At 45.6% G+C, this 72,089-nt stretch overlaps 1 pseudogene; it reads left to right on the forward strand.

Annotated features, from left to right (window-relative positions):
- Positions 1 to 34,523: 34,523 nt before the first annotated feature.
- LOC134953390 (5S ribosomal RNA) lies at positions 34,524 to 34,643 on the forward strand (annotated as a pseudogene).
- The last annotated feature ends 37,446 nt before the right edge of the window (positions 34,644 to 72,089 follow it).

Raw genomic sequence — 72,089 nt, forward strand, 5'->3', positions numbered from 1 at the left:
GGGCGGGGGCCGGCCGCTGTTTGCAGTACTTTCACACATGAAATTGGAAATCTCTCATGAGGCGTCGTGGGCTAGGGGTGAAGGCTCCCACCTCCCTCGCTGGGGGTCCAGGGTTCGAGACCTGATGTGCTTTCTTTCTTTCTTTTTTTTTTTTTTTTTTCTGTAATAATGCACTGTATTATTTTATTTACACTGTAAGACAGTCAATGGAAGGATGCACACAGATTTCACATAAATCAAAGTACATCTGCAGGAGCGATTCTTTACGCTAAATGCACCTAAACAGCGGGAATGAAATGAGTGTATTCTGACGCTACCAACTGAGCAAAACAGTACTGTAGATCTTCAGCGTTTGTGTATTGCACAGGACCTGAATTTCCTCCCTGTGCAGGCCCCCAGGGGGGAAGGGCGATGGGGGTAGGGGGGAGACGATGGAAAATACTGTGCCTTTGAAATGCAATTACATGAGCGTCCGAGTACACTACGGCATACTGTAAACCAACACCAATGGGAAGGAAGTGCCAACCTTATTTTTAATGTGTTCCCGTGACATTCACTTTAAAAAAAAAAAAATTTCTCTCCAATACAGTACATCCAATGGAAGGATGCACACAGGTTTCACATACTGTACAGTAAATCAAAGTACATCTGCAGGAGCGATTCTTTACGCTAAATGCAACCTACAGTACAGTACTGTAAGTGAGCAAAACAGTACTACAGTGGGCGTTTGTGTATTGCACATGACCAGCATTTGCATTCCCTCCCTGTCTACTGCATGATCTGTGCAGGCTCCCATGGGGGAAGGGCAGCAGGCTAGCCGGAGGCGGAGGAAAACACCGTGCTTTACAAATGCGAGCGTCCGAGTCCTCTAAGGCATAAGCCAACAGCAATGGGGCGGGGGGCGGCCGCTGTTTGCAGTACTTTCACACATGAAATTGGAAATCTCTCATGAGGCGTCGTGGGCTAGGGGTGAAGGCTCCCACCTCCCTCGCTGGGGGTCCAGGGTTCGAGACCTGATGTGCTTTCTTTCTTTCTTTTTTTTTTTTTTTTTCTGTAATAATGCACTGTATTATTTTATTTACACTGTAAGACAGTCAATGGAAGGATGCACACAGATTTCACATAAATCAAAGTACATCTGCAGGAGCGATTCTTTACGCTAAATGCACCTAAACAGCGGGAATGAAATGAGTGTATTCTGACGCTACCAACTGAGCAAAACAGTACTGTAGATCTTCAGCGTTTGTGTATTGCACAGGACCTGAATTTCCTCCCTGTGCAGGCCCCCAGGGGGGAAGGGCGATGGGGGTAGGGGGGAGACGATGGAAAATACTGTGCCTTTGAAATGCAATTACATGAGCGTCCGAGTACACTACGGCATACTGTAAACCAACACCAATGGGAAGGAAGTGCCAACCTTATTTTTAATGTGTTCCCGTGACATTCACTTTAAAAAAAAAAAATTTCTCTCCAATACAGTACATCCAATGGAAGGATGCACACAGGTTTCACATACTGTACAGTAAATCAAAGTACATCTGCAGGAGCGATTCTTTACGCTAAATGCAACCTACAGTACAGTACTGTAAGTGAGCAAAACAGTACTACAGTGGGCGTTTGTGTATTGCACATGACCAGCATTTGCATTCCCTCCCTGTCTACTGCATGATCTGTGCAGGCTCCCATGGGGGAAGGGCAGCAGGCTAGCCGGAGGCGGAGGAAAACACCGTGCTTTACAAATGCGAGCGTCCGAGTCCTCTAAGGCATAAACCAACAGCAATGGGGCGGGGGCCGGCCGCTGTTTGCAGTACTTTCACACATGAAATTGGAAATCTCTCATGAGGCGTCGTGGGCTAGGGGTGAAGGCTCCCACCTCCCTCGCTGGGGGTCCAGGGTTCGAGACCTGATGTGCTTTCTTTCTTTCTTTTTTTTTTTTTTTTTTCTGTAATAATGCACTGTATTATTTTATTTACACTGTAAGACAGTCAATGGAAGGATGCACACAGATTTCACATAAATCAAAGTACATCTGCAGGAGCGATTCTTTACGCTAAATGCACCTAAACAGCGGGAATGAAATGAGTGTATTCTGACGCTACCAACTGAGCAAAACAGTACTGTAGATCTTCAGCGTTTGTGTATTGCACAGGACCTGAATTTCCTCCCTGTGCAGGCCCCCAGGGGGGAAGGGCGATGGGGGTAGGGGGGAGACGATGGAAAATACTGTGCCTTTGAAATGCAATTACATGAGCGTCCGAGTACACTACGGCATACTGTAAACCAACACCAATGGGAAGGAAGTGCCAACCTTATTTTTAATGTGTTCCCGTGACATTCACTTTAAAAAAAAAAAAATTCTCTCCAATACAGTACATCCAATGGAAGGATGCACACAGGTTTCACATACTGTACAGTAAATCAAAGTACATCTGCAGGAGCGATTCTTTACGCTAAATGCAACCTACAGTACAGTACTGTAAGTGAGCAAAACAGTACTACAGTGGGCGTTTGTGTATTGCACATGACCAGCATTTGCATTCCCTCCCTGTCTACTGCATGATCTGTGCAGGCTCCCATGGGGGAAGGGCAGCAGGCTAGCCGGAGGCGGAGGAAAACACCGTGCTTTACAAATGCGAGCGTCCGAGTCCTCTAAGGCATAAGCCAACAGCAATGGGGCGGGGGCCGGCCGCTGTTTGCAGTACTTTCACACATGAAATTGGAAATCTCTCATGAGGCGTCGTGGGCTAGGGGTGAAGGCTCCCACCTCCCTCGCTGGGGGTCCAGGGTTCGAGACCTGATGTGCTTTCTTCCTTTCTTTTTTTTTTTTTTTTTTCTGTAATAATGCACTGTATTATTTTATTTACACTGTAAGACAGTCAATGGAAGGATGCACACAGATTTCACATAAATCAAAGTACATCTGCAGGAGCGATTCTTTACGCTAAATGCACCTAAACAGCGGGAATGAAATGAGTGTATTCTGACGCTACCAACTGAGCAAAACAGTACTGTAGATCTTCAGCGTTTGTGTATTGCACAGGACCTGAATTTCCTCCCTGTGCAGGCCCCCAGGGGGGAAGGGCGATGGGGGTAGGGGGGAGACGATGGAAAATACTGTGCCTTTGAAATGCAATTACATGAGCGTCCGAGTACACTACGGCATACTGTAAACCAACACCAATGGGAAGGAAGTGCCAACCTTATTTTTAATGTGTTCCCGTGACATTCACTTTAAAAAAAAAAAAATTCTCTCCAATACAGTACATCCAATGGAAGGATGCACACAGGTTTCACATACTGTACAGTAAATCAAAGTACATCTGCAGGAGCGATTCTTTACGCTAAATGCAACCTACAGTACAGTACTGTAAGTGAGCAAAACAGTACTACAGTGGGCGTTTGTGTATTGCACATGACCAGCATTTGCATTCCCTCCCTGTCTACTGCATGATCTGTGCAGGCTCCCATGGGGGAAGGGCAGCAGGCTAGCCGGAGGCGGAGGAAAACACAGTGCTTTACAAATGCGAGCGTCCGAGTCCTCTAAGGCATAAACCAACAGCAATGGGGCGGGGGCCGGCCGCTGTTTGCAGTACTTTCACACATGAAATTGGAATTCTCTCATGAGGCGTCGTGGGCTAGGGGTGAAGGCTCCCACCTCCCTCGCTGGGGGTCCAGGGTTCGAGACCTGATGTGCTTTCTTTCTTTCTTTTTTTTTTTTTTTTTTCTGTAATAATGCACTGTATTATTTTATTTACACTGTAAGACAGTCAATGGAAGGATGCACACAGATTTCACATAAATCAAAGTACATCTGCAGGAGCGATTCTTTACGCTAAATGCACCTAAACAGCGGGAATGAAATGAGTGTATTCTGACGGACTGTGCATCTTCGGTATTTGTGTATTGCATAAGACCTGTGAAGGCTCCCAGGAGGGAAGGGCGTAGGGCAAGACAGTGGAAAATACTGTGGTCAAAGAAAGGGCATATTTAAAACTAAGGGAAACTGTCACAAAGTACAGTAACTACAGTACTGTACGTTGAATGCCTGGACCGCACGACGTCTGAGACGCACGACGTCTGAGGCGCACGACGTCTGAGACGCTCATTGAGCATAAGGACGGTTATGGCTGCTGCACGGGACCGTCCCTATGCTCTGGGTGAGCTGCGTCTCCTCGTTCGCTGGCGGGACAGAACTCTCGCCAGCAACGAGGAGAAGGTTAGGTCATATAGGAGGGCCAGCAGGGATATCCTCCGGACCTACAACCGGAGGAGAACGGTGAGGTCTCTCCAGAGGAGATGGAGCGACCTCGTGAGGAGGACCCCACGACGCCTGCAGGCCATAAGGGATTGTAAGTACAGTACATTACTGTAGATTACTGTACTTTAAGTTACTGTAGTTACAGGTACAGTACATTATAGCAGGGGCTGCTGTAGCAGCAGGTATCCGGTCTATATAGCACTGTACAGTATTTGTGGTAAACAAATGGTTAAACAAGGACCAAACATTAACCCGGGTCAAAAGGTCAATTTGTTTTTTGGCGTGGACCTAGATGGTGCGGCTTTTGAAATTGGTTGACACCAGTTACTGTAGGTTGACATGGTCGTTAAGTTGACATGGAAAAAGATCGACATGCGTTTTACAAAAACAATTGTTATTTTTTTAAACTTGTGTATATATACAGTAGTTCTTTACAATCCACGTGGTCTACGATTGTGCAGTGTACAGTATCATGCAGTGTACAGTATATGCAATGTATCACAGTGTATCGTGCTGCGTAATTGCAGCGTGTCATGCAGTGTACATTCAGTATATGGTATTGTGCAGTGAGTGTAATGCATAGTGAATCACATCGTGCAGCAGAGCCGGCCTTAGGCATAGGCAAACTACAGTAGGCAAATGCCTAGGGCATTTGCTATGCTTAGGGGCACCAGCAGCTTCTGCTGATTAAAATGATATGCGGCATGCCTATATTTTGCGTGACTGCGGCTGTATCTGTATCTGGCTAGGGCCAGCACTGTCGTGCAGTGTACTGTATACACATGTGGTAATTGCAGTTTTTTGTGTAGTGTACATTGTATCATATTTTGCAGGGAAATGTGCAGTTTGTCATATCACGCAGTGCATACACTATGCAGTCGTGCAGTGCATTGTGTGGTTTAATTGCAGTGTGTCGTGCAGTGTGCAGAAATTTGTGTTTCAGATAGTACAGTGTTCTAAGGGATGTTACTTTGGCAGAAATTATTCTAAGGGATGTTACAGTGGCCTAATGTGTTCTGACGTGCATTACTCTTGCATAATGTGTTATAAGGTTCATGACTGTGGCAGATCTCTACTTTGTGACGTAATGTGGATATACTACTGCACTACTGTGACGTACAGTACAGTAACGTGAATAAGGTGCTCTACTGTGTGACACAACGTGAATCAAGGACAGTACTGTGACGTGAATACGGTGCTCTACTGTGTGACACAACGTGAATCAAGGACAGTACTGTGACGTGAATACGGTGATCTACTGTGTGACACAACGTGAATCAAGGACAGTACTGTGACGTGAATAAACTGCACTACTGTGACATGACGTGAATAAGATGAATTCAGGTGAGTACTGCATCATCTGTCATGAAATCAATTTGTAATGTAATGAACAGTACTGAGATGGTTAAGGGTGGGAGGGCTGCATGCTGATGTGTGTCATAATGTTTATAAGGGCAATGCTTATGTGTGTTACAATGTCTATAAAGGTAGTGTTCTGTCTAATACCCTGGACCTACTGTACTGTAGCGATACTGTAAGTGTACTGTACTGTATGTCACATTTAGAAATGTGCCCCTTAAGTTTTGAAGACAGTACAGTACACTATGCCCTCCTGAGTGATTAGGTGCAGGGTACTAGAATGAACAATTCCATTTATTGTGATGTCATAAAGATGCTGTCAATGTTGAATTTCATTGGCTGTACAGTATGCTGCCATTATACTGTGTATATATATATTTTTACAGGGCTGGTAGCACGACGTCACAGGAGGCGGGACAGGCGCCGCCAAGCTGGTAAGTATTGTCAAATACAGTAGTGTACAGTACATAGTGATTTCTATAGTCCCAACCCCCTGTCCTGACCATCACAGATAACTCGCTGCAATCCGTTAATGTTAAGAATGTCTGTTTACAAAACTAAATGTAAATATTAAACACAAAGTATAAATAACATTGTAGATAGCTGAATACCCGTGCTTCGCTACGGGATGAGGATGGTCAATTCCAGTGATAGTTGTTTGTTAATTTACGTTTGTTGGCGATCTAGTATATAGTACTGTATACTTTAAGCATACTGTATCTTGCTTCTCTGATGCAGATTGTTTATTGGCCGGACCCCTTTTTGGTCCTGGATACTGTACAGTACATGTTTCAAATTGACAGCTTCACTTACAGTACTGTTATTTTTTTTCCCACAGTACCACCACCACCACCACCACCACCACCACCACCACCTGCTGCGCTGCCAGGTATTGTGTAACGAGAATTCTGGTGCTACTGTCATCGTTGTTACACTACTGTACATGTGTCCTGGATACTGTACAGTACATGTTTCCAATTGACAGCTTCACTTACAGTACTGTTATTTTTTTTCCCACAGTACCAACAACACCACCACCACCACCACCACCACCACCACCACCTGCTGCGCTGCCAGGTATTGTGTAACGAGAATTCTGGTGTGACTGTCATCGTTACACTACTGTACATGTGTCCTGGATACTGTACAGTACATGTTTCCAATTGACAGCTTCACTTACAGTACTGTTATTTTTTTTCCCACAGTACCAACAACACCACCACCACCACCACCACCACCACCTGCTGCGCTGCCAGGTATTGTGTAACGAGAATTCTGGTGTGACTGTCATCGTTACACTACTGTACATGTGTCCTGGATACTGTACAGTACATGTTTCCAATTGACAGCTTCACTTACAGTACTGTTATTTTTTTTCCCACAGTACCAACAACACCACCACCACCACCACCACCACCACCTGCTGCGCTGCCAGGTATTGTGTAACGAGAATTCTGGTGCTACTGTCATCGTTGTTACACTACTGTACATGTGTCCTGGATACTGTACAGTACAGGTTTCCAATTGACAGCTTCACTTACAGTACTGTTATTTTTTTTCCCACAGTACCAACAACACCACCACCACCACCACCACCACCACCACCTGCTGCGCTGCCAGGTATTGTGTAACGAGAATTCTGGTGTGACTGTCATCGTTACACTACTGTACATGTGTCCTGGATACTGTACAGTACATGTTTCCAATTGACAGCTTCACTTACAGTACTGTTATTTTTTTTCCCACAGTACCAACAACACCACCACCACCACCACCACCACCACCACCTGCTGCGCTGCCAGGTATTGTGTAACGAGAATTCTGGTGCTACTGTCATCGTTGTTACACTACTGTACATGTGTCCTGGATACTGTACAGTACAGGTTTCCAATTGACAGCTTCACTTACAGTACTGTTATTTTTTTCCCCACAGTACCAACAACACCACCACCACCTGCTGCGCTGCCAGGTATTGTGTAACGAGAATTCTGGTGTGACTGTCATCGTTACACTACTGTACATGTGTCCTGGATACTGTACAGTACATGTTTCCAATTGACAGCTTCACTTACAGTACTGTTATTTTTTTTCCCACAGTACCAACACCACCACCACCACCTGCTGCGCTGCCAGGTATTGTGTAACGAGAATTCTGGTGTGACTGTCATCGTTACACTACTGTACATGTGTCCTGGATACTGTACAGTACATGTTTCCAATTGACAGCTTCACTTACAGTACTGTTATTTTTTTTCCCACAGTACCAACAACACCACCACCACCACCACCACCACCTGCTGCGCTGCCAGGTATTGTGTAACGAGAATTCTGGTGTGACTGTCATCGTTACACTACTGTACATGTGTCCTGGATACTGTACAGTACATGTTTCCAATTGACAGCTTCACTTACAGTACTGTTATTTTTTTTCCCACAGTACCAACAACACCACCACCACCACCACCACCACCACCTGCTGCGCTGCCAGGTATTGTGTAACGAGAATTCTGGTGCTACTGTCATCGTTGTTACACTACTGTACATGTGTCCTGGATACTGTACAGTACATGTTTCCAATTGACAGCTTCACTTACAGTACTGTTATTTTTTTCCCACAGTACCAACACCACCACCACCACCGCCGACACCATCCGAGAGCTCCGGAAGTGGTAATAATTACTTTTTGTTACAGACACACTAGTTTCCTACAGTATTACTGTAATTTTTGTATTTTACAATACTTGTCATCTTTTACACACAGACCGCCTCGTAATTGATACAGAGGCGGAGGAGGAGCTCATTTACATTGAGTCGGGGGAGGAAGAGGAGCCAGATTATAGTAAGTACAGTAGGATTTTCTCAAGCCCATTCTTAAAAGTATTGACCAAGTCCACTTTTATTACTTTTCAGGCAGGGAATTCCAAACATGTACTGTACAGTATTTCCCTCACTGTGAAGACCCCTTTTCGCCTCTGTGCGAAATCGCCTCTACTTCAACAAGAGTTACTGTGCACGTGTCCTCTGTGTCCATCTTATCAAAAACAGTTCCTGTGTATTGTCCCCTTACTGTATACAGTATATTTGTAAAGGTTAATCATGTCCCCTCTTAATCTCCTCTTTTCCAATGTAAACATGCCTAGCCTGCCTTTCCTTGTATTCCATCTTCTCAATCCACTTCATCACTTTGGTCGCCCGCCTCTAAACCTTTTGTAGTTCCACGATATCCATTTTGTATTATGGTGCCCAAAATTGTGCATCCTACCCACCCTCCACTAGCCTAACCCTCCAATCATACTCTGAATCCACACTCTGCATTCTAAATGTCGGGATCCAGACAGCAGGTCTTTTAAATACAGTACTGTATGTCCCCTACCGCTGGACAGTCATTCTGCTCCTACTGTATTATGAATATATCTCTGCCTCCTGTAGCACTGTACTACTGTGCAATTTTGTAGTAACTGTACTCTACTGTATTTTGTTTATAATATTTTTTTATTTTCAACTCAGTAATTATTGACAGTGAGGATGAGGATGAAAAACCCTCTCCCCAACTTGGTAAGTAAACTGCAGTATTGTACTGTACTGTACATTGTGTTAAACCAATGGGTTGGGTTTGCGTGACCAGCAGTCAGGATTCTAGCGGTCAGGTGACCGACAGTGGCATCCTGATTGCAGCAATCCCAACAGGGTGAGGTACGGTATCCTAACCCTCCTCCACTACCCCCTGATTCTGGCCTCGACATTCTCGTCTCTGTGTGCGAAATCTACTCTCCTCCTCCAATTCCTGACTGAATTTTTGCTTTACTGTATTCAACACAGAATACAAAAGTATATTTCATGGAATTTTTGCTTTCACAGGCCCTACACTGTCACAGGCGGTGGCGGAGGAGGAGGACCAGGACTCTATGTCCATCACCTCACTGCACCCATTAAGTAAGTCCAGTCCGGTACATCTTGCCTCTGTAGAGCCAGTTTGAGCAAGGAGAGATTGATTGCTTCTTTTTTTGGTGGGGGCCCAAACCAACCAGTCATTTCAGCCACAGTCGTGTGGCAGACCCTGTTTATATAACATAAGGGTGGTTGGGAGGGCCCAATCACAATTCCATCTTGCACCTCTTTTTTTATTTATTTATCTTTGCATCATGTGATGTTTGGGGAAAATTGTTATAAGTGACATCCTGTCTGCCACTGCACTGCCACTCCTAAATGAGCCAGGTGTTTGTGCCGGCCACTTGGGTCGCTTAGCTTAGTCATCCAGTGACCTCGGTGAAAATTTTAGGACTACAAATAATATTATGAGGTGTTCAGAATAGACTGGAAATGAGTGGAAATTATGGTCATTGAGGTTAATAACACTATACAGTAGGATCAAAAATACCCCCAAATTCTACGATTTAAGCTGTTTTTGAGAGGTTTTTGAAAAAAAGCACCAGGATCCAAAACAAGTCCGAATCCAAAAGCAAAACACAAAACCCGAAAAATTTCCGGTGCACATCTCTAGTTTTAATAAAGTCCAGGAGGGAAACATTCTCCTAATGAAGACACTGCAAGCAATAGGACACGAGGATGTGCACGGAGACTGGAGGGGGGCGAGGTTCAGGGGGAATTTTAAGAAAAATTACTTCACAGAAAGTGCAGTGGACAAGTGGAATAGCCTCCCATCAGAGGTGATAGAGCCTAAAACAGTAGAGCTACAGTATTTAAACATGCATGGAAGAGACATACATAAGGATATCCTTACAAAGAAATAAGGATCAAATAAGGTTTGATGTAAAAAAAAGGTTAAAAAAAAGAGGCAGATTAGATGGCCAAAGTGGTTCTTACAGTATTTGTCATCAAATTCTATGTTTCTGTATGCAGACCCTCCAACATGACTAGAGATGAGCGGGTTCGGTTTCTCTGAAACCGAACCCGCACGAACTTCATGTTTTTTTCACGGGTCCGAGCAGACTCGGATCCTCCCGCCTTGCTCGGTTAACCCGAGCGCGCCCGAACGTCATCATGACGCTGTCGGATTCTCGCGAGACTCGGATTCTATATAAGGAGCCGCGCGTCGCCGCCATTTTCACACGTGCATTGAGATTGATAGGGAGAGGACGTGGCTGGCGTCCTCTCCATTAGAAATTAGATTAGAAGAGAGAGAGAGATTGTGCAGAGTCAGACAGAGTTTACCACAGTGACCAGTGCAGTTGTTGTTAGTTAACTTTTATTTATTTTAATATAATATATCCGTTCTCTGCTATATCCGTTCTCTGCCTGAAAAAAAACGATACACAGCAGCAGCCAGTCACACAGTGTGACTCAGTCTGTGTGCACTCAGCTCAGCCCAGTGTGCTGCACATCAATGTATAAAAGGCAAAGCTTATAATAATTGTCGGGGAGACTGGGGAGCACTGCAGGTTGTTATAGCAGGAGCCCCCAGGAGTACTTAATATTATATTAATTTAAAATTAAACAGTGCACACTTTTGCTGCAGGAGTGCCACTGCCAGTGTGACTAGTGGTGACCAGTGCCTGACCACCAGTATAGTAGTATATTGTTGTATGTATTGTATACTATCTCTTTATCAACCAGTCTATATTAGCAGCAGACACAGTACAGTGCGGTAGTTCACGGCTGTGGCTACCTCTGTGTCGGCAGTCGGAACTCGGCAGGCAGTCCGTCCATCCATAATTGTATTACAATATATACCACCTAACCGTGGTATTTTTTTTTCTTTCTTTATACCGTCGTCATAGTGTCATACTAGTTGTTACGAGTATACTACTATCTCTTTATCAACCAGTGTACAGTGCGGTAGTTCACGGCTGTGGCTACCTCTGTGTCGGCAGTCGGCAGGCAGTCCGTCCATCCATAATTGTATTATTATTATAATATATACCACCTAACCGTGGTTTTTTTTTCATTCTTTATACCGTCATAGTGTCATACTAGTTGTTACGAGTATACTACTATCTCTTTATCAACCAGTGTACAGTGCGGTAGTTCACGGCTGTGGCTACCTCTGTGTCGGCAGTCGGCAGGCAGTCCGTCCATCCATAATTGTATTATTATTATAATATATACCACCTAACCGTGGTTTTTTTTTCATTCTTTATACCGTCGTCATAGTGTCATACTAGTTGTTACGAGTATACTACTATCTCTTTATCAACCAGTGTACAGTGCGGTAGTTCACGGCTGTGGCTACCTCTGTGTCGGCAGTCGGCAGGCAGTCCGTCCATCCATAATTGTATTATTATTATAATATATACCACCTAACCGTGGTTTTTTTTTCATTCTTTATACCGTCGTCATAGTGTCATACTAGTTGTTACGAGTATACTACTATCTCTTTATCAACCAGTGTACAGTGCGGTAGTTCACGGCTGTGGCTACCTCTGTGTCGGCAGTCGGCAGGCAGTCCGTCCATCCATAATTGTATTATTATTATAATATATACCACCTAACCGTGGTTTTTTTTTCATTCTTTATACCGTCGTCATAGTGTCATACTAGTTGTTACGAGTATACTACTATCTCTTTATCAACCAGTGTACAGTGCGGTAGTTCACGGCTGTGGCTACCTCTGTGTCGGCAGTCGGCAGGCAGTCCGTCCATCCATAATTGTATTATTATTATAATATATACCACCTAACCGTGGTTTTTTTTTCATTCTTTATACCGTCGTCATAGTGTCATACTAGTTGTTACGAGTATACTACTATCTCTTTATCAACCAGTGTACAGTGCGGTAGTTCACGGCTGTGGCTACCTCTGTGTCGGCAGTCGGCAGGCAGTCCGTCCATCCATAATTGTATTATTATTATAATATATACCACCTAACCGTGGTTTTTTTATACCACCTAACCGTGGCAGTCCGTCCATAATTGTATACTAGTATCCAATCCATCCATCTCCATTGTTTACCTGAGGTGCCTTTTAGTTCTGCCTATAAAATATGGAGAACAAAAAAGTTGAGGTTCCAAAATTAGGGAAAGATCAAGATCCACTTCCACCTCGTGCTGAAGCTGCTGCCACTAGTCATGGCCGAGACGATGAAATGCCAGCAACGTCGTCTGCCAAGGCCGATGCCCAATGTCATAGTACAGAGCATGTCAAATCCAAAACACCAAATATCAGAAAAAAAAGGACTCCAAAACCTAAAATAAAATTGTCGGAGGAGAAGCGTAAACTTGCCAATATGCCATTTACCACACGGAGTGGCAAGGAACGGCTGAGGCCCTGGCCTATGTTCATGGCTAGTGGTTCAGCTTCACATGAGGATGGAAGCACTCAGCCTCTCGCTAGAAAACTGAAAAGACTCAAGCTGGCAAAAGCACCGCAAAGAACTGTGCGTTCTTTGAAATCCCAAATCCACAAGGAGAGTCCAATTGTGTCGTTTGCGATGCCTGACCTTCCCAACACTGGACGTGAAGAGCATGCGCCTTCCACTATTTGCATGCCCCCTGCAAGTGCTGGAAGGAGCACCCGCAGTCCAGTTCCTGATAGTCAGATTGAAGATGTCAGTGTTGAAGTACACCAGGATGAGGAGGATATGGGTGTTGCTGGCGCTGGGGAGGAAATTGACCAAGAGGATTCTGATGGTGAGGTGGTTTGTTTAAGTCAGGCACCCGGGGAGACACCTGTTGTCCGTGGGAGGAATATGGCCGTTGACATGCCAGGTGAAAATACCAAAAAAATCAGCTCTTCGGTGTGGAGGTATTTCACCAGAAATGCGGACAACAGGTGTCAAGCCGTGTGTTCCCTTTGTCAAGCTGTAATAAGTAGGGGTAAGGACGTTAACCACCTCGGAACATCCTCCCTTATACGTCACCTGCAGCGCATTCATAATAAGTCAGTGACAAGTTCAAAAACTTTGGGTGACAGCGGAAGCAGTCCACTGACCAGTAAATCCCTTCCTCTTGTAACCAAGCTCACGCAAACCACCCCACCAACTCCCTCAGTGTCAATTTCCTCCTTCCCCAGGAATGCCAATAGTCCTGCAGGCCATGTCACTGGCAAGTCTGACGAGTCCTCTCCTGCCTGGGATTCCTCCGATGCATCCTTGCGTGTAACGCCTACTGCTGCTGGCGCTGCTGTTGTTGCCGCTGGGAGTCGATGGTCATCCCAGAGGGGAAGTCGTAAGCCCACTTGTACTACTTCCAGTAAGCAATTGACTGTTCAACAGTCCTTTGCGAGGAAGATGAAATATCACAGCAGTCATCCTACTGCAAAGCAGATAACTGAGTCCTTGACAACTATGTTGGTGTTAGACGTGCGTCCGGTATCCGCCGTTAGTTCACAGGGAACTAGACAATTTATTGAGGCAGTGTGCCCCCGTTACCAAATACCATCTAGGTTCCACTTCTCTAGGCAGGCGATACCGAGAATGTACACGGACGTCAGAAAAAGACTCACCAGTGTCCTAAAAAATGCAGTTGTACCCAATGTCCACTTAACCACGGACATGTGGACAAGTGGAGCAGGGCAGGGTCAGGACTATATGACTGTGACAGCCCACTGGGTAGATGTATGGACTCCCGCCGCAAGAACAGCAGCGGCGGCACCAGTAGCAGCATCTCGCAAACGCCAACTCTTTCCTAGGCAGGCTACGCTTTGTATCACCGCTTTCCAGAATACGCACACAGCTGAAAACCTCTTACGGCAACTGAGGAAGATCATCGCGGAATGGCTTACCCCAATTGGACTCTCCTGTGGATTTGTGGCATCGGACAACGCCAGCAATATTGTGTGTGCATTAAATATGGGCAAATTCCAGCACGTCCCATGTTTTGCACATACCTTGAATTTGGTGGTGCAGAATTTTTTAAAAAACGACAGGGGCGTGCAAGAGATGCTGTCGGTGGCCAGAAAAATTGCGGGACACTTTCGGCGTACAGGCACCACGTACAGAAGACTGGAGCACCACCAAAAACTACTGAACCTGCCCTGCCATCATCTGAAGCAAGAAGTGGTAACGAGGTGGAATTCAACCCTCTATATGCTTCAGAGGTTGGAGGAGCAGCAAAAGGCCATTCAAGCCTATACAATTGAGCACGATATAGGAGATGGAATGCACCTGTCTCAAGTGCAGTGGAGAATGATTTCAACGTTGTGCAAGGTTCTGATGCCCTTTGAACTTGCCACACGTGAAGTCAGTTCAGACACTGCCAGCCTGAGTCAGGTCATTCCCCTCATCAGGCTTTTGCAGAAGAAGCTGGAGGCATTGAAGAAGGAGCTAACACGGAGCGATTCCGCTAGGCATGTGGGACTTGTGGATGCAGCCCTTAATTCGCTTAACAAGGATTCACGGGTGGTCAATCTGTTGAAATCAGAGCACTACATTTTGGCCACCGTGCTCGATCCTAGATTTAAAGCCTACCTTGGATCTCTCTTTCCGGCAGACACAGGTCTGCTGGGGTTGAAAGACCTGCTGGTGACAAAATTGTCAAGTCAAGCGGAACGCGACCTGTCAACATCTCCTCCTTCACATTCTCCCGCAACTGGGGGTGCGAGGAAAAGGCTCAGAATTCCGAGCCCACCCGCTGGCGGTGATGCAGGGCAGTCTGGAGCGACTGCTGATGCTGACATCTGGTCCGGACTGAAGGACCTGACAACGATTACGGACATGTCGTCTACTGTCACTGCATATGATTCTCTCAACATTGATAGAATGGTGGAGGATTATATGAGTGACCGCATCCAAGTAGGCACGTCACACAGTCCGTACTTATACTGGCAGGAAAAAGAGGCAATTTGGAGGCCCTTGCACAAACTGGCTTTATTCTACCTAAGTTGCCCTCCCACAAGTGTGTACTCCGAAAGAGTGTTTAGTGCCGCCGCTCACCTTGTCAGCAATCGGCGTACGAGGTTACATCCAGAAAATGTGGAGAAGATGATGTTCATTAAAATGAATTATAATCAATTCCTCCGCGGAGACATTGACCAGCAGCAATTGCCTCCACAAAGTACACAGGGAGCTGAGATGGTGGATTCCAGTGGGGACGAATTGATAATCTGTGAGGAGGGGGATGTACACGGTGATATATCGGAGGGTGAAGATGAGGTGGACATCTTGCCTCTGTAGAGCCAGTTTGTGCAAGGAGAGATTAATTGCTTCTTTTTTGGGGGGGGTCCAAACCAACCCGTCATATCAGTCACAGTCGTGTGGCAGACCCTGTCACTGAAATGATGGGTTGGTTAAAGTGTGCATGTCCTGTTTTGTTTATACAACATAAGGGTGGGTGGGAGGGCCCAAGGATAATTCCATCTTGCACCTCTTTTTTCTTTTCTTTTTCTTTGCATCATGTGCTGATTGGGGAGGGTTTTTTGGAAGGGACATCCTGCGTGACACTGCAGTGCCACTCCTAGATGGGCCCGGTGTTTGTGTCGGCCACTAGGGTCGCTAATCTTACTCACACAGCTACCTCATTGCGCCTCTTTTTTTCTTTGCGTCATGTGCTGTTTGGGGAGGGTTTTTTGGAAGGGACATCCTGCGTGACACTGCAGTGCCACTCCTAGATGTGCCCGGTGTTTGTGTCGGCCACTAGGGTCGCTAATCTTACTCACACAGTCAGCTACCTCATTGCGCCTCTTTTTTTCTTTGCGTCATGTGCTGTTTGGGGAGGGTTTTTTGGAAGGGCCATCCTGCGTGACACTGCAGTGCCACTCCTAGATGGGCCCGGTGTTTGTGTCGGCCACTAGGGTCGCTAATCTTACTCACACAGCTACCTCATTGCGCCTCTTTTTTTCTTTGCGTCATGTGCTGTTTGGGGAGGGTTTTTTGGAAGGGACATCCTGCGTGACACTGCAGTGCCACTCCTAGATGGGCCCGGTGTTTGTGTCGGCCACTAGGGTCGCTTATCTTTCTCACACAGCTACCTCATTGCGCCTCTTTTTTTCTTTGCGTCATGTGCTGTTTGGGGAGGGTTTTTTGGAAGGGACATCCTGCGTGACACTGCAGTGCCACTCCTAGATGGGCCCGGTGTTTGTGTCGGCCACTAGGGTCGCTTATCTTTCTCACACAGTCAGCTACCTCATTGCGCCTCTTTTTTTCTTTGCGTCATGTGCTGTTTGGGGAGGGTTTTTTGGAAGGGACATCCTGCGTGACACTGCAGTGCCACTCCTAGATGGGCCCGGTGTTTGTGTCGGCCACTAGGGTCGCTTATCTTTCTCACACAGTCAGCTACCTCATTGCGCCTCTTTTTTTCTTTGCATCATGTGCTGTTTGGGGAGGGTTTTTTGGAAGGGACATCCTGCGTGACACTGCAGTGCCACTCCTAGATGGGCCCGGTGTTTGTGTCGGCCACTAGGGTCGCTTATCTTTCTCACACAGTCAGCTACCTCATTGCGCCTCTTTTTTTCTTTGCGTCATGTGCTGTTTGGGGAGGGTTTTTTGGAAGGGACATCCTGCGTGACACTGCAGTGCCACTCCTAGATGGGCCCGGTGTTTGTGTCGGCCACTAGGGTCGCTAATCTTACTCACACAGCTACCTCATTGCGCCTCTTTTTTTCTTTGCGTCATGTGCTGTTTGGGGAGGGTTTTTTGGAAGGGACATCCTGCGTGACACTGCAGTGCCACTCCTAGATGGGCCCGGTGTTTGTGTCGGCCACTAGGGTCGCTTATCTTACTCACACAGCGACCTCGGTGCAAATTTTAGGACTAAAAATAATATTGTGAGGTGTGATGTGTTCAGAATAGGCTGAAAATGAGTGTAAATTATGTTTTTTGAGGTTAATAATACTTTGGGATCAAAATTACCCCCAAATTCTATGATTTAAGCTGTTTTTTAGGGTTTTTTGAAAAAAACACCCGAATCCAAAACACACCCGAATCCGACAAAAAAAATTCGGTGAGGTTTTGCCAAAACGCGGTCGAACCCAAAACACGGCCGCGGAACCGAACCCAAAACCAAAACACAAAACCCGAAAAATTTCCGGCGCTCATCTCTAAACATGACCCGCCGCACTGCTCTGTTTCTAGACTTCCCTCTTAATTTATGATTTCCATCACCTGTGTTGAACTAGTTACTGTATATGATAAGAAAGCTGTTTCTTCACAGGTGATGGCAATAATAAATTAAGAGGGAAGTCCAGAACCAGAGCATTTTGTACCTAGTGGGGCGGGTCATGTTGGAGGGTATGTGTATTTCCTGGAATGAACCTTTTTTTTTTTCACATTAATGTTTTTTTTCACAGGCCCTACACTGGAACAGGCCATGGAGGAGGAGGAGGATGATGATGATGATGCTGCTGCATTTAGTGGTAAGAATTATTACTGACATTGATCTGATGCCATCAGAGTAGCACTTTTCATCAGATTTTTCTGGCAAATGCGTAGAAATCGGATGAAAATTGTTTTTGTTTGAACTGGTGATATTGCCCATACAGTAGCAACCGATCACATCCCACATTAACATTTACAGTATCTAGTTACACTTACAGACGATAATACAGTACAGTAGGTAATATTTGATTGGTTGCTACTGTATGGACAACATCCTGTTCTAAAAAAAACACCCATCTTACTCAATTTCTCTCTCTCTCTCTCACCCCTTGTCACTGTCTCTCCATTCATCTCTCTAGATACTGTCAGTGATGAATTTCCCATTAGGCACGAGAGGCACGTACTGTACCTAGTGGCGGCATCTGTTTGGGGGCCTCAGTTGGATGCTTACAGTATGCTAATACTGTCATCCCAAAAATTACCACTACAGTAACTGCTAAATATTTTAAGTGTACTGTACAATATGCACATACAGTACTGTACAGTATACATAATTCAAAAGAAAAAAGAGTTGCTACCTTATTCTAGTCATAATCACCGGCATACGGGTCACTCACAAATTTTCTGATGGTCTCGGTGGGGTCCCTTGGAATCACCATGCCTGTCACAAGCATACCTTTTTTTACCCACCTGACACTGGGCCTGGACACTAGTGTACTATTACTATACTTTTTACTGTATACTGTATCTTATAATATTCTTCTCTTTTACCCACAGACGACGAGCCAGAATACATTTTTGGTAAATATACTGTACAGTAGCAATAGTTGGTACTGTAATTACAGTATTTTTTTTCTCCAACATTATTTTAAGTCAAACTGATATGACTAACTGTATTTTATCTTTTTACAGTCCGTCGCCAACCAGTGGAGGAGACACCTGGTAATAAAATATAAATACATAATGCACTGTACTGTATTCTAACTTACTGTAACATGTATAACACTGAGCTGATCATCTTCACACCCTCTGACATAACCTTACAGTACATACTGTACTTTCTCTCTTTTTTCACCCTCTTCACTCCACAAATGCATGCTGCCTTTCCTGACTACTGATATAATAGTGTGCAGAGCGTAGCGAGGCACCGTGCCCACCGCATGGCGAGCGAAGCAAGCATAACGAGAATAAGAGACACTATTGCATGATATGTTGTGAATAAAGTTGCAGTACTGTGTGGCGTCATTTCAGATTGGGGAATTACTGTGTGTCCATGCCCCTTCCCAGCAAGAACATGCACCGTTTTGGGATGCACACCGAATGTGCACACTGTTGCTATTTTAAACATACAGTACTGTAGGTTGGAGGAGCACCAAAATGAGGACTGCTATGGTTGAGGGGTGATGGTGCTGGGAAAGGGGTACAGGATCAGAGGCGGAAATAGCGTCTGTGCAAGGGGGCAGCATCCAAAAACTTGACTAGGGAATCATATTATTTATGGCTGGCTCTGAGTACAGTCCACTATTATTGATAGTACTCCCTACAACACCACCTACAGTACTGTAACCCTCTTTTTTCTGAAGCGGTCATGAAATGTCATGACTGCTAATACATACAGTAAATGTCTACAGTATTTGTACTGTGGTGTTTTATTCCTTTGACAATTTGTTTATGACCTATTGAAGCTAAACTCTTGTACAGTACTTTATATTTTGAATACCAGCAATACAGTATAATACTGTACCTACAGTATACAGTAATAATTGTATAGTATTTGAATGTGACTAAATGTTTTTTTTTCTCCAATATAGTGCCAATGATTTATGGGGGCCCCAGACAGGGGCAAGATAGGTGGGCTGGCCCAGAAGCGGGCAGGCAGCAGCCCACTTATACAAGAGGTAAACTAAAGCAATGTTTAAATTACCTCGACAGCATACAGTAGTGTTTGATTTACTGTACTGACAATACAGTACTGTACATTGTAAATAACAAGATTGTCTAATATAGAGTAAAGTACTGTATTGCCATTACTACACTGTAAAGTATTCAGTATTTGTTTTGTAATACTGTCCTTTTTTTCCCACAGAACAGTTGCAGCGTGCCGTTCTGCTCCTGCGGGAGGTGGTCCACCTCTTAGTGGACAACTTTTTTAATTTGTTATTAAGATCATTTTAAATTTTTTTTTTTTTTTTTTAATAAATGTTTGTTATTGTACTCCATTGTATAGTATCTTTTTCTACTGTATAAGATAGGCATACTGTACACCATACAATTATCTGGCAGATAATCTGCAAGATCTGGCTGTTTGTAATGAAATTCTCTCGTAATTTAGCTGTGGTGTACCTCCTGAGTGTGCTGGCGTGCTTTCTGTCCAGTTTGGGGTGATTTGGAGCAAGTTTGGTCGGCCATCTGGCCGACATGTGCTGTCGACTGTTTGGCAAACATGTGTTTTCCCTCCAGCATGTGTGTGTCAGGCATTTTGTGTGTGTCAGGCATTTTGTGTGTGTCAGGCATTTTATGTGTGTCAGGCATTGCTGTGTGGTTCCACAAATGTTAGTGTGTCAAAGTGCTGACCACTGACACCACTATTTCACTTTGGACCGCATGCCTTTTGTGGAACCACACAGCCCAGCATGACTTATTGCTGGGCTGTGTGGTTCCACAAATGTTAGCGTGTCAAAGTGCTGACCACTGACACCACTATTTCACTTTGGACCGCATGCCTTTTGTGGAACCACACAGCCCAGCATGACTTATTGCTGGGCTGTGTGGTTCCACAAATGTTAGCGTGTCAAAGTGCTGACCACTGACACCACTATTTCACTTTGGACCGCATGCCTTTTGTGGAACCACACAGCCCAGCATGACTTAATGCTGGGCTGTGTGGTTCCACAAATGTTAGCGTGTCAAAGTGCTGACCACTGACACCACTATTTCACTTTGGACCGCATGCCTTTTGTGGAACCACACAGCCCAGCATGACTTATTGCTGGGCTGTGTGGTTCCACAAATGTTAGCGTGTCAAAGTGCTGACCACTGACACCACTATTTCACTTTGGACCGCATGCCTTTTGTGGAACCACACAGCCCAGCATGACTTATTGCTGGGCTGTGTGGTTCCACAAATTTTCTTGGAAAACAAATGAACATGAGTGTCTTTACTTTAATACTTTTTTTTTTTTTTTTCCACAGATATCTATATACACAAGAAAAGAATGTAACGAAGAACAAACTACTTTTTTGTTTTAATTAACTTTCAAACTTTATTTAAAAAAAACACCTTTTTTTTCTTCAATAAACTTTTAAAAATAGAAGTTTCCTGTGGTTTTTATTAAAATATGAAATGCAAGATGCCTAACCAAGTTGTTTTACATACAGTATACCACTCTTAATTGAATTCCCATCATACAGTAGTACTAATTTATACAGTACAGGAAGTTGGGAATACAAACATTGGAAACCACGTCATGTTTATTTTAAGAAACACTTTATTTACGGACAAAATCATTTGGAACATGTAACATCACACATACTGTACTGTATTGTAATAAAGCCAACATCACACATACTGTACGGTACTTTAATCAAAAGGTAACAGCACAAATACAGTAACAATATCAACTTTAACATTTTTATAATTTATTTTTTTGTGGTGGTGGTGCGGGGTAATGGTTTTTGTACTTTATTTTTAGGTTTTGCTTTTTTGAATTATTTTTCGTTTTTGTCTTTTGCTTTTTAACACTGTCGCATACGGACACCAGAATAGAGGACTGACAACAGCAGCCCCTGGATGGAAACGCAGCCCAAGGCCCCAGATGGACACAGCACAATGGACTCGGCTGCTACTGGATAGATACAGCAGCGCCCAAAAAATCAACAGGAATAAAAGGGGCAACTTGTAACAGGCCCTTACATTACCAGGAATGTGGTGAGCCAAGTTCATGCACTCCCCTTTGAGTAACCAAGCTGCTCCAAGTGGATTCAGCACAGTGCATGCAGCCCCAGAAAATGTACAGGTCATACAGGTACATTGACACAATTTTTTAGCTTCAGCTGTGTGAAGCTGATGTGCTGAAGCTAGGAGGTAGGTAATGATCTGGTTTCATCATAGTCGAGCTTCCAAGTCATTTTCCTCTTCGTTCTCAGCACAGAGTTTATGGTATCCCTTATCTTCCTCTTTTCTGGATCACCAATCCTCACGCGGCGTTCACACCTAGCCATGATGTCATGTACCAGATTTTTGGGCAGCGGAAGTTTGCCCTTGGAACCATCAAAGTTCACACGATTGGCCCACGTCAAGTATTTGTCGTACCGTACATGGTGCTGGAACAGAGAATATGCATATTTCTGAATATGTCCATTTGAAGCTCTGTACAGATGGTCGTCCAGGGAAGTTGAGATGACAGCCAGGGCAATATTGTTCAGAGAGCCTCCGAATGTATTGCGAAGTGGCCTGTGAGCAGGTGTGCTGGTCATCATTGGTGTTCCTGGCAACAGCACACTTGAATCCAGGCCTCTGCGGTCGTCCAGCCCTCTGCGGTCGTCCAGGCCTCCTCTGCGGTCCTCCAGGCCTCCTCTGCGGTCCTCCAGGCCTCCTCTGCGGTCCTCCAGGCCTCCTCTGCGGTCCTCCAGGCCTCCTCTGCGGTCGTCCAGGCCTCCTCTGCGGTCGTCCAGGCCTCCTCTGCGGTCCTCCAGGCCTCCTCTGCGGTCCTCCAGGCCTCCTCTGCGGTCCTCCAGGCCTCCTCTGCGGTCCTCCAGGCCTCCTCTGCAGTCCTCCAGGCCTCCTCTGCGGTCCTCCAGGTCTCTTCTGCGGTCCTCCAGGTCTCTTCTGCGGTCCTCCAGGCCTCCTCTGCGGTCGTCCAAGTCGCTGACTTCGTCCAGTCCGCTGCTGTGGTCCAGGCCTCCTCTGCGGTCCTCCAGGCCTCCTCTGCGGTCCTCCAGGCCTCCTCTGCGGTCCTCCAGGCCTCCTCTGCGGTCCTCCAGGCCTCCTCTGCGGTCGTCCAGGCCTCCTCTGCGGTCCTCCAGGCCTCCTCTGCGGTCCTCCAGGCCTCCTCTGCGGTCCTCCAGGCCTCCTCTGCGTTCGCCCAAGTCGCTGACTTCGTCCAGTCCGCTGCTGTGGTCCAGGCCTCTGCGGTCCTCCAGGTCTCTTCTGCGGTCCTCCAGGCCTCCTCTGCGGTCGTCCAAGTCGCTGACTTCGTCCAGTCCGCTGCTGTGGTCCAGGCCTCCTCTGCGGTCCTCCAGGCCTCCTCTGCGGTCCTCCAGGCCTCCTCTGCGGTCCTCCAGGCCTCCTCTGCGGTCGTCCAAGTCGCTGACTTCGTCCAGTCCGCTGCTGTGGTCCAGGCCTCCTCTGCGGTCCTCCAGGCCTCCTCTGCGGTCCTCCAGGCCTCCTCTGCGGTCCTCCAGGCCTCCTCTGCGGTCCTCCAGGCCTCCTCTGCGGTCCTCCAGGCCTCCTCTGCGGTCCTCCAGGCCTCCTCTGCGTTCGCCCAAGTCGCTGACTTCGTCCAGTCCGCTGCTGTGGTCCAGGCCTCTGCGGTCCTCCAGGTCTCTTCTGCGGTCCTCCAGGCCTCCTCTGCGGTCGTCCAAGTCGCTGACTTCGTCCAGTCCGCTGCTGCGGTCCCCCAGGCCTCCTCTACGGTCGTCCAGGCCTCCTCTGCGGTCCTCCAGGCCTCCTCTGCGGTCCTCCAGGCCTCCTCTGCGGTCCCCCAGGCCTCCTCTACGGTCGTCCAGGCCTCCTCTGCGGTCCTCCAGGCCTCCTCTGCGGTCCTCCAGGCCTCCTCTGCGGTCCTCCAGGCCTCCTCTGCGGTCGTCCAAGTCGCTGACTTCGTCCAGTCCGCTGCTGCGGTCCCCCAGGCCTCCTCTACGGTCGTCCAGGCCTCCTCTGCGGTCGTCCAGGCCTCCTCTGCGGTCGTCCAGGCCTCCTCTGCGGTCCTCCAGGCCTCCTCTGCGGTCCTCCAGGCCTCCTCTGTGGTCGTCCATGCCGCTGACTTCGTCCAGTCCGCTGCGGTCCTCCAGGCCTCCTCTGCGGTCCTCCAGGCCTCCTCTGCGGTCCTCCAGGCCTCGGTCGTCCAGGCCGCTGACTTGAACCGCTTGGTGGTGTGTTGCAATGATGGTGCGGCAAACTCCAACTTGCCATTCTTCCCTCGTTTGTTCAATGACTTTCTTCATGGCTTCTACCATCTGTTCCTTTATGCCTTCTTTAAGGCCAGCCACATCGGTCTGCAGCTGATTGACCTGTCCACCAACTTCTGACTCCATATTGGTCACCTTACTGAGTAGCTCCTTTAGTAAAACAGGACAGGTACACTGGCAGTCCTGCACTTTGGTGTTCACATCTGTGAAATGCAACCTTCTTCGTGGTGAATGTGTCATGTCTTCTTGTCCAGGGGTGGCTACATGGTCCAAAAAAGAAGCTTCCTGATGCAGCGTGTTTGTCACGTCCTCTAGCACCGGTATTTCCAGATTCATTGGCTGAACACTGTGATCTGCAGGAGATGGAACAATTACATCATTTGCCACACCACATATCAGCTCCAACGTATTATTCTTTGCCTTGGCATTTTTTCGTGGTTTCACCACATTTTCTTTCTGAGCCGCCTTGGCAGTTTTCTTCTTCTTTTGTGGGACTAATGCAGCAAGTTTCGGTGCCACTGATGGGTGGGTTTTGGCACTCCCGTAAAATCTGGTAGTCTGCATTCTTTGTCTTTTGTCTAAAAATGTAAAAACCACAATAAGAAAACATGTAAAGCACAGCATGCTAAAAATAGCAAACAACTGTACATTTTCAAATAAAGTGCACAACAGTAAAGTGCAAATACTGTACAGTATTTGCCTTTTTTCCCTGTGCCTCCCAACAAGAACCTCTGCAGGAGGGACAGAATGCTCTGTTACGGACTTCAGTTTAAATATACAGTATGATTACCATCACCTGTGCGAACAACTATACTGTACAGTAGTTACTGTATTTGATAAGATAGGTGTTTCACCACAAGTGATAGCAATCATTCAGTACTACTGCACATACCTGTAGTACACCGGGATAAGCAAGGTCTATGTACATTACGTTATACCGAGCTGGATCGCTTAGCAACCTGACAAAATGGCCACCGACCGTGAACTCCCAGCACGTGGCAGCGCTTGGATATGGAGTGAGATACAGTATGGTACAGTCCAGGGGCAATGCTGAAGGAGCGTCACAATCCCCTAGCTCAATTACTAGAGCCATCTTAACAGCAGTGTGGGCCCCTGGACACAGCAATGCACTGGGGCCCCTACCCACTCACCAGCGGAAGGGGTGGGGGGAGCTATCAGCGGCAGCTTTGATGCTCCGCGGGGGATAGGGGGGGTTCTATCTTTCGCTCAGTATGTACAGTAGGACCTGGAGAAATAATTTCTGCTAATTATTCCTTTACTGCACAGATGGGGCAGGAAGGAGAACACTAAACTGTAGAAGGGGGCATTGTGCTGAATGAAGGGGCCCTGGTACATGACTTCCAGGGTGGTAGGGGGTGTTTAATACACAGGGGAGGAGTGGATAATGGAGTGGGCTTAATATTAGTGTTATGGACTGCAATTAGTTTCCTGTATGAAACAGATACAGTACAGTAAATAACCCTCCTTGGAAGTGCATGGGCCCTGTGAGACTTACAGTAGTGTACAGCATAAGGGTCGACTGACATGATGTACAAGCATTACATACAGTACATGTCAGTACTGTATGTAAATTCTTCAATTATTGCCTAACAACAATGCTGCTTACTGTATATTAAATACTGTAGGCCTAGAAATGTGCATCTCAATATAGTAGTTAAAAACACAGGGGCCTATGTGGATAAGCGAGTTCTATGCACACTAAAAATGGCCACCGACCGTGAACCCCCAGCACGTGGCAGCGCTCGGATATGTAGTGAGATACAATATGGCATACATTTCACAGTTCAGGGGGCAATGCTGAAGGAGCGTCACAATCCCCTAGCTCAATTACATTGGGATAAGCGAGGTCTATGCACATTACGGTATACCGAGCTGGATCGCTTAGCAACCTGACAAAATGGCCGCCGACCGTGAACTCCCAGCACGTGGCAGCGCTCGGATATGGAGTGAGATACAATATGGCATACATTTCACAGTTCAGGGGGCAATGCTGAAGGAGCGTCACAATCCCCTAGCTCAATTACATTGGGATAAGCGAGGTCTATGCACATTACGGTATACCGAGCTGGATCGCTTAGCAACCTGACAAAATGGCCGCCGACCGTGAACTCCCAGCACGTGGCAGCGCTCGGATATGGAGTGAGATACAATATGGCATACATTTCACAGTTCAGGGGGCAATGCTGAAGGAGCGTCACAATCCCCTAGCTCAATTACATTGGGATAAGCGAGGTCTATGCACATTACGGTATACCGAGCTGGATCGCTTAGCAACCTGACAAAATGGCCGCCGACCGTGAACTCCCAGCACGTGGCAGCGCTCGGATATGTAGTGAGATACAATATGGCATACATTTCACAGTTCAGGGGGCAATGCTGAAGGAGCATCACAATCCCCTAGCTCAATTACATTGGGATAAGCGAGGTCTATGCACATTACGGTATACCGAGCTGGATCGCTTAGCAACCTGACAAAATGGCCGCCGACCGTGAACTCCCAGCACGTGGCAGCGCTCGGATATGGAGTGAGATACAATATGGCATACATTTCACAGTTCAGGGGGCAATGCTGAAGGAGCGTCACAATCCCCTAGCTCAATTACATTGGGATAAGCGAGGTCTATGCACATTACGGTATACCGAGCTGGATCGCTTAGCAACCTGACAAAATGGCCGCCGACCGTGAACTCCCAGCACGTGGCAGCGCTCGGATATGGAGTGAGAGATGGTATACATTTTAAAATACACCGGGATAAGTTGTATAGGCCATGGAGCAATGCACAGGGACATTCATCATTTACGTACAGTATATAAATAATTGTAAACCGTAAATGAAAGAATTACCGGTCAAATACTGTATGACGAAACTGTGTCAATGAGCTGGAACAGTATGGCCTGTGAAGAAGTTTTCGAAGGCAGAAACGGAGAGCAAATTATCAGGAGATTTCTGAAAGGTCGGAGAAGATCCACACAGCAAGTCTGCCTACGAGGAAACAGATTTGCAAAGTGGGTAGCGGGCGGTGACTGAGACGCTCTTTTATTCACATTCAAAAGTACAGTATGCTCTGTGATTGGTGTAAGGATGAATGCGCCTATATTGGCACCAATCACAGCGGTAAGAATTCCTTTTGTGTGAATGTGAATAAAAGAGCGTCTCAGTCACCGCCCCGCTACCCACTTTGCAAAGCTGTTTCCTCGTAAGCAGACTTGCTGTGTGGATCTTCTCCGACCTTTCAGAAATCTCCTGATAATTTGCTCTCCGTTTCTGCCTTCGAAAACTTCTTCACAGGCCATACTGTTCCAGCTCATTGACACAGTTTCGTCATACAGTATTTGACCGGTAATTCTTTCATTTACGGTTTACAATTATTTATATACTGTACGTAAATGATGAATGTCCCTGTGCATTGCTCCATGGCCTATACAACTTATCCCGGTGTATTTTAAAATGTATACCATCTCTCACTCCATATCCGAGCGCTGCCACGTGCTGGGAGTTCACGGTCGGCGGCCATTTTGTCAGGTTGCTAAGCGATCCAGCTCGGTATACCGTAATGTGCATAGACCTCGCTTATCCCAATGTAATTGAGCTAGGGGATTGTGACGCTCCTTCAGCATTGCCCCCTGAACTGTGAAATGTATGCCATATTGTATCTCACTACATATCCGAGCGCTGCCACGTGCTGGGAGTTCACGGTCGGCGGCCATTTTGTCAGGTTGCTAAGCGATCCAGCTCGGTATACCGTAATGTGCATACAGTAGACCTCGCTTATCCCAGTGTAATTGAGCTAGGGGATTGTGACGCTCCTTCAGCATTGCCCCCTGAACTGTGAAATGTATGCCATACTGTATCTCACTACATATCCGAGCGCTGCCACGTGCTGGGAGTTCACGGTCGGCGGCCATGTTGTCAGGTTGCTAAGCGATCCAGCTCGGTATACCGTAATGTGCATAGACCGCGCTTATCCCAATGTAATTGAGCTAGGGGATTGTGACGCTCCTTCAGCATTGCCCCCTGGAGTGTGAAATGTATGCCATACTGTATCTCACTACATATCCGAGCGCTGCCACGTGCTGGGAGTTCACGGTCGGCGGCCATGTTGTCAGGTTGCTAAGCGATCCAGCTCGGTATACCGTAATGTGCATAGACCGCGCTTATCCCAATGTAATTGAGCTAGGGGATTGTGACGCTCCTTCAGCATTGCCCCCTGGAGTGTGAAATGTATGCCATACTGTATCTCACTACATATCCGAGCGCTGCCACGTGCTGGGAGTTCACGGTCGGCGGCCATGTTGTCAGGTTGCTAAGCGATCCAGCTCGGTATACCGTAATGTGCATACAGTAGACCTCGCTTATCCCAGTGTAATTGAGCTAGGGGATTGTGACGCTCCTTCAGCATTGCCCCCTGGAGTGTGAAATGTATGCCATACTGTATCTCACTACATATCCGAGCGCTGCCACGTGCTGGGGGTTCACGGTCGGTGGCCATTTTTAGTGTGCATAGAACTCGCTTATCCACATAGGCCCCTGTGTTTTTAACTACTATATTGAGATGCACATTTCTAGGCCTACAGTATTTAATATACAGTAAGCAGCATTGTTGTTAGGCAATAATTGAAGAATTTACATACAGTACTGACATGTACTGTATGTAATGCTTGTACATCATGTCAGTCGACCCTTATGCTGTACACTACTGTAAGTCTCACAGGGCCCATGCACTTCCAAGGAGGGTTATTTACTGTACTGTATCTGTTTCATACAGGAAACTAATTGCAGTCCATAACACTGAAGTTGTATTTTCAGTACTGTACAGTATACAATACTTAAATTTGAACATCAGGTACTGGATAGTAAACATGTACTGTACAGTATTAACTTCTATCATAAAACTCTTATGCATTTTCAGATGTGTAAATTTTAGACTACAGTATTCACAAATGTTTTCTCTCCATACAGGAATTATAGTTGGACAACATGCCAGTAACTATCAACAAAACGATGAGCAAGATAATCGCCAACATGAAAAAAGAAAATAAAACCATCAAAGAGATCCATGCATGGCTCAAGGAAAGTGGCATTATAGTCACTTTAGAAACGGTGCGCTATCATGCATTCGAGAGAACAACGCCCAGATTTGTATTTCCTACAAAATGCACATGGTACGTACTGTACACTACTGTAATGTTTAAATGACTTGCTTTATACCATAAACTATTTTTTTGAAATAAAATAAAAACTTCATCAATTGTAACTGTGATTGTGCTGTTCATGAATTCATATTTTTCATACTGTATTGTACTGTAGGAGAGTGCAACAAATTGTGGAGGAACTAACTCGTGAGGATGATGAGCGTACTGCTCTGCAAATAAAACGAATTCTCCATTCCAAGTATGACCTGGACATATCGGCCACCAGCATCAGAAGGATGCGACGGAAAATGGGATGGACCTTTGGCGCAACAAGGTAAAATACTGAAAGCAGTATAAACCATACAGTAAATGCACTGTTAATAATCCCTTGATACGTGATATAATAATGCCATAAATCATTATACAGAGTGTGTACTTTATACTATATACAGTATGTGTGTGTGTATATACTGTATATATTCTATCCCAAAAGAGATACCTACTGTATAGGCACTCAGAGACAGCAATGAAGCATTGCCGGCTTATTGTGATGATTACATACTGTATACTGTGTGTGTGTGTTTGTGTGTATGTACAGTATGTATATATATATTACTCTGTATGTAACTTAATGTACTGTATGTACAGTTTAATGTATACAGTAGGTATATAATACAGTATACTGCACATACAGTCTACTGTATATACAGTAATCTGTAAATCTGTAATTTCATAACTGTATCTGATTTCATTATTTTTGGCTCTTCACAGGATATCTCCAATGATAAGAGATGTGAATAAAGAAAAGAGAGTGGAACAGGCACGGCGATGGATTGAGAGTGGTGAAACATTTGATGATGTCATTTTCACAGATGAATCGTCTGTTGCCCTTGAGCGGTTCTCCAGAATGTCATTCAGGAAACGTAACCATATCTCTTTAAAACCACGCCCAAAGCATCCATTGAAAGTCCATGTATGGGGAGGCATATCACGATTAGGAGCTGGTCCCCTATTATTTTTCGAAGGTACACTACTATACTTTATTCTGTGCCTGTGTTCTGTAAAAATACATGTTGTACTGTAGAGTACGTGTAACTGCACAATAAAAGGAGTTGCTTATTAATGAACAACATTTTTTGATTTCTGTAGGAATCATGGATAAGAAATTTTTCCAAGAAACAATAGTAGAGAAATGTATGGTGCCATTTGTGAATAAATATTACCCAACTCACCATAGGATATTCCAAGACAATGATCCTAAACACTCCGCCTCAGCCAAATTTATGGAAGAGAAAGGTATGAATTGGGAACGCACACCACCAGAGTGAGTATTCTTTCAACAGTGTACAAGTAAAATTTTGGATAGCACTCTAGTACTGTAAAAAAAAATTTTGTTTAATAAACAGTACAATATTGTATGTTTAATTTTCTCTATTTACTGTAATGTAATTAATTTTTTCTATACGCTTTTTTTTTATTTTTATATAGATCACCAGACATGAACCCAATCGAATTAGTGTGGGCTCAATTGAAGAGGTACGTTAGGAGTGTTGCAAAGCCAACAACAAAACAGCAACTGGTGGATGGGATAAAGAAATTTTGGCTAGAAGTACTCACACCTGAACATTGTAATAATTATATAAATCACCTGTATAAAGTATTACCTGTTGTAGTTGAAAGAAATGGTCAAGCCACAAATATGTAGTTCTGTATTTTCTGTTTAAAATTTTAAATTGGTGCATTATTAAAAAAAATGATAAAATTGCCTTTGTCTGATTATTGCATAAACTAATGTAGAATATTATACAGTAGTAATGTTATTGATGTGTACTGTATGAACAGTTATTTTCAGTTTTATAAGTCCTGAATAAGAGTACTGTACATTTTGATCAGTGCAGTACATGGAATCGGATGTTGTAATACTTTATTTTTACATTAATATTGATGTTTTTCCAATAAATATTCAATTTTACAGTATGGTACGGTACAGTACATGAGGGTACCTGTACAGTATGATACGTCATTATGGGGGAGAAATACTGTATCCACTAAATGTACAGTAAAATGTTTTTTTCTTATTACAAACACACAAATGCATCTCAGATGGAAATATGCTATACACAGCAGACAGCTTATGGTGACAGAACTTCCCTACTGTATCCCCACCCATAGTCGTGGTATATTTTAGATTGCCTAATGAGACACTCCTGCAGCATTGCCAATGATTCATGTAAAACCTGTGTGCAAACAGTATCTGTATTGAATGCAAAGTACAGTAAGAGTACAGTATACAGTATTATCAGAGCCAAACCTGACCAACATGATGCCCTAGGCTAGATTTTGGCTGATGCCCTCTTGCACAGATGCTACGTAGTTCCGCCTCTAACCCTGCACCCCTTTCCCAGCACCATCACCCATTTTGGCGCTCCTACCCCCTATAATCTAAATAAGAACAATGTGCACATTTAGTGCCAGCCCAAAACAGTGTACAGTATGTTCTTGCTGGGAAGGGGCATGGTAACACAATAATACCCGAAGATGAAATGACACAACACAGTACTGCAACTTTATTCACATTATATCATGCAGTGGTGTCTCTTATTCTCATGACATCATATCATAGTACCACATTACTCCTAACAGTAATGCCCCTTATTCACATTACACCCCACCACATTCATCTTTATGTACATTAGACCACAGGTTCTCAAACTCAGTCCTCAGGACCCCACACAGTGCAGGTTTTGCAGGTCTCACAGAATCACAAGTGAAAAAATTAGCTCCACCTACTGTACTGTATGGACCTTCTAAAATGTGTCAGTTAGTAATGAATACATCTGTGCACTTGCTGGTTTACCTGCAAAACATGCACTGTGTGGGGTCCTGAGGACCAAGTTTGAGAACCACTGCATTAGACCATGCAGTAGTGCCCTTTCCTTATGTTACACCAGAAAATATTGTAGTACACCTTATACACATACAGTACAGTAATGCCACACATTAGTAATGCATTTCATATTTAAATTTTCTGATTTAATTTCATAGAGCCGCAGTCACTCACAGAATATAGGCATGTACTGTAGCATCTCATTTTATTCTGCAGAAGCTGATTATTCCCGTTTGGCTAGTTTGCCGCCTCTGTACAGTATATCACAATAGAAAAAAGTTATAGTGTCAGTGAAAAAAGCACCTCATGACAGATACTGTACACAAGCTCATGTCTAAATACTGTATACTGTAAGCAGTGACATTAAGGGGTACAGTACTGTATATGCAATTGCAGTCGAATTCCGGCAGGAATACGGAAAAAATGGACACGGGATCCCCCATCTTTTTAGAACCAGCACCGGGCTCTGCGCCTGGTCCTGGTGCAAAAAATAAGGGAGACAAAAAAAGCGTAGGGGTTCCCCATATTTTTTGAATCAGCACTGGGCTCCACTAGCTGGACAGATAATGCACAGCCGGGGGAGACTTTTATACCGGTCCCTGCGGCCATGGAATTAAATACCCAACTAGTCACACCTGGCCGGAGTACCCTGGAGGAGTGGGGGCCCCTTAAATCAAGGGGACCCCCCTCCAGCCACTCGATTATCTCTATCACCCCTGTGTATTGTAGCTAGGGGATTGTGACGCTCCTTCAGCATTGCCCCGTACCCTGCAAAATCTGTGCTGTTATTTGCTCCATAGCTGAGTGCCTCCTAGGAGCTACTGTAGGAGTCACAGGCGGTAGCCATTTCAATTGAGTCTGCCCTGCTATAGAATTGTACAGGTATGTGTACATTACCGTACGGTGCATAGAACCTTTACAGTAGAAACTCTCCTGCAGCTTTGGCCTGCTTTACTGTATGTACTGTAAAACTTGTGTTTTGTCAGTTTGCTATGCGACCGAGCCCGGTGTAACGTACAGTACTGTAATGTGCATAGACCTCGCTTACAGTATCTCTGTGTATTTTGGCTAGGGGATTGTGACGCTCCTTCAGCATCGCCCCGTAGCCTGCACAGCTTATGCCATTTCTCATTCCATACCCAACTGCTGCCTGCCACGAGGTGGGGGTTCAGGAGGTGGGGGTTCATGGGTAGTGGTCGTTTTGACAGTGTGCTATGCGATTGAGTCCGGTGTACCGTAATACTGTATGCAATCCTACAGTAGCTTATCCCTCCCCTGTGTATTTTGGCTAGGGGATTGTGACGCTCCTTCAGCATTGCCCCATAACCTGCACAAGGGTTCAGGGGCGGCGGCCATTTTGCCAGTGTGCTACAGTATGTCATCGAGTCCGGTGTACCATAATATGCATACTGTGTATTTTAGCTAGGGGATTGTGACGCTCCTTCAGCATTGCCCCATAGACTGTACAATCTGGACTATTACTTGCTCCGTAGCCTAGGGCCTCTGTGGGGCAAGGAGTCATAGGTGGTAGCCATTTCTATTCAGTCTGCCCAGCTACAGAATTGTATGTGTACTGTGTACGGAGCATAGAACCTTAACCTGCATAGAACCTGCACATTATGGTACACCGGACTCGATCGCATAGAACCGCTCATGCAGCTACTGTATGCCCTGGTTTACAGTATGTGAATAAAAAAAATAATAAAGTGTCTGAAAAAAACTACAGTAACATGCATTCGTACTTAAGGAATCGAACCCTGGACTCTGAGTATAGGAAGCGAAACACTTCACCACTTCGCCGCAGACAAATGTATAAATCCGTTGGTTTTGATTATGCTGTAATGGCTACGGGATTAGGACGATAACATACTGTAGAAAATTCCTAATCTTGAGAGGCAATAGTGAACTTGTAACACACATCCATTTGCGACAGTGTACACTACTGGTTTTACAGTACTGTGTTTTGTCTGCGGGACTTGGATGCTCACATACTGTACAGTATTCATAAAGTATTGTAGATGGATCATATACTGTATGCTGTACTACTGTATTTGCGTCGGTGTCGTACTGTATATACAGTACTGTATTAAATAATGCAGCGTAATGAGTACAGTATTTACTGTATGCAGCGTAATGAGACGCCTTAGTAAAGTAGTCCTTATTATGTATGTCAGTATTGTATTTTACGGGAGACCACACGCATGCGCAGTGGTGATTGTAAAAAGCGACATCTGGTGGCTGATCGCAGGTATTACATGTAAAGGTAACGCCAAACGTCAAATGTCTGTCTCCGTGCGATTAGATAGCCTCTCTGTGGCTAGGCGCGCCTCGCTACGCCACAGTACGCTGCGTATGGTCGAACGGGACAAACGCCGTGGCCACTCAAGATAAAGGTGGCTACATCTGTACTATAACCTTTTTCCTTTTTTCTGCTATTATTATGACTTCCTATATATATGGTATTCTACATGATTTGCACAATAAAAAATGAAGATTGGAATACTATTGGATTGAGTCTTTTTGTCGTAAGATACAGTCATACCACACTGGTCATACACCCAATTCCGTTCGATCTTGGAAGCTAAGCAGTGTTGGGCTCAACCAGTACCAAGTGGGGAACCACTTGGGAAGATTGAGTACTGTACAAGGTGGCCCACACGGGTTTATAATAGTATTTATATACTCAATATAAATAAGAATGTAATTGGATCCACGATTATTACACTTTCTATTCCCCTCATCTCACATACTTACTACTAAGATATAAATACTTGACTAGTATTCACTAATAGTAATGTGCACCTGCACTTTATTCTTACTCTTTACCTTGGCTAATAAGCATTGTAACAAGCCCTTAGATTAAGATTTACCACTAATTTATAGTTCACTTTCTCCTCCTATGTTTTTAATCTGGTCTTAATATTTCCACATTATTAGCTTAATAATTAATGGGTGATATCTAATAGGTATACTTACCTACTCTTATCTCTTATCATTCTTCTCTTGCAAAATAATGTCTCCCAAAAAAAATGAGTATAAAATTGATCTATGTATTGGCATATAACTCTCATATATGCCTTTTTTATCTATATTTATTTCACATAAGCTTTATTATTAATACATCAATAATGATAAATACAATAAAATATCCATAGTCTCATTACTATACTAGTACTATAGACTATTTCAGCCAGCACTGCATAGAATGTATGAGACCAATACTAAAAGCCTTTGTTTCTTTTCTATGAGCTGCTCCGGACTTTGGGAACACTCCTTAACAAAGTCTGCAATCGCGGGTCTCCAGTAAGATGGCCACTGCCACCATTGATTTTTGCATGCACCTGTAATTGATTGAATAAGCTGTGTCCCGCCGCAGCCGGAAGTGGGGCACAAACATTGAACAGGCAAGGCCAGAAGTGGGGCATGTCAGAACACACATTAAAGTCGTACTGCCCATCCACCAGAAGTGGGGCAGGTGGCGCATGCGCATTACCAGGCTAAGGGCACAGGAAGTAGAGATGTGCACTTGACATTTTTCGGGTTTTGTGTTTTGGTTTTGGGTTCGGTTCCGCGGCCGTGTTTTGGGTTCGACCGCGTTTTGGCAAAACCTCACCGAATTTTTTTTGTCGGATTCGGGTGTGTTTTGGATTCGGGTGTTTTTTTCAAAAAACCCTAAAAAACAGCTTAAATCATATAATTTGGGGGTCATTTTGATCCCAAAGTATTATTAACCTCAAAAACCATAATTTCCACTCATTTTCAGTCTATTCTGAACACCTTACACCTCACAATATTATTTTTAGTCCTAAAATTTGCACCGAGGTCGCTGGATGACTAAGCTAAGCGACCCAAGTGGCCGACACAAACACCTGGCCCATCTAGGAGTGGCACTGCAGTGTCACGCAGGATGGCCCTTCCAAAAAACACTCCCCAAACAGCACATGATGCAAAGAAAAAAAGAGGCGCAATGAGGTAGCTGTGTGAGTAAGCTAAGCGACCCTAGTGGCCGACACAAACACCTGGCCCATCTAGGAGTGGCACTGCAGTGTCACGCAGGATGGCCCTTCCAAAAAACACTCCCCAAACAGCACATGACGCAAAGAAAAAAAGAGGCGCAATGAGGTAGCTGTGTGAGTAAGCTAAGCGACCCTAGTGGCCGACACAAACACCTGGCCCATCTAGGAGTGGCACTGCAGTGTCACGCAGGATGGCCCTTCCAAAAAACACTCCCCAAACAGCACATGACGCAAAGAAAAAAAGAGGCGCAATGAGGTAGCTGTGTGAGTAAGCTAAGCGACCCTAGTGGCCGACACAAACACCTGGCCCATCTAGGAGTGGCACTGCAGTGTCACGCAGGATGGCCCTTCCAAAAAACACTCCCCAAACAGCACATGACGCAAAGAAGAAAAAAAAGAGGCACTATGAGGTAGCTGTGTGAGTAAGATAAGCGACCCTAGTGGCCGACACAAACACTAGAGATGAGCGCCTGAAATTTTTCGGGTTTTGTGTTTTGGTTTTGGGTTCGGTTCCGCGGCCGTGTTTTGGGTTCGAACGCGTTTTGGCAAAACCTCACCGAATTTTTTTTTGTCGGATTCGGGTGTGTTTTGGATTCGGGTGTTTTTTTCAAAAAACACTAAAAAACAGCTTAAATCATAGAATTTGGGGGTCATTTTGATCCCAAAGTATTATTAACCTCAAAAACCATAATTTACACTCATTTTCAGTCTATTCTGAATACCTCACAATATTATTTTTAGTCCTAAAATTTGCACCGAGGTCGCTGTGTGAGTAAGATAAGCGACCCTAGTGGCCGACACAAACACCGGGCCCATCTAGGAGTGGCACTGCAGTGTCACGCAGGATGTCCCTTCCAAAAAACCCTCCCCAAACAGCACATGACGCAAAGAAAAAAAGAGGCGCAATGAGGTAGCTGTGTGAGTAAGATTAGCGACCCTAGTGGCCGACACAAACACCGGGCCCATCTAGGAGTGGCACTGCAGTGTCACGCAGGATGGCCCTTCCAAAAAACCCTCCCCAAACAGCACATGACGCAAAGAAAAAAAGAGGTGCAATGAGGTAGCTGTGTGAGTAAGATTAGCGACCCTAGTGGCCGACACAAACACCGGGCCCATCTAGGAGTGTCACTGCAGTGTCACGCAGGATGTCCCTTCCAAAAAACCCTCCCCAAACAGCACATGACGCAAAGAAAAAAAGAGGAGCAATGAGGTAGCTGTGTGAGTAAGATTAGCGACCCTAGTGGCTGACACAAACACCTGGCCCATCTAGGAGTGGCACTGCAGTGTCAGGCAGGATGTCCCTTCCAAAAAACCCTCCCCAAACAGCACATGACGCAAAGAAAAAAAGAGGCGCAATGAGGTAGCTGACTGTGTGAGTAAGATTAGCGACCCTAGTGGCCGACACAAACACCGGGCCCATCTAGGAGTGGCACTGCAGTGTCACGCAGGATGTCCCTTCCAAAAAACCCTCCCCAATCAGCACATGATGCAAAGAAAAAGAAAAGAAAAAAGAGGTGCAAGATGGAATTGTCCTTGGGCCCTCCCACCCACCCTTATGTTGTATAAACAAAACAGGACATGCACACTTTAACCAACCCATCATTTCAGTGACAGGGTCTGCCACACGACTGTGACTGATATGACGGGTTGGTTTGGACCCCCCCCAAAAAAGAAGCAATTAATCTCTCCTTGCACAAACTGGCTCTACAGAGGCAAGATGTCCACCTCATCTTCACCCTCCGATATATCACCGTGTACATCCCCCTCCTCACAGATTATCAATTCGTCCCCACTGGAATCCACCATCTCAGCTCCCTGTGTACTTTGTGGAGGCAATTGCTGCTGGTCAATGTCTCCGCGGAGGAATTGATTATAATTCATTTTAATGAACATCATCTTCTCCACATTTTCTGGATGTAACCTCGTACGCCGATTGCTGACAAGGTGAGCGGCGGCACTAAACACTCTTTCGGAGTACACACTTGTGGGAGGGCAACTTAGGTAGAATAAAGCCAGTTTGTGCAAGGGCCTCCAAATTGCCTCTTTTTCCTGCCAGTATAATTACGGACTGTGTGACGTGCCTACTTGGATGCGGTCACTCATATAATCCTCCACCATTCTATCAATGTTGAGAGAATCATATGCAGTGACAGTAGACGACATGTCCGTAATCGTTGTCAGGTCCTTCAGTCCGGACCAGATGTCAGCATCAGCAGTCGCTCCAGACTGCCCTGCATCACCGCCAGCGGGTGGGCTCGGAATTCTGAGCCTTTACCTCGCACCCCCAGTTGCGGGAGAATGTGAAGGAGGAGATGTTGACAGGTCGCGTTCCGCTTGACTTGACAATTTTGTCACCAGCAGGTCTTTCAACCCCAGCAGACCTGTGTCTGCCGGAAAGAGAGATCCAAGGTAGGCTTTAAATCTAGGATCGAGCACGGTGACCAAAATGTAGTGCTCTGATTTCAACAGATTGACCACCCGTGAATCCTTGTTAAGCGAATTAAGGGCTGCATCCACAAGTCCCACATGCCTAGCGGAATCGCTCCCTTTTAGCTCCTTCTTCAATGCCTCCAGCTTCTTCTGCAAAAGCCTGATGAGGGGAATGACCTGACTCAGGCTGGCAGTGTCTGAACTGACTTCACGTGTGGCAAGTTCAAAGGGCATCAGAACCTTGCACAACGTTGAAATCATTCTCCACTGCGCCTGAGACAGGTGCATTCCACCTACTATATCGTGCTCAATTGTATAGGCTTGAATGGCCTTTTGCTGCTCCTCCAACCTCTGAAGCATATAGAGGGTTGAATTCCACCTCGTTACCACTTCTTGCTTCAGATGATGGCAGGGCAGGTTCAGTAGTTTTTGGTGGTGCTCCAGTCTTCTGTACGTGGTGCCTGTACGCCGAAAGTGTCCCGCAATTCTTCTGGCCACCGACAGCATCTCTTGCACGCCCCTGTCGTTTTTTAAAAAATTCTGCACCACCAAATTCAAGGTATGTGCAAAACATGGGACGTGCTGGAATTTGCCCATATTTAATGCACACACAATATTGCTGGCGTTGTCCGATGCCACAAATCCACAGGAGAGTCCAATTGGGGTAAGCCATTCCGCGATGATCTTCCTCAGTTGCCGTAAGAGGTTTTCAGCTGTGTGCGTATTCTGGAAACCGGTGATACAAAGCGTAGCCTGCCTAGGAAAGAGTTGGTGTTTGCGAGATGCTGCTACTGGTGCCGCCGCTGCTGTTCTTGCGGCGGGAGTCCATACATCTACCCAGTGGGCTGTCACAGTCATATAGTCCTGACCCTGCCCTGCTCCACTTGTCCACATGTCCGTGGTTAAGTGGACATTGGGTACAGCTGCATTTTTTAGGACACTGGTGACTCTTTTTCTGAGGTCTGTGTACATTTTCGGTATCGCCTGCCTAGAGAAATGGAACCTAGATGGTATTTGGTACCGGGGACACAGTACCTCCAACAAGTCTCTAGTTGGCTCTGCAGTAATGATGGATACCGGAACCACGTTTCTCACCACCCAGGATGCCACGGCCTCAGTTATCCGCTTTGCAGTAGGATGACTGCTGTGATATTTCATCTTCCTCGCAAAGGACTGTTGAACAGTCAATTGCTTACTGGAAGTAGTACAAGTGGGCTTACGACTTCCCCTCTGGGATGACCATCGACTCCCAGCGGCAACAACAGCAGCGCCAGCAGCAGTAGGCGTTACACGCAAGGATGCATCGGAGGAATCCCAGGCAGGAGAGGACTCGTCAGAATTGCCAGTGACATGGCCTGCAGGACTATTGGCATTCCTGGGGAAGGAGGAAATTGACACTGAGGGAGTTGGTGGGGTGGTTTGCGTGAGCTTGGTTACAAGAGGAAGGGATTTACTGGTCAGTGGACTGCTTCCGCTGTCACCCAAAGTTTTTGAACTTGTCACTGACTTATTATGAATGCGCTGCAGGTGACGTATAAGGGAGGATGTTCCGAGGTGGTTAACGTCCTTACCCCTACTTATTACAGCTTGACAAAGGGAACACACGGCTTGACACCTGTTGTCCGCATTTCTGGTGAAATACCTCCACACCGAAGAGCTGATTTTTTTGGTATTTTCACCTGGCATGTCAACGGCCATATTCCTCCCACGGACAACAGGTGTCTCCCCGGGTGCCTGACTTAAACAAACCACCTCACCATCAGAATCCTCCTGGTCAATTTCCTCCCCAGCGCCAGCAACACCCATATCCTCATCCTGGTGTACTTCAACACTGACATCTTCAATCTGACTATCAGGAACTGGACTGCGGGTGCTCCTTCCAGCACTTGCAGGGGGCGTGCAAATGGTGGAAGGCGCATGCTCTTCACGTCCAGTGTTGGGAAGGTCAGGCATCGCAACCGACACAATTGGACTCTCCTTGTGGATTTGGGATTTCGAAGAATGCACAGTTCTTTGCTGTGCTGCTTTTGCCAGCTTGAGTCTTTTCATTTTTCTAGCGAGAGGCTGAGTGCTTCCATCCTCATGTGAAGCTGAACCACTAGCCATGAACATAGGCAAGGGCCTCAGCCGTTCCTTGCCACTCCGTGTGGTAAATGGCATATTGGCAAGTTTACGCTTCTCCTCCGACAATTTTATTTTAGGTTTTGGAGTCCTTTTTTTACTGATATTTGGTGTTTTGGATTTGACATGCTCTGTACTATGACATTGGGCATCGGCCTTGGCAGACGACGTTGCTGGCATTTCATCGTCTCGGCCATGACTAGTGGCAGCAGCTTCAGCACGAGGTGGAAGTGGATCTTGATCTTTCCCTAATTTTGGAACCTCAACATTTTTGTTCTCTATATTTTAATAGGCACAACTAAAAGGCACCTCAGGTAAACAATGGAGATGGATGGATTGGATACTAGTATACAATTATGGACGGGCTGCCGAGTGCCGACACAGAGGTAGCAACAGCCGTGAACTACCGCACTGTACTGTGTCTGCTGCTAATATATAGACTGGTTGATAAAGAGATAGTATACTCGTAACTAGTATGTATGTATAAAGAAAGAAAAAAAACCACGGTTAGGTGGTATATACAATTATGGACGGGCTGCCGAGTGCCGACACAGAGGTAGCCACAGCCGTGAACTACCGCACTGTACTGTGTCTGCTGCTAATATAGACTGGTTGATAAAGAGATAGTATACTCGTAACTAGTATGTATGTATAAAGAAAGAAAAAAAAACCACGGTTAGGTGGTATATACAATTATGGACGGGCTGCCGAGTGCCGACACAGAGGTAGCCACAGCCGTGAACTACCGCACTGTACTGTGTCTGCTGCTAATATAGACTGGTTGATAAAGAGATAGTATACTCGTAACTAGTATGTATGTATAAAGAAAGAAAAAAAAACCACGGTTAGGTGGTATATACAATTATGGACGGGCTGCCGAGTGCCGACACAGAGGTAGCCACAGCCGTGAACTACCGCACTGTACTGTGTCTGCTGCTAATATATAGACTGGTTGATAAAGAGATAGTATACTCGTAACTAGTATGTATGTATAAAGAAAGAAAAAAAAACCACGGTTAGGTGGTATATACAATTATGGACGGGCTGCCGAGTGCCGACACAGAGGTAGCCACAGTAGTGAACTACCGCACTGTACTGTGTCTGCTGCTAATATAGACTGGTTGATAAAGAGATAGTATACTCGTAACTAGTATGTATGTATAAAGAAAGAAAAAAAAACCACGGTTAGGTGGTATATACAATTATGGACGGGCTGCCGAGTGCCGACACAGAGGTAGCCACAGCCGTGAACTACCGCACTGTACTGTGTCTGCTGCTAATATATAGACTGGTTGATAAAGAGATAGTATACTACTAATATTATATATACTGGTGGTCAGGTCACTGGTCACTAGTCACACTGGCAGTGGCACTCCTGCAGCAAAAGTGTGCACTGTTTAATTTTAATATAATATTATGTACTCCTGGCTCCTGCTATAACCTATAACTGGCACTGCAGTAGTGCTCCCCAGTCTCCCCCACAATTATAAGCTGTGTGAGCTGAGCAGTCAGACAGATATATAATATATATAGATGATGCAGCACACTGGCCTGAGCCTGAGCAGTGCACACAGATATGGTATGTGACTGACTGAGTCACTGTGTGTATCGCTTTTTTCAGGCAGAGAACGGATATATTAAATAAACTGCACGGTGTGTCTGGTGGTCACTCACTATATAATATATTATGTACTCCTGGCTCCTGCTATAACCTATAACTGGCACTGCAGTAGTGCTCCCCAGTCTCCCCCACAATTATAAGCTGTGTGAGCTGAGCAGTCAGACAGATATATATAATATTATATATAGATAATAGATGATGCAGCACACTGGCCTGAGCCTGAGCAGTGCACACAGATATGGTATGTGACTGAGTCACTGTGTGCTGTGTATCGCTTTTTTCAGGCAGAGAACGGATTATAAATAAAACTGGTGGTCACTATCAGCAAAACTCTGCACTGTACTGAGTACTCCTAATGCTCCCCAAAATTAGTAAATCAAGTGTCTCTCTAATCTATTCTAAACGGAGAGGACGCCAGCCATGTCCTCTCCCTATCAATCTCAATGCACGTGTGAAAATGGCGGCGACGCGCGGCTCCTTATATAGAATCCGAGTCTCGCGATAGAATCCGAGTCTCGCGAGAATCCGACAGCGTCATGATGACGTTCGGGCGCGCTCGGGTTAACCGAGCAAGGCGGGAAGATCCGAGTCGCTCGGACCCGTGAAAAAAAACATGAAGTTCTGGCGGGTTCGGATTCAGAGAAACCGAACCCGCTCATCTCTAAAACACCGGGCCCATCTAGGAGTGTCACTGCAGTATCACGCAGGATGGCCCTTCCAAAAAACACTCCCCAAACAGCACATGACGCAAAGAAAAAAAGAGGCGCAATGAGGTAGCTGTGTGAGTAAGCTAAGCGACCCTAGTGGCCGACACAAACACCTGGCCCATCTAGGAGTGGCACTGCAGTGTCACGCAGGATGGCCCTTCCAAAAAACACTCCCCAAACAGCACATGACGCAAAGAAAAAAAGAGGCGAAATGAGGTAGCTGTGTGAGTAAGATAAGCGACCCTTGTGGCCGACACAAACACCTGGCCCATCTAGGAGTGGCACTGCAGTGTCACGCAGGATAGCCCTTCCAAAAAACACTCCCCAAACAGCACATGACGCAAAGAAAAATTAAAGAAAAAAGAGGTGCAAGATGGAATTGTCCTTGGGCCCTCCCACCCACCCTTATGTTGTATAAACAGGACATGCACACTTTAACCAACCCATCATTTCAGTGACAGGGTCTGCCACACGACTGTTACTAAAATGACGGGTTGGTTTGGACCCCCACCAAAAAAGAAGCAATTAATCTCTCCTTGCACAAACTGGCTCTACAGAGGCAAGATGTCCACCTCATCATCATCCTCCGATATATCACCGTGTACATCCCCCTCCTCACAGATTATCAATTCGTCCCCACTGGAATCCACCATCTCAGCTCCCTGTGTACTTTGTGGAGGCAATTGCTGCTGGTCAATGTCTCCACGGAGGAATTGATTATAATTCATTTTAATGAACATCATCTTCTCCACATTTTCTGGAAGTAACCTCGTACGCCGATTGCTGACAAGGTGAGCGGCGGCACTAAACACTCTTTCGGAGTACACACTTGTGGGAGGGCAACTTAGGTAGAATAAAGCCAGTTTGTGCAAGGGCCTCCAAATTGCCTCTTTTTCTTGCCAGTATAAGTACGGACTGTCTGACGTGCCTACTTGGATGCGGTCACTCATATAATCCTCCACCATTCTTTCAATGGGGAGAGAATCATATGCAGTGCCAGTAGACGACATGTCCGTAATCGTTGGCAGGTCCTTCAGTCCGGACCAGATGTCAGCATCAGCAGTCGCTCCAGACTGCCCTGCATCACCGCCAGCGGGTGGGCTCGGAATTCTGAGCCTTTTCCTCGCACCCCCAGTTGCGGGAGAATGTGAAGGAGGAGATGTTGACAGGTCGCGTTCCGCTTGACTTGACAATTTTCTCACCAGCAGGTCTTTGAACCCCAGCAGACTTGTGTCTGCCGGAAAGAGAGATCCAAGGTAGGTTTTAAATCTAGGATCGAGCACGGTGGCCAAAATGTAGTGCTCTGATTTCAACAGATTGACCACCCGTGAATCCTTGTTAAGCGAATTAAGGGCTCCATCCACAAGTCCCACATGCCTAGCGGAATCGCTCTGTGTTAGCTCCTCCTTCAATGTCTCCAGCTTCTTCTGCAAAAGCCTGAAGAGGGGAATGACCTGACTCAGGCTGGCAGTGTCTGAACTGACTTCACGTGTGGCAAGTTCAAAGGACAGCAGAACCTTGCACAACGTTGAAATCATTCTCCACTGCGCTTGAGACAGGTGCATTCCACCTCCTATATCGTGCTCAATTGTATAGGCTTGAATGGCCTTTTGCTGCTCCTCCAACCCCTGAAGCATATATAGGGTTGAATTCCACCTCGTTACCACTTCTTGCTTCAGATGATGGCAGGGCAGGTTCAGGCGTTTTTGGTGGTGCTCCAGTCTTCTGTACGTGGTGCCTCTACGCCGAAAGTGTCCCGCAATTCTTCTGGCCACCGACAGCATCTCTTGCATGCCCCCCTGAATTTGCCCATATTTAATGCACACACAATATTGCTGGCGTTGTCCGATGCCACAAATCCACAGGAGAGTCCAATTGGGGTAAGCCATTCCGCGATGATCTTCCTCAGTTGCCGTAAGAGGTTTTCAGCTGTGTGCGTATTCTGGAAACCGGTGATACAAAGCGTAGCCTGCCTAGGAAAGAGTTGGCGTTTGCGAGATGCTGCTACTGGTGCCGCCGCTGCTGCTCTTGCGGCGGGAGTCCATACATCTACCCAGTGGGCTGTCACAGTCATATAGTCCTGACCCTGCCCTGCTCCACTTGTCCACATGTCCGTGGTTAAGTGGACATTGGGTACAGCTGCATTTTTTAGGACACTGGTGACTCTTTTTCTGAGGTCTGTGTACATTTTCGGTATCGCCTGCCTAGAGAAATGGAACCTAGATGGTATTTGGTACCGGGGACACAGTACCTCCAACAAGTCTCTAGTTGCCTCTGCAGTAATGATGGATACCGGAACCACATTTCTCACCACCCAGGATGCCAAGGCCTCAGTTATCCGCTTTGCAGCAGGATGACTGCTGTGATATTTCATCTTCCTCGCAAAGGACTGTTGGACAGTCAATTGCTTGGTGGAAGTAGTAAAAGTGGTCTTACGACTTCCCCTCTGGGATGACCATCGACTCCCAGCATCACCAACAGCAGCGCCAGCAGCAGTAGGCATTACACTCAAGGATGCATCGGAGGAATCCCAGGCAGGAAAGGACTCGTCAGAATTGCCAGTGACATGGCCTGCAGGACTATTGGCATTCCTGGGGAAGGAGGAAATTGACACTGAGGGAGTTGGTGGGGTGGTTTGCGTGAGCTTGGTTACAAGAGGAAGGGATTTACTGGTCAGTGGACTGCTTCCGCTGTCACCCAAAGTTTTTGAACTTGTCACTGACTTATTATGAATGCGCTGCAGGTGACGTATAAGGGAGGATGTTCCGAGGTGGTTAACGTCCTTACCCCTACTTATTACAGCTTGACAAAGGCAACACATGGCTTGACAAATGTTGTCCGCATTTCTGTTGAAATACTTCCACACCGAAGAGCTGATTTTTTTTGGTATTTTCACCAGGCATGTCAATGGCCCTATTCCTCCCACGGACAACAGGTGTCTCCCCGGGTGCCTGACTTAAACAAACCACCTCACCATCAGAATCCTCCTTGTCAATTTCCTCCCCAGCGCCAGCAACACCCATATCCTCCTCATCCTGGTGTACTTCAACACTGACATCTTCAATCTGACTATCAGGAACTGGACTGCGGGTGCTCCTTCCAGCACTTGCAGGGGGCGTGCAAATGGTGGAAGGCGCATGCTCCTCACGTCCAGTGTTGGGAAGGTCAGGCATCGCAACCGACACAATTGGACTCTCCTTGTGGATTTGGGATTTCGAAGAACGCACAGTTCTTTGCTGTGCTTTTGCCAGCTTGAGTCTTTTCTTTTTTCTAGCGAGAGGCTGAGTGCTTCCATCCTCATGTGAAGCTGAACCACTAGCCATGAACATAGGCCAGGGCCTCAGCCGTTCCTTGCCACTCCGTGTGGTAAATGGCATATTGGCAAGTTTACGCTTCTCCTCCGACAATTTTATTTTAGATTTTTGAGTCCTTTTTTTACTGATATTTGGTGTTTTGGATTTTACATGCTCTGTACTATGACATTGGGCATCGGCCTTGGCAGACGACGTTGCTGGCATTTCATCGTCTCGGCCATGACTAGTGGCAGCAGCTTCAGCACGAGGTGGAAGTCGATCTTGATCTTTCCCTATTTTTGGAACCTCAACATTTTTGTTCTCCATATTTTAATAGGCACAACTAAAAGGCACCTCAGGTAAACAATGGAGATGGATGGATACTAGTATACTTATGGATGGACGAGCGACTGCCGACACAGAGGTAGCTACAGCCGTGGACTACCGTACTGTGTCTGCTGCTAATATAGACTGGATGATAATGAGATAAAAATAAAATATATATATATACCACAGTAGTACTGCAGCCGGACAGGTATATATATATTATGTAATGACGGACCTGCTGGACACTGTCTGTCAGCACTGCAGACTCCTAAAGTAAGCTACTAGTATCAAGAAGATAGAAAAAAAAACCACGGGTAGGTGGTATACAATTATGGATGGACCAGCGACTGCCGACACAGAGGTAGCTACAGCCGTGGACTACCGTACTGTGTCTGCTGCTAATATAGACTGGATGATAATGAGATAAAAATAAAATATATATATATCACACTAGTACTGCAGCCGGACAGGTATATATATATTATGTAATGACGGACCTGCTGGACACTGTCTGTCAGCACTGCAGACTCCTAAAGTAAGCTACTAGTATCAAGAAGATAGAAAAAAAAACCACGGGTAGGTGGTATACAATTATGGATGGACCAGCGACTGCCGACACAGAGGTAGCTACAGCCGTGGACTACCGTACTGTGTCTGCTGCTAATATAGACTGGATGATAATGAGATAAAAATAAAATATATATATATATCACACTAGTACTGCAGCCGGACAGGTATATATATTATGTAATGACGGACCTGCTGGACACTGTCTGTCAGCACTGCAGACTCCTAAAGTAAGCTACTAGTATCAAGAAGATAGAAAAAAAAAACACGGGTAGATGGTATACAATTATGGATGGACCAGCGACTGCCGACACAGAGGTAGCTACAGCCGTGGACTACCGTACTGTGTCTGCTGCTAATATAGACTGGATGATAATGAGATAAAATTAAAATATATATATATATATATATATATATATATATCACACTAGTACTGCAACCGGACAGGTATATATATTATGTAATGACGGACCTGCTGGACACTGTCTGCAGAATGCGTTTATAAAAACACCACACGACGAGTGTTTAACTTTTTCAGGCAGACAATCACAATATACTGGTGGTCAGCAGACAATCACAATATACTGGTGGTCAGTGGTCACTGGTCAGTCACACTGGCAGTGGCACTCTGGCAGCAAAAGTGTGCACTGTACTTAAAATATGTACTCCTGCTATAACTGCTCCCCAGTCTCCCCCACAATTAAGCTGTGTGAGCAGTGAGCACTCAGCACAGTCAGATAATGATATACAGTATTACATATGATGCAGCACACTGGGCTGAGCACAGATATGGTATGTGACTGTGTCACACTGTGTATCGTTTTTTTTTCAGGCAGAGAACGGATTAATTAAACTGGTGGTGGTCACTGGTCACACTATCAGCAAGTAGTACTCCGTCCTAAGCAGACAATCACAATATACTGGTGGTCAGTGTGGTCACTGGTCAGTCACACTGGCAGTGTGGCACTCTGGCAGCAAAAGTGTGCACTGTACTTAAAATATATTATTTATGTACTCCTGCTCTAACTGCTCCCCAGTCTCCCCCACAATTAAGCTGTGTGAGCAGTGAGCACTCAGCACAGTCAGATATACAGTATTACATATGATGATGCAGCACACTGAGGCTGAGCACAGATATAGTATGTGACTGTGTCACACTGTGTATCGTTTTTTTTCAGGCAGAGAACGGATTAATTAAACTGGTGGTCGATGGTCACACTATCAGCAAGTAGTAGTACTCCAGTCCTAATATGCTCCCCAAAATTAGTAAATACCAAATAGTGTCTCTAACTCTCTACTCTCTTCTCTATAAACGGAGAGGACGCCAGCCACGTCCTCCCCCTATCAATCTCAATGCACGTGTGAAAATGGCGGCGACGCGCGGCTCCTTATATAGAATCCGAGTCTCGCGAGAATCCGACAGCGGGATGATGACGTTCGGGCGTGCTCGGGTTAGCCAAGCAAGGCGGGAAGGTCCGAACCTGCCTCGGACCCGTGTAAAAAGGCTGAAGTTCGGGGGGGTTCGGTTTCTGAGAAACCGAACCCGCTCATCACTAACAGGAAGTGTGGTGGAAGTGATGTCGGCCACTGTTAAGAATGTTAATTTGTTATTTCTGAGGTTTTTAATGTTCGTTTTTTGGTCTATTCTAAAAAATAGGGTTATTTACCCATTTTACTGTAGCCTAGATATATTTATATCTATATATATGAAAAAGAGTTATGTAGTCTTAACAGGATATGATGTCATAACCTCTGGTTCCTGATTACATCTGCTATATATATGAGATCAGTAGTCTTTCACCCCTTAATGAAGTCAGACAGATGAAACGCGTTGGATGTACTGTACCTCATGTGACTCTCCATACTAAGATAAGCAGGAATCTCTCATTTTTAATTATTTTTTATATATTTTAAACATCTATGGTTTTAGATCTCTATTTATATTTAATGTCTTGCTCTGCCCTTCCCTCTATTATAGTACATCTCATTTTATAGTTGCATCCTTATATTTATTATTATATGAGGAAATAAATTAATTGTCAAAAATGTATCCCGTTATTACATATCGTTTTATACCATTTCTTCATTTCTTCATGGATATTTATAATTTCAGATATCATCGGTCGCTGATACCCCTATCCCCCCATTCCCATATATATTTATATATATATATATATATATATATATATATATATACATTCCAAACGGACCGGCACTCCCTCCTGCACTTAATACCTGCTCCGGTGCCCTCCATAAAAGTCCAAACATGCATGAAGAAAAAGGGCGGCACTCAGAGGCTTTGAAACAATGCCAAGTGTATTTCATAAATAAACCGACGTTTCGGGGCTAGATTACCCCTTTGTCAAGGCATTTTCTTCATGCATATATATATATTAGTGATGTGCACCTGAAATTTTTCGGGTTTTGTGTTTTGGTTTTGTGTTCGGTTCCGTGGCCGTGTTTTGGGTTCGGACGCGTTTTGGCAAAACCTCACCGAATTTTTTTTGTCGGATTCGGGTGTGTTTTGGATTCGGGTGTTTTTTTCAAAAGACCCTAAAAAACAGCTTAAATCATAGAATTTGGGGGTCATTTTGATCCCATAGTATTATTAACCTCAATAACCATAATTTCCACTAATTTTCAGTCTATTCTGAACACCTAACACCTCACAATATTATTTTTAGTCCTAAAATTTGCACCGAGGTCGCTGGATGGCTAAGCTAAGTGACCCTAGTGGCCGACACAAACACCTGGCCCATCTAGGAGTGGCACTGCAGTGTCACGCAGGATGGCCCTTCAAAAAAATACTCGTGTACTTTCTGGAGGCAATTGCTGCTGGTGAATGTCTCCATGGAGGAATTGATTATAATTCATTTTAATGAACATCATCTTCTCCACATTTTCTGGAAGTAACCTCGTACGCCGATTGCTGACAAGGTGAGCGGCGGCACTAAACACTCTTTCGGAGTACACACTGGAGGGAGGGCAACTTAGGTAGAATAAAGCCAGTTTGTGCAAGGGCCTCCAAATTGCCTCTTTTTCCTGCCAGTATACGTACGGACTGTCTGACGTGCCTACTTGGATGCGGTCACTCATATAATCCTCCACCATTCTTTCAATGGTGAGAGAATCATATGCAGTGACAGTAGACGACTTGTCAGTAATCGTTGGCAGGTCCTTCAGTCCGGACCAGATGTCAGCATCAGCAGTCGCTCCAGACTGCCCTGCATCACCGCCAGCGGGTGGGCTCGGAATTCGTAGCCTTTTCCTCGCACCCCCAGTTGCGGGAGAATGTGAAGGAGGAGATGTTGACGGGTCGCGTTCCGCTTGACTTGACAATTTTGTCACCAGCAGGTCTTTGAACCTCTGCAGACTTGTGTCTGCCGTAAAGAGAGATCCAAGGTAGGTTTTAAATCTAGGATCGAGCACGGTGGCCAAAATGTAGTGCTCTGATTTCAACAGATTGACCACACGTGAATCCTGGTTAAGCGAATGAAGGGCTCCATCCACAAGTCCCACATGCCTAGCGGAATCGCTCTGTTTTAGCTCCTCCTTCAATGCCTCCAGCTCCTTCTGCAAAAGCCTGATGAGGGGAATGACCTGACTCAGGCTGGCAGTGTCTGAACTGACTTCACGTGTGGCAAGTTCAAAAGGTTGCAGAACCTTGCACAACGTTGAAATCATTCTCCACTGCGCTTGAGGCAGGTGCATTCCACCTCCTTTGCCTATATCGTGGCCAGATGTATAGGCTTGAATGGCCTTTTGCTGCTCCTCCATCCTCTGAAGCATATAGAGGGTTGAATTCCACCTCGTTACCACCTCTTGCTTCAGATGATGGCAGGGCAGGTTCAGGTGTTTTTGGTGGTGCTCCAGTCTTCTGTACGCGGTGCCTGTATGCCGAAAGTGGCCCGCAATTTTTCTGGCCACCGACAGCATCTCTTGCACGCCCCTGTTGTTTTTTAAATAATTCTGCACCACCAAATTCAAGGTATGTGCAAAACATGGGACGTGCTGGAATTTGCCCAGATGTAATGCACTCACAATATTGCTGGCATTGTCCGATGTCACAAATCCCCAGGAGAGTCCAATTGGGGTAAGCCATTCTGCGATGATCTTCCTCAGTTGCCGTAAGAGGTTTTCAGCTGTGTGCCTATTCTGGAAAGCGGTGATACAAAGCGTAGCCTGCCTCGGAATGAGTTGGCGTTTGCGAGATGCTGCTACTGGTGCCGCCGCTGCTGTTCTTGCAGCGGGAGGCAATACATCTACCCAGTGGGCTGTCACAGTCATGTAGTCCTGAGTCTGCCCTGCTCCACTTGTCCACATGTCCGTGGTTAAGTGGACATTGGGTACAACTGCATTTTTTAGGACACTGGTGAGTCTTTTTCTGACGTCCGTGTACATTCTCGGTATCGCCTGCCTAGAGAAGTGGAACCTAGATGGTATTTGGTAACGGGGGCACACTACCTCAAGAAATTGTCTAGTTCCCTGTGAACTAACGGCGGATACCGGACGCACGTCTAACACCAACATAGTTGTCAAGGCCTCAGTTATCCGCTTTGCAACAGGATGACTGCTGTGATATTTCATCTTCTTCGCAAAGGAATGTTGGACAGTCAATTGCTTACTGGAAGTAGTACAAGTGGTCTTCCGACTTCCCCTCTGGGATGACGATCGACTCCCAGCAGCAACAACAGCAGCGCCAGCAGCAGTAGGCGTTACACTCAAATATGCATCGGAGGAATCCCAGGCAGGAGAGGACTCGTCAGACTTGCCAGTGACATGGCCTGCAGGACTATTGGCTTTCCTGGGTAAGGAGGAAATTGACACTGAGGGAGTTGGTGGTGTGGTTTGCGCGAGCTTGGTTACAAGAGGAAGGGATTTACTGGTCAGTGGACTGCTTCCGCTGTCGCCCAAAGTTTTTGAACTTGTCACTGACTTATTATGAATGCGCTGCAGGTGACGTATAAGGGAGGATGTTCCGAGGTGGTTAACGTCCTTACCCCTACTTATTACAGCTTGACAAAGGCAACACACGGCTTGACACCTGTTGTCCGCATTTCTGTTGAAATACTTCCACACTGAAGAGCTGATTTTTTTGGTATTTTCACCAGGCATGTCAATGGCCATATTCCTCCCACGGACAACAGGTGTCTCCCCAGGTGCCTGACTTAAACAAACCATCTCACCATCAGAATCCTCCTTGTCAATTTCCTCCCCAGCGCCAGCAACACCCATATCCTCATCCTGGTGTACTTCAACACTGACATCTTCAATTTCACTATCAGGAACTGGACTGCGGGTGCTCCTTTCAACACTTGCAGGGGGCGTGCAAATGGTGGAAGGCGCAAGCTCTTCCCGTCCAGTGTTTGGAAGGTCAGGCATCGCAACCGACACAATTGGATTCTCCTTTGGGATTTGTGATTTCGAAGAATGCACAGTTCTTTGCTGTGCTTTTGCCGCAAGTCTTTTCTTTTTTCTAGCGAGAGGATGAGTGCTTCCATCCTCATGTGAAGCTGAACCACTAGCCATGAACATAGGCCAGGGCCTCAGCCGTTCCTTGCCACTCCCTGTGGTAAATGGCATATTGGCAAGTTTACGCTTCTCCTCAGACGCTTTTAATTTTGATTTTTGGGTCATTTTTTTACTGATCTTTTGTGTTTTGGATTTTACATGCTCTGTACTATGACATTGGGCATCGGCCTTGGCAGACGACGTTGATGGCATTTCATCGTCTCGGCCATGACTAGTGGCAGCAGCTTCAGCACGAGGTGGAAGTGGATCTTGATCTTTCCCTTTTTTTTTAACCTCCACATTTTTGTTCTCCATATTTTGCGCACAACTAAAAGCCACCACAGGTATACAATGTAGATGGATGGATAGTATATTATACTTATACTTATGGACGACGAGTGACGACACAGAGGTAGGTACAGCCGTGGCCTACCGTACTGCTGCTTAGTGCTTATATATAAATATAATATACTGTATAAAGGACCTGGTGGACAGTGTCAGCAGCAGACTGCTAAACTAGTATAAAGAAAGATAAAAAAACACCACAGGTATACAATGTAGATGGATGATTAGTATAGTATTACTTATACTTATGGACGACGAGTGACGACACAGAGGTAGGTACAGCCGTGGCCTACCGTACTGCTGCTTAATGCTTATATATAAATATAATATACTGTATAACGGACCTGGTGGACAGTGTCAGCAGCAGACTGCTAAACTAGTATGAAGAAAGAAAAAAAAAACACCACAGGTATACAATGTAGATGGATGGATAGTATAGTATTACTTATACTTATGGACGACGAGTGACGACACAGAGGTAGGTACAGCCGTGGCCTACCGTACTGCTGCTTAGTGCTTATATATAAATATAATATACTGTATAAAGGACCTGGTGGACAGTGTCAGCAGCAGACTGCTAAACTAGTATAAAGAAAGATAAAAAAACACCACAGGTATACAATGTAGATGGATGATTAGTATAGTATTACTTATACTTATGGACGACGAGTGACGACACAGAGGTAGGTACAGCCGTGGCCTACCGTACTGCTGCTTAATGCTTATATATAAATATAATATACTGTATAACGGACCTGGTGGACAGTGTCAGCAGCAGACTGCTAAACTAGTATGAAGAAAGAAAAAAAAAACACCACAGGTATACAATGTAGATGGATGGATAGTATAGTATTACTTATACTTATGGACGACGAGTGACGACACAGAGGTAGGTACAGCCGTGGCCTACCGTACTGCTGCTTAGTGCTTATATATAAATATAATATACTGTATAACGGACCTGGTGGACAGTGTCAGCAGCAGACTGCTAAACTAGTATGAAGAAAGAAAAAAAAACACCACAGGTATACAATGTAGATGGATGGATAGTATAGTATTACTTATACTTATGGACGACGAGTGACGACACAGAGGTAGGTACAGCCATGGCCTACCGTACTGATGCTTAGTGCTTATATATAAATATAATATACTGTATAACGGACCTGGTGGACAGTGTCAGCAGCAGACTGCTAAACTAGTATGAAGAAAGAAAAAAAAAACACCACAGGTATACAATGTAGATGGATGGATAGTATAGTATTACTTATACTTATGGACGACGAGTGACGACACAGAGGTAGGTACAGCCGTGGCCTACCGTACTGCTGCTTAGTGCTTATATATAAATATAATATACTGTATAACGGACCTGGTGGACAGTGTCAGCAGCAGACTGCTAAACTAGTATGAAGAAAGAAAAAAAAACACCACAGGTATACAATGTAGATGGATGGATAGTATAGTATTACTTATACTTATGGACGACGAGTGCACTGACGACACAGAGGTAGGTACAGCCGTGGCCTACCGTACTGCTGCTTAGTGCTTATATATAAATATAATATACTGTGTGTATAACGGACCTGGTGGACAGTGTCAGCAGACTGCTAAACTAGTATGAAGAAAGAAAAAAAAACCACCACAGGTATACAATGTAGATGGATGGATAGTATAGTATTACTTATACTTATGGACGACGAGTGCACTGACGACACAGAGGTAGGTACAGCCGTGGCCTACCGTACTGCTGCTTAGTGCTTATATATAAATATAATATACTGTATAACGGACCTGGTGGACAGTGTCAGCAGACTGCTAAACTAGTATGAAGAAAGAAAAAAAAACCACCACAGGTATACAATGTAGATGGATGGATAGTATAGTATTACTTATACTTATGGACGATGAGTACACTGACGACACAGAGGTAGGTACAGCCGTGGCCTACCGTACTGCTGCTTAGTGCTTATATATAAATATAATATACTGTATAACGGACCTGGTGGACAGTGTCAGCAGCAGACTGCTAAACTAGTATGAAGAAAGAAAAAAAAAACACCACAGGTATACAATGTAGATGGATGGATAGTATAGAATTACTTATACTTATAGACGAGTGACGACACAGAGGTAGGTACAGCCGTGGCCTACCGTACTGCTGCTTAGTGCTTATATATAAATATAATATACTGTATAACGGACCTGGTGGACAGTGTCAGCAGCAGACTGCTAAACTAGTATGAAGAAAGAAAAAAAAAACACCACAGGTATACAATAAAGATGGATGGATAGTATTACTTATACTTATGGACGACGAGTGACGAGTCGACACAGAGGTAGGTACAGCCGTGGCCTACCGTACTGCTGCTTAGTGCTTAATTATATATATAATATACTGTATAACGGACCTGGTGGACACTGCAGTGTCAGCAGACTGCTAAACAAACTAGCATGAAGAAAGAAAAAAAAAAACACCACAGTGTTTTTCAGGCAGACAAACGTATACTGGACTGGTGGTCACTGTCAGCAAAACTGTGCACTGTACTCCTGCTATAACTGCTCCCCAGTCCCCACAATTAGGCAGTGTGAGCAGTGCACTCAGCACAGATATATCATGCATCAGTGCAGCACACTGAGTGAGCACAGATATGGTGGAGCGTTTTTTTTCAGGCAGAGAAACAACGGATTAAACTCAAAACCCTGCACTGTACTCCCTAACAGCTGCTCCCCATCCCCAATCCTCCCCACAATTATAACTAACTAAGTTCTAATATAATACAACGGACTCGGAGAGGACGCCAGCCACGTCCTCTCCCTATCAATCTCAATGCACGTGTGAAAATGGCGGCGACGCGCGGCTCCTTATATAGAATCCGAGTCTCGCGAGAATCCGACAGCGGGATGATGACGTTCGGGCGCGCTCGGGTTAACCGAGCAAGGCGGGAGGATCCGAGTCGCTCGGACCCGTGTAAAAAAAAGGTGAAGTTCGGGCGGGTCGGATTCCGAGGATCCGAACCCGCTCATCACTAATATATATATATATATATATATATATTTATTGTCACAACTGAGGGCTGGTGCTGACCGTGGGAAGCCTCAGTTGTAGGGGCTGAGGAATACTTAAACTTGGGAGGCAAGATAGGATTACTGAACATGCATGTGAACTTGCAGTACCAGTGCCCGAGGGCGTGACCACGACAAACAGAGAATAAGTTCAAAGGTTTTATTAGATACACAGCTCACAGGTATATTGGCAGTTGCAGTATGGAATTCAACAGACAATAAGTCACAGTTCCTTAAAGTGCAGTAGGAAGTCTCTAGATGTGGTGTAAACAGGAAACAGTCTTAAAGGACCTGGAGATGGTATGTCCTTACCAACACCGATGTACAGAGTAGTGACTTGGGAACAGAAGCTGGTGACTGTGTAAACTGCTGGGTTTTACCAGATGGGACTGGTCCAATGGATGAGCTGTATTAGTAATGTTGGTGAGCACTAATGTAGCTAGGGAATGAAGGTATATACAGGTGATGCTTGGGAGCATATACAGGTGATGCTTGAGAGCATATACAGGTGATGCTTGGTAGCATATACAGGTGATGCTTGAGAGCTCAGATTACCAGAGAACAGAGACAGGGCACCACTGGGAGCTGGTATGCTGGAAGCCGGTGTTGAGTAATCTGTCATATGCAGGATGCAATGTTGAGACACTGCTGAGTCAGGCTGCGCCATGAGGAATAGAACTGGTACGAGTCTCTAGTGGAGTTTGCAGATAGGAACAACCACAATGAGGAGAGACTGGAATCACTGGGATGACAACTGAAGCATTGACAATCCTCCAGCACAGGAACAGGATATTTATACCTGCTGGAATGCAGGCATTGGCTAAGCAATCAAGCAGGGTTCTGTGGCACAGTGGATTGGAGGAAACAACAGCATGTGACTAAAAGCAACATGGCTGTGCCCATGTTGCAACCTGGAGGGAAAGTCAGCTTGGGGAGAAACATGTAGAGAACAAAAGTAATGGCGGCGGAGGCCACCGCAGGCAGGGCATGCCACACTATCCATTTGCACAGCCAGACCACAGGGACAGCGCAGAGACCACAGTGGGCAGGATACATCATACTCAGCTCTCTGCACACTGAAGGCACAGGACCGGCGGCGGGCAGGATAGACGACACACCTGTTCACCCACGCAGCAAGGCCACAGGGACAGTAAAAGAGACCGCAGTGAGTATGAGAAATCACACCAAGCTCTCTGCACACTGAAAGCACAGGCACGGCTGCAGCAGTCGCGGCGGGATGAGAACGCCATTCTGGGACCTGACAAGTATACTGAGAAGGGCACTGTAACAGCGCTGCGGGCCAACAGTGAAGCGATGCAGAATATATACATCAGCAACACAGCTGGGACCCGACCCTGGAATGCAGAGCCAGCCTCGGAAGACACTTGACTGGTAAGAAATGACGACCAGTTACCCGAATCGTGACAGCCCCCCCCCATTTAGAAGTGGCCCCAGGACACTTCTTAGGCTTCTGCGGAAATCTGGTATGGAAATTCCGGACCAATTTTGGAGCATGGACATCTGATGCGTTCGTCCAATAACATCACTCAGGACCATATCCCTTCCAATCGATCAGGTATTGAAGATGACCATACCGGAGGCGTGAATCCAGGATCTTGGCGACCTCATACTCAACACCACGTTGAGATTGGACCTTGGGAGCAGAGGGAAGTGCTGAATGAAAGCGATTCAGAATCACGGGTTTCAGGAGTGAAACATGGAATGTCCTGGGAATCTTCAGGAAAGGAGGTAGCTGAAGTTTTTAAGCCACTGGGTTGATGACTTGTTCAATCAGGAAAGGTCCAATATAGTGGGGACAAATTTCATGCTAGGGACCCTCAATCTTAGATTCTTGTAGACAGCCAAACATGATCACCAACCTTAAGAGCAGGAATTGCCCTACGCTTCTTATCCGCAAATCTCTTGTACCTTGAGGATGCTCTTAACAGAGCTGCTCGAACCTTCTTCCAGTTATTTGCAAACTGACAAAGAGTGATATTAGCTGCAGGCACCGATGTTGCTGGGAGCGGTTGAAATTCTGGAACTTTTGGGTGGAACCCATAGTTGCTGATGAATGGCGTAGAGGAAGATGAAGAATGGTACTGATTGTTGTGGCAAAATTCAGCGCATGGGAGGAGCTGTACCCAATCATCTTGGGAAGATGAGACATAGATACAGAGGAAGGCCTCCAAGTCCTGATTCACCCTCTCCGTTTGCCTATTGTTTTGAGGGTGATAAGCTGTGGAAAAGTTCAACTTGACTTGGAGAGCCTGGCAAAGACTTCGCCAGAACTTGGCTACAAACTGAACACCTCTGTCGGAAATTATCTCTTCAGAAAAACCGTGTAATCTGAAGATCTCTTGGATGAAGACTTGTGCCAACTTGGGAGCTGACGGGAGACCGGTGAGAGGAAGGAAATGAGCCATCTTGGTGAACTGGTCAACTACCACCCAGATGGTGTTGAATTTATTACACACAGGGAGATCCGTGATGAAATCCATAGATAGATGAGTCCACGGATGATGAGGAACAGATAAAGGAACCAGTTGCCCAGCAGGTGACTGGCGGTGTACTTTCTGTTGGGCACATTTTGGGCAGGAGGCCACAAACTCAGCAATGTTCTTCTTTAGGGTCGGCCACCAGTATGATCTGGAAATTAATTCTAAGGTCTTGTGTATGCCCGCGTGTCCGGCGAAGCGAGAGGAATGTGCCCAATGCAAGAGCTTCCTTCTGAGAGCCGGCTTAACAAAACTTTTCCCTGGCGGGGGCATAGTGTCCTTCCTCACTGCGGAGAATGACACTGGATCAATAATATAATGCTTGTCAGTAGACTCAGACTTATTTTCTTGCTCCCAGGAGCGGTAAAGGGCATCAGCCTTACCATTCTGTTACCCTGGACAAAACTGTAGCTTGAAGTCAAATCTGGAAAAGAAAAGTGCCCACCTGGCTTGGCGAGGGTTAAGACATTGAGCACCTTTTAGATATAGGAGATTCTTGTGATCCATCATAATGATGATGGTATGGGAAGCTCCTTCTAGCAAATATCTCCACTCTTCCAAAGCGAGCTTGATCGACAAAAGTTCTTAATCGCCAATGGCGTAGTTACGCTCGGCAGGAGAGAACTTTCGTGAGAAGAAGCCACAGGGATGCAGATAACCGTTGTTAGCTCTTTGAGACAGCACTGCGCCCACTCCAACGGAAGAGGCGTCCACCTCGAGGATGAAGGGCGAACTGGTATCTGGCTGATTCAAAACCGGAGCAGAGGCGAATCTTTGTTTCAACAAATGAAAGGCTTGGGAAGCTTCTTCTGACCATTTGGAAGGATTGGCCCCTTTTTTGGTAAGGGCAGTAACAGGCGCTACAATGGTGGAAAAGTCTCGGTAAGGAGGAGGCGGAACATCAGAAGACTTGGAGGAGGCTGTGCAAACTGGAAGCACTTTAGACAAACAAGTCTTAAAGCAGGAGGGACCCCATGCCAGGATATGGGTAGTCCTCCATTCAATTTGGGGATAGACGGAGCCATGGGAGGCCCAGGACCATAGGATGAGTAGCCTTCGGAATTACTAGGAAAAAATCAGTTCTGAATGCAAGGCTCCCACCTTCAGACGGATAGGTAGAGTCTTGGAAGTAACAACTGCATTGGAGATCCTACTGCCGTCCACGGCAGTCAAGGATATGGGAGATGACAGTCTCTCAGAGGGTAGGGACCACTGCTTTACATATTTCTCAGTCATAAAGTTTCCGGCCGCCCCGGAATCCAACGAGGCAATGAGATTCCTGGTATGCTGAGCCACTTGAAGCGAGACTGAGAGATTGCAATCACTTGAAGCTGGAGAGGAGGACATTACTCCTAGTTGACCCTCTCCTTGGCGGGCTAGGACTTGGAGTTTCCCAGACGCTCAGGACAAGCGTTGATGACATGGGAAGGTGCAGCACAATACAGGCAGAGACGTTTAGAGAGGCGTCTTCTTCACTCTGCTGGGGATAAACGAGAATGACCTATCTGCATAGGTTCGTCCTTGGGCAGAGATGGCTGACGAGGAGGAGGATTAGAAGTCTTAGAAGATGTTGACCTGCCTCGCTCATTAGCCCTTTCATGGAACCGTAGATCGACTTTAGGGCAGAGAGAAATGAGCTCGTTTAATGTTAGAGGTAAGTCTCTGGTAGCGAGCTCATCCTTGATTCGTCCAGATAAGCCACCCCAGAAGGCTGCATAAAGAGCGTCATCATTCCATGAAAGTTCTGAAGACAGAATTTGAAATTGAACTAAATACTGGCCAACAGTTCGTGTCCCCTGACGTAACCGGAGGATTTCAGAAGAGGCGGATGTCACACGACCTGGCTCGTCGAAGATGCGCCTAAAAGTTGCCACGAAGTCAGAATAGGAGGACAACAGAGGAACTGATCTCTCCCATAGGGGTGAAGCCCAGTCGAGGGTGGAGCCACTGAAGAGGGAGATAATGTAGGCAACTTTGGTGTGGTCTGAAGGGAAACTGCCAGGTTGCAACTGAAGCACTGACAATCCTCCAGCACAGGAACAGGATATTTATACCTGCTGGAATGCAGGCATTGGCTAAGCAATCAAGCAGGGTTCTGTGGCGCAGTGGATTGGAGGAAACAACAGCATGTGACCAAAAGCAACATGGCTGCGCCCATGTTGCAACCTGGAGGGAAAGTCAGCTTGGGGAGAAACATGTGGAGAACAACAGTAATGGCGGTGGAAGCCGCTGCAGGTAGAAGATGCCACACTATCCATTTGCACAGCCAGACCACAGGGACAACGCATAGATCGCACTGGGCAGAAGACATCATACCCAGCTCTCTGCACACTGAAGGCACAGGACCGGTGGCAACGGAGATCACGGTGGGCAGGAGACGCAGCAAGGCCACAGGGACAGTGACAGAGACCGCAGTGAGTATGAGAAGTCATACCCAGCTCTCTGCACACTGAAAGCACAGGCACGGCTGCAGCGGTCACGGCGGGATGAGAACGCCATTCTGGGACCTGACAAGTATACTAAGAAGGGCACTGTAGCAGCGCTGTGGGCCAACAGTGAAGCGATGCAGAAAATATACATCAGCAACACAGCTGGGACCCGATACTGGAATGCAGAGCCAGCCTCAGAAGACACTTGACCGGTAAGAAATGACGACCAGTTACCCGAATCGTGACATTTATATAGGAAACCACCACACTCCCCATACCCAGAAATGAGGAGCACACCTCCACTCATCACCCCCGGATCTGTGACCACATTGCTTAAATTCATTGTACAATCCATGACTAAAAGCACATTATTTATTTATGTACTGATGTATTGAGGTGAATGAGCTTACTATGGTGAGTGCTGGGCTCTCGCTATAATAGTACTTAAGCAATTTGGCCACAAGCCACTGCTCCCCGGCCTGGGGGTGGTAAGTGCAGGTGTGAACCTGGGAATTTCCTAGATCCAAGGCTTAGTGTGTAAGGGCGTTTGAGCTAGGAAATTCCCATATCGTATGTGTGAAAGTGGTATAGCAGAGCAGCACAGATGGTTAAATGAAAATACTGGAGATGTGCAGAGGGCATTTTTCGTGTTTTGTGTTTTGGTTTTGGATTCGGGTCCGCGGTCGTGTTTTGGATTCTGGCGCGTTCTGGCAAAACCACCCTTTCGGGTTTTGGATTCGGATGCGTTTTGGATTCGGGTGATTTTTTTTTAAAAACCCCAAAACAGCTAAAATCATAGAATTTGGGGGTAATTTTGATCCTATAGTATTATTAAGCTCAATAACCATAATTTCCACTCATTTCCAGTCTATTCTGAACAGCTCACACCTCACATTGTTATTTTTAGTCCTAAAATTTGCACAGAGGTCGCTGGATGACTAAGCTAAGCGACCCAAGTGGGCGGCACAAACACCTGGCCCATCTAGATGTGGCACTGCAGTGTCAGACAGGATGGCACTTAAAAAAAAAAGTCCCCAAACAGCACAAACTGGCTCTACAGAGGCAAGATGTCAACCTCATCCTCCGATTCCTCACCCCTTTCACTGTGTACATCCTCATCCTCACAGAGTATTAATTAGTCTCCACTGGAATCCACCATCACCGATCTCTGTGTACTTTCTGGAGGCAATTGCTGGTAAATGTCTCCATGAAGGAATTTATAATTCACTATGATTAACATCATCTTCTCCACATTTTCTGAAAGTAACCTCCTACGTCGATCGCTGACAAGGTGACCGGCTGAATAAAACACTCTTTCTGAGAACACACTGGAGGGGGGGCAACTTAGGTAAAATAAAGCCAGTTTGTGCAAGGGCCTCCAAATTGCCTCTTTTTCCTGCCAGTATACGTACAGACTGTCTGACATGCCTACTTGGATGCTGTCACTCATATAATACTACACCATTCTTTCAATGGTGACAGAATCATATGCAGTGACAGTAGACATGTCAGTAATCTTTGGCAGGTCCTTCAGCCCGGACCAGATGTCAGCACTTGCTCCTGACTGCCCTGCATCACCGCCAGCGGGTGGTTTTGGAAATGTTATCCTTTTCCTGGCAGCTCCAGTGGCGGTAGAAAATGAAGGAAGAGCTGTTGGCTGGTCACGTTCCGCTTGACTTGACAATTGTCTCACCAGCAGGTCTTTGAACATCTGCAGACTTGTGTCTGCCGGAAAGAGAGATACAATGTAGGCTTTAAACCTAGGATCGAACACGGTGGCCAAAATGTAGTGCTCTGATTTCAACAGATTGACCACCCGTGAATCCTGGTTAAGCCAATGAAGGGCTCCATCCACAATTCCAACATGCCTAGCGAAATCGCTCCATTTTAGCTCCTCCTTCAATCTCTCCAGCTGCTTCTGCAAAAGCCTGATGAGGGGAATGACCTAACTTAGGCTGGCAGTGTCTGAACTGACTTCACGTGTGGCAAGTTCAAAGGGTTAGCGAACCTTGCACAACATGGAAATCATTCTCCACTGCGCTTGAGTCAGGTGCATTCCCCCTCATTTGCCTATATCGTAGGCTGATGTATAGGCTTGAATGGCCTTTTGCTGTTCCTCCATCCTCTGAAGCATATAGAGGGTTGAATTCCACCTCGTTACCACCTCTTGCTTCAGCTGATGGCAGGGCAGGTTCAGGAGTGTTTGCTGGTGCTCCAGTCTTCGGCACGCGATGGCTGTATGCCGAAAGTGACCCGCAATTTTTCGGGCCACGTACAGCATCTCCTGCACGCCCCTGTCGTTTTTAAAAAAATTATGCACCACCAAATTAATTGTATGTGCAAAACATGGGACGTGCTGGAATTTGCCCACATGTAATGCACGCACAATATTGGTGGCGTTGTCCAATATCACAAATTCCCAGGAGAGTCCAATTGGGGTAAGCCATTCTGTGATGATGTTCCTCGTTTTCCATAAGAGGTTGTCAGCTGTGTGCCTCTTATGGAAAGTGGCGATACAAAGCGTAGCCTGCCAAGGAACAAGTTGGTATTTGCGAGATGCCGCTACTGGTGCCGCCGCTGTTGTTGCTGCTGGAGGCAATACATCTACCCAGTGGGCTGTCACAGTCATATAGTCCTTAGTCTGCCCTGCTCCACTTGTCCACATGTCCATGGTTAAGTGGACAGTGGGTACAACTGCATTTTTTAGTACACTGAGGACACTTTTTCTGATGTCTGTGTACATTCTCGGTATCGCCTGCCTAGAGAAGTGGAACCTAGATGGGATTTGGTACCGGGGACACACTACCTCAAGCAATTCTCTAAGTCCTGTGAACTAATGGTGGATACCAACATAGTTGTCAAGGCCTGAGTTATTCGCTTTGCAACAGGATGACTGCTGTGGTATTTCATCTTCCTTGCAAAGGACTGTTAGACAGTCAATTGCTTAATGGAAGTATTACAAGTGGTCTTCCCACTTCCTTTCTGGGATGATGATTGACTCCCAGCAGCAACAACAGCAGCACCAGCATCAACAGCAGCAGTAGGCGTTCCACTCAAGGATCCATCCGAGGAATCCCAGTTAGGAGAGGACTCGTCATTCTTGCCAGTGACATGGCCTGGAGGACTATTGGCGTTCCTGTCTAAGGAGGAAATTGACATTGAGGGAGTTGATGGTATGGTTTGCAGGAGCTTGGGTACAAGAGGAAGGAGGGATTTAGTTGTCAGTGGCCTGCTTCCGCTGTTAGCTAAAGTTTTTGAACTTGTCAATGACTTCTGATGAATGCGCTCCAGGTGACGTATAAGGGAGGATGTTCCTAGGTGGTTAACGTCCTTACCCCTACTTATTACAGCTTGACAAAGGCAACACACGGCTTGACACCTGTTATCCGCATTTCTGTTGAAATAATTCCACACCGAAGAGATTATTTTTTTTTGTATATTGACCAGGCATGTCAATGGCCTTATTCATCCCATGGACAACAACTGTCTCCCGGGTGCCTGATTTAAACAAACCACATCACCATCAGAATCCTCCTCATCAACTTCCTCCTCAGCGCCAGCAACACCCATATCCTCATCCTGGTGTAGTTCAACAGTGACATCTTCAATTTGGATATCAGGATCTGGACTGTGGGTGCTCCTTCCAGCACTTGCATGGGGCGTGCAAATGGTGGAAGGAGCCACCTCTTCCCGTCCAGTGTTGGGAAGGTCAGGCATCGCAACCGACACAATTGGACTCTTCTTGGTGATTTAGAACGCACAGTTCTTTGCTGTGCTTTTGCCAGCTTAACTCTTTTCATTTTTCTAGCGGTAGAATGAGTGCTTCCATCGTCATGTGAAGCTGAACCACTAGTCATGAGGAACATAGGAGAGGGCCTCAGCCGTTCCTCGCCACTCCGTGTCGTAAATGGCATATTGGCAAGTTTACGCTTCTCAGACAATTTTAATTTAGATTTTTGGATCATTTTACTGAACTTTTGCTTTTTGGATTTTACATGCTCTCTACTATGACATTGGGCATCGGCCTTGGCAGACGACGTTGATGGCATTGAATCATCTCTGCCATGACTAGTGGCAGCAGCTTCAGCACTAGGTGGAATTGGATCTTGATCTTTCCCTATTTTACCCTACAAATTTTTGTTCTCCATTTTTTAATGTGTGGAATTATATGCCGGTAATATATCTGGATTTAGACGGCAGTAATGTCTGGAATTAGATACCACTAGATAGATACCAGATACCACTGTGACTGGAATGATGATGACCTATGCACAGTGACAGGACACTACCACAGCACCCTACAGCAGCAAGATGAAGCACAAGACACTGTACTAGTATTAGTAATGTAGTATTACTGAGCACCACAAGACAATGAGCACTGATACGGAGCACTGATGATACTGCTGAGCACTGATGATACTACTGAGCACTGATACTGAGCAGCACAAGACACTGTACTAGTATTAGTAATGTAGTATTACTGAGCACCACAAGACAATGAGCAGTGATACTGAGCACTGATGATACTACTGAGCACTGATACTGAGCACTGATGATTCTACTGAGAACTGACACTGAGCAGCATGATGTAGCACAAGACACTGTACTAGTATTAGTGAGCAGCACAAAAGCACTCTGGAATTGTCACCCCCCAGATACCACTGTGACTGGAATGATGATGACCGATGCACAGTCACAGAATACTACTACCACAGCACCCTACAGCAGCAAGATGCAGCACAAGAGAGACATTGTACTAGTATTACTGAGCAGCAATGAGCACTGATACAGAGCACTGACACTGAGAACTGACACTGAGAGAACGTAGCCATGTCCTCTCTGTACCCTCTACAATGCCCAAGTGAAAATGGCGGTGGCGCGCGGCTCTTTATATGGAATCCGAATCTCGCGAGAATCCAACAGCGGGATGATGACGTTTTGCCTCGTTCTGGTTTTCCTAGTCAGGCGGGAATAACCGAGCCGGACTCGGACCCGTGTTTGACACGTGGAGCTCGGGGGGGTTCGGTTCTTGGCGAACCGAATCCGCTCATCTCTAGAAAATACTGTAATGTTTGGTTAATTTTAATGCAATGCCAGTTGCACATTACATCAGGGAGTTCCAAGCAATGCACTAATTTAATCATTAAAATTAACCGAACATTTGTTAATACATTTTGCGGGCTAAATAATCATCAGCAATTATTAGATTGCCTCCAGAGCACCGTATGGGATGATACTCGTGTATTTTTCTTATTTTTGGTGGTATATTTATATAGTAGCTTGAATTATTCAGAAAATGTTTTAACAACTAGACATACTTTGTATTATTAACGTGCATTTGCTTTTTAATCTTTGATTATTTTAATGTTTATGTTTCCTTGCACTCATTCTTTGCCACACTGTATCTCCAGCATTCTCACCTACCAGCGCCGGATCATGAAGACTCTGCTTATGGTTGCCTAGCAACTACTGAGAATCCTTGGAATTACATCACGGGAGCGCGACGCACGCTCCTGGACCCGATGTTGGCCACCTGGCTCCGTTCACGCTGCAGGGAGGAGGAGGAGATTTTCTGTGGGGGAAATAAGGTAAGTGTGTATTCACATCTGTTTGTATGCTGTAAACCTGACGAAGGGACTTATTGTCCCGAAACGTTGTAGTAAAGATTTCACTTTTTCAGCAGTCCTGCAGTGCTGTGTTTCTTCTTGGGGGGATCCTGTGATTTTATATATATATATAAGTATGAAAAATTCTATATCTTAAATGTAAGTATTTGTTAGAAGTCAGACATTAATGTAGCAAACAATAGATGCATGCCGGACATCCTGAAATGTGCATCTGTGTACTAATATTTGCTGTAGACAGACTACGCCACTGTGGTCTTCATGAAGTGAACTCATCAACAGAGTTAATTATAAACTTCATTGAATTGAGAAATAAAAAGGAATTCTAATGACAGGCTCTGAAATGGAAAAGGTTCTAGAAAATGTAAGGTCCACCCTGGAAAATTATTCCTATGTGGATTTGGGGAAATGTTGCCAATCAAAGGAGAACTAGTAAATTGGCAATTATGTTTTATAGCCTCAAACTAAAGTGGCAATTTTGCTCTAATAATGAAATAGCATGCAATAAGAAATATAATAAATACTTCATAAAAATACCACGCAAATGAAAGTAAACAGACAGTATTGCTTTATTACAGCGTCCCAAACACTGTGGAATACTGATGTATTGTCAGCTCAGGCAATGGTGATCTACAATAACTATGCCGTTCAGTGTCAGTCTGGGAACCCTTTATGCTACACGCATGCTTTGAACTTTATGACATGGAAATAAAGATACAAGAAATAATCAGGTATATATGGGCAAAACTGACACTTCGAAAATCTAAAAGAGAATGCCAGACATACTAACAATTCTGAATAGGATGAACTATATTTGATCTTTTCAGAGCTCTACTCAATGAGAAATTTCCCACAGAATACAGCAACAACAATACTGTATAAAAACGACTGCAGTAAAAATAATGGAAGAGCTTTGTAGTGTGTGAAATGCTGGCACATTTTAGATATTGAGGACTGTCAGTAAGGGAGTAACTGTCCCGCAGGTCCAGTAATATTAACTGTCTTCTGCAATAGAGATGAGCGGGTTCGGTTTCTCTGAATCCGAACCCGCCAGAACTTCATGTTTTTTTTCACGGGTCCGAGCGACTCGGATCTTCCCGCCTTGCTCGGTTAACCCGAGCGCGCCCGAACGTCATCATGACGCTGTCGGATTCTCGCGAGGCTCGGATTCTATCGCGAGACTCGGATTCTATATAAGGAGCCGCGCGTCGCCGCCATTTTCACACGTGCATTGAGATTGATAGGGAGAGGACGTGGCTGGCGTCCTCTCCGTTTAGAATAGATTAGAGAGACACTTGATTTACTAATTTTGGGGAGCATTAGGAGTACTCAGTACAGTGCAGAGTTTTGCTGATAGTGACCAGTGACCACCAGTTTTATTTATAATCCGTTCTCTGCCTGAAAAAAGCGATACACAGCACACAGTGACTCAGTCACATACCATATCTGTGTGCACTGCTCAGGCTCAGGCCAGTGTGCTGCATCATCTATTATCTATATATAATATTATATATATCTGTCTGACTGCTCAGCTCACACAGCTTATAATTGTGGGGGAGACTGGGGAGCACTACTGCAGTGCCAGTTATAGGTTATAGCAGGAGCCAGGAGTACATAATATATTATATAGTGAGTGACCACCAGACACACAGTGCAGTTTATTTAATATATCCGTTCTCTGCCTGAAAAAAGCGATACACACAGTGACTCAGTCAGTCACATACCATATCTGTGTGCACTGCTCAGGCTCAGGCCAGTGTGCTGCATCATCTATATATATTATATATCTGTCTGACTGCTCAGCTCACACAGCTTATAATTGTGGGGGAGACTGGGGAGCACTACTGCAGTGCCAGTTATAGGTTATAGCAGGAGCCAGGAGTACATAATATTATATTAAAATTAAACAGTGCACACTTTTGCTGCAGGAGTGCCACTGCCAGTGTGACTAGTGACCAGTGACCTGACCACCAGTATATATAATATTAGTAGTATACTATCTCTTTATCAACCAGTCTATATTAGCAGCAGACACAGTACAGTGCGGTAGTTCACGGCTGTGGCTACCTCTGTGTCGGCACTCGGCAGCCCGTCCATAATTGTATATACCACCTAACCGTGGTTTTTTTTTCTTTCTTTATACATACATACTAGTTACGAGTATACTATCTCTTTATCAACCAGTCTATATATTAGCAGCAGACACAGTACAGTGCGGTAGTTCACGGCTGTGGCTACCTCTGTGTCGGCACTCGGCAGCCCGTCCATAATTGTATATACCACCTAACCGTGGTTTTTTTTTCTTTCTTTATACATACATACTAGTTACGAGTATACTATCTCTTTATCAACCAGTCTATATATTAGCAGCAGACACAGTACAGTGCGGTAGTTCACGGCTGTGGCTACCTCTGTGTCGGCACTCGGCAGCCCGTCCATAATTGTATATACCACCTAACCGTGGTTTTTTTTTCTTTCTTTATACATACATACTAGTTACGAGTATACTATCTCTTTATCAACCAGTCTATATATTAGCAGCAGACACAGTACAGTGCGGTAGTTCACGGCTGTGGCTACCTCTGTGTCGGCACTCGGCAGCCCGTCCATAATTGTATATACCACCTAACCGTGGTTTTTTTTTCTTTCTTTATACATACATACTAGTTACGAGTATACTATCTCTTTATCAACCAGTCTATATATTAGCAGCAGACACAGTACAGTGCGGTAGTTCACGGCTGTGGCTACCTCTGTGTCGGCACTCGGCAGCCCGTCCATAATTGTATATACCACCTAACCGTGGTTTTTTTTTCTTTCTTTATACATACATACTAGTTACGAGTATACTATCTCTTTATCAACCAGTCTATATTAGCAGCAGACACAGTACAGTGCGGTAGTTCACGGCTGTGGCTACCTCTGTGTCGGCACTCGGCAGCCCGTCCATAATTGTATATACCACCTAACCGTGGTTTTTTTTTCTTTCTTTATACATACATACTAGTTACGAGTATACTATCTCTTTATCAACCAGTCTATATATTAGCAGCAGACACAGTACAGTGCGGTAGTTCACGGCTGTGGCTACCTCTGTGTCGGCACTCGGCAGCCCGTCCATAATTGTATATACCACCTAACCGTGGTTTTTTTTTCTTTCTTTATACATACATACTAGTTACGAGTATACTATCTCTTTATCAACCAGTCTATATATTAGCAGCAGACACAGTACAGTGCGGTAGTTCACGGCTGTGGCTACCTCTGTGTCGGCACTCGGCAGCCCGTCCATAATTGTATATACCACCTAACCGTGGTTTTTTTTTCTTTCTTTATACATACATACTAGTTACGAGTATACTATCTCTTTATCAACCAGTCTATATATTAGCAGCAGACACAGTACAGTGCGGTAGTTCACGGCTGTGGCTACCTCTGTGTCGGCACTCGGCAGCCCGTCCATAATTGTATATACCACCTAACCGTGGTTTTTTTTTCTTTCTTTATACTTACATACTAGTTACGAGTATACTATCTCTTTATCAACCAGTCTATATATTAGCAGCAGACACAGTACAGTGCGGTAGTTCACGGCTGTGGCTACCTCTGTGTCGGCACTCGGCAGCCCGTCCATAATTGTATATACCACCTAACCGTGGTTTTTTTTTCTTTCTTTATACATACATACTAGTTACGAGTATACTATCTCTTTATCAACCAGTCTATATATTAGCAGCAGACACAGTACAGTGCGGTAGTTCACGGCTGTGGCTACCTCTGTGTCGGCACTCGGCAGCCCGTCCATAATTGTATATACCACCTAACCGTGGTTTTTTTTTTCTTTCTTTATACATACATACTAGTTACGAGTATACTATCTCTTTATCAACCAGTCTATATATTAGCAGCAGACACAGTACAGTGCGGTAGTTCACGGCTGTGGCTACCTCTGTGTCGGCACTCGGCAGCCCGTCCATAATTGTATATACCACCTAACCGTGGTTTTTTTTTCTTTCTTTATACATACATACTAGTTACGAGTATACTATCTCTTTATCAACCAGTCTATATTAGCAGCAGACACAGTACAGTGCGGTAGTTCACGGCTGTGGCTACCTCTGTGTCGGCACTCGGCAGCCCGTCCATAATTGTATATACCACCTAACCGTGGTTTTTTTTTCTTTCTTTATACATACATACTAGTTACGAGTATACTATCTCTTTATCAACCAGTCTATATATTAGCAGCAGACACAGTACAGTGCGGTAGTTCACGGCTGTGGCTACCTCTGTGTCGGCACTCGGCAGCCCGTCCATAATTGTATATACCACCTAACCGTGTTTTTTTTTTCTTTCTTTATACATACATACTAGTTACGAGTATACTATCTCTTTATCAACCAGTCTATATATTAGCAGCAGACACAGTACAGTGCGGTAGTTCACGGCTGTGGCTACCTCTGTGTCGGCACTCGGCAGCCCGTCCATAATTGTATACTAGTATCCAATCCATCCATCTCCATTGTTTACCTGAGGTGCCTTTTAGTTGTGCCTATTAAAATATGGAGAACAAAAATGTTGAGGTTCCAAAATTAGGGAAAGATCAAGATCCACTTCCACCTCGTGCTGAAGCTGCTGCCACTAGTCATGGCCGAGACGATGAAATGCCAGCAACGTCGTCTGCCAAGGCCGATGCCCAATGTCATAGTACAGAGCATGTCAAATCCATAACACCAAATATCAGTAAAAAAAGGACTCCAAAACCTAAAATAAAATTGTCGGAGGAGAAGCGTAAACTTGCCAATATGCCATTTACCACACGGAGTGGCAAGGAACGGCTGAGGCCCTGGCCTATGTTCATGGCTAGTGGTTCAGCTTCACATGAGGATGGAAGCACTCAGCCTCTCGCTAGAAAAATGAAAAGACTCAAGCTGGCAAAAGCAGCACAGCAAAGAACTGTGCATTCTTCGAAATCCCAAATCCACAAGGAGAGTCCAATTGTGTCGGTTGCGATGCCTGACCTTCCCAACACTGGACGTGAAGAGCATGCGCCTTCCACCATTTGCACGCCCCCTGCAAGTGCTGGAAGGAGCACCCGCAGTCCAGTTCCTGATAGTCAGATTGAAGATGTCAGTGTTGAAGTACACCAGGATGAGGAGGATATGGGTGTTGCTGGCGCTGGGGAGGAAATTGACCAGGAGGATTCTGATGGTGAGGTGGTTTGTTTAAGTCAGGCACCCGGGGAGACACCTGTTGTCCGTGGGAGGAATATGGCCGTTGACATGCCAGGTGAAAATACCAAAAAAATCAGCTCTTCGGTGTGGAGGTATTTCACCAGAAATGCGGACAACAGGTGTCAAGCCGTGTGTTCCCTTTGTCAAGCTGTAATAAGTAGGGGTAAGGACGTTAACCACCTCGGAACATCCTCCCTTATACGTCACCTGCAGCGCATTCATAATAAGTCAGTGACAAGTTCAAAAACTTTGGGTGACAGCGGAAGCAGTCCACTGACCAGTAAATCCCTTCCTCTTGTAACCAA

Source organism: Pseudophryne corroboree, chromosome 8 (assembly GCF_028390025.1).
Source record: "Pseudophryne corroboree isolate aPseCor3 chromosome 8, aPseCor3.hap2, whole genome shotgun sequence".
NCBI classification, from domain to species: Eukaryota; Metazoa; Chordata; class Amphibia; order Anura; family Myobatrachidae; genus Pseudophryne; species Pseudophryne corroboree.